Below are 61,547 nucleotides of genomic sequence, written 5' to 3' on the forward strand. Positions count from 1 at the left end.
CCTTTTTTGATAATACAGTTAAGAATCTCACAAAATTCTTCAGATAAATTAGATAACAAACTCCCTCCAATTTAAATATTTTTTATTTGTTGAATGATACATTTAGATCACTCTTATTGTTAAGGTGGAATTCCTGAGCTGGTCCCTGAGGTAAAGAAGGGAAGGTCATCTAAAACAAACGCGCACACACACTCGAGGTAAAACTCACCTCTAGTGTCCTGTGTATGGCATACTACCCAATTGGTGCCCCGTGTGAAAATTATTACATTAATTGGTGCCCATGTCAAAATCACTACACAAGCAATAATCAACATGTTTAAGATGAGCCACCAGAGGGCTGTTTTATAAAACTCGCTTGGAAAAGCGAAGATTAAAATCCTAAAGCTGACTTGAATTAACCAGTGAGTGTCCTTAAATAGCTCAACAGCACATTCAGCAATCTGAGTTTAATCTCTTTTGTCACTCCTCTTTGCTTCTACTTTCCTGTATTCTCCATTTACTCTAATATTAAAAGAAAGAAAACAGATTTTAACTTTAAAAAGACAATCTGTGGGTTATTAGAATGTCATGTACAATTTTTTAACCTATACAACCTATAAATAGGCCTTTTGCCTTTGCTTGTTTTTATTATTAATAACATACTGTGTATATTGAGTGGAGAGTTTATAAAGCCACCATTCATCATGTTGAACTCTGGGAGTATGAGAGATTTAAAGCACTGGTTTATTCTCAGTGTTAAAGTGTTAATAGATAAAGTTACATTAATGATTTTATAGTGAGGCCTGAGGTTTAAGCACTAATTACAATTCTGAAGCCCTACTTGTGTGGTGAAGTAGTGTGAATTCCAACAGTTATTGCTTGCAGGACGCTGAGACTTTTCTCTGGGACAATGGGTAAAAAGGAATGCAGACAATTTAAAGACTTTTTCTGCCATTTTTATGTATTTTTTTTGGACATTTTTGCCTTTATTTAAAAACTGATTGATGAGAGGACATGAAAGTACAGGGAGGAAAGAGGAGTATGGGATCAGCAAATGACCACGAGCAAGGAATCGAACTCCGGTCACCGAAAGTGCAAAAGCACCACATGCTGGATGGAGCGCTGCCCACTACACCATTGGCTCCGACAATTGCTGCCTTTTAAAGATGAGAAAGTTGGAACTGGAAATGTAACAACTGGGGAAAGATACAAGTGAGCTACTGTTGATCTTCAAAATAACTTGCATTGACTGAAGGGACAACCCTAAACTGCAACACACCAAATTGCACATTGCATAAAATCAAACATTTTGTACCAAAATCCTATCTCAAACGCAATGATATGTAGTATTTCAAAACTTTTTTCATTTTACGCTGCACTGCGCAGACTGATCGGATTATGACATCAGATTATTGCGAGAGCAAGTCGAAATGTTACAAAATGATCCTTCTTTACATTGTTCTGAATGTCATAAGCCAATCAGTCTGCGCAGCATCATGTCGATCACACAAAGCGTCAAGATCTGGATGAAAAGCATGCCTGCCTGGATTCCACCAACGCATATACCCTCAAAAAACTGCAGATTTAAGTACCCGTCATTGATAAGATTTCATACCTCGCATATTTCTTATGAGACAGTTTTTAATCAAAGAGAAATTGATCAATTGATATTTGACGTCTAGAAACAATAAAATATTTATATACAGAATATAATTATATGGTATTGACATGAACATTATCTGTTACTTCAGTTTAATACTAGAGTACTTATTTGGTTAGGTGTATTTTTAGTATGACAGTCCCTCTATAGCAACAATCTATCACAAATCATCACTTTATGCTTCTCCTCTTTCTCAGTGAATGAACTGAATCAAATCAGCTGTCATCTGCAGACCAGTATTCATTAGATTTTAAGAATTATTTAGGCACTTTTACCCGGTGGAAAAGTAATAAAATGGGATAAAATAATAACATAGTATATTGCTCACGATTATAAACTCAAAGCTTTTATTTCAATTTATTTTATAAAATCTAATTGGATTTGTATTGTAAAACATTTTTACGCAGACTTTTTCAACAAAATGCAGAAATAGCTAAAAATACAAACACTAATTATTAAATAAGTTGTTTGGCAAATGGTTAAAATAACTTGTATGATAATTTAGTTTTTAATTATCATTTAGTAAATAATTATAATTTAATAACCAACCCAAGATGCCAACCTTCTATGCACCCCCAAACACCCCCTCGCCCCGGTAAATCTCATTCCAAGCTGAACTCAAAAGTTGTCAGCCCTGGATTTAACTGATACAATTTTATTCAGGGAGACTTAAACTAAACAGAGTAGATTAAATAACTGAATTACTGTAATAAATTGTAATTGTAATTAATTATGTATAAATTCAAAGTTAACTCCTACAGGTTCAGAGAGGGCTTGATCATACAGCTCTGTTATAGTATGTGTGCGTGCACATAACATGACACACTAATGACTTTCATCATTTTTTACTGAATATTTTTACAGCCGTAAATGTAAATGGAGAATCCCTACAGTTTTACTCGTATTTTTTTTAAAATTATATTTACAAAGCAATTACAAACAAAATAGGTACAATATAAACTCTGGTTACACATCTAACATTTGTATCTTATAAAATACATACATAAAGGGTAGAAGAACATGGGGCATAGAGATAAGGCAATGAAGAGAAAAAAATAAATAAAAAAATACATAAATTATATATATATATATATTATATTAAAAAAGAAACCAAATCAGAAGGGCAATCAATCAATAAGAATGTTTATAAAAGACGCCAGTTTCACAGCGTTCTTATTATTACACAATTTTAAAGAATTATAAAAGAGATTTAACTCATTCATCCAATGTGTTACGTTAGGACTTACTTTGAAAAAACGGCATTTATGTATGAAATATTTACTTATCAGGATGATGTTGTTAATGCCAAAGTCATTGATATCATTGCAAAAAATTCCAAATTTGATATCATTAAATGTTAGATTCATTACCTGAATTCCTTTGGACACAAGTCATTGTAGGAGGTCCAGCCAAAACCTCTGTACGATTTCACACACACCAAACAGATGATCTAAATCTTCTAGTTCCTTTTCACAAAAGCTACAGTTTCCTACCTCCATTTTGAATCTTTAAGAAATCATTAGTTGGATAAATCCTATTCAAAATTTTAAATTGCATTTCTTTCATCTTTTGTGGGACAGGGAATTTTAAGTATTTACATCTTTCTTATTGTCTACTTACCAAAATCTTTTAGAATATAAGTTAATCTCTTTTGAGAGAACTTATTTGGCAGTTAAGTAAACAATTTCTTAAAAACTTGTTGTCACATTTATAATTCGGAAAATTAATACCATTTATGCAAAGTTGTCTTAGGTTAGGAATGCTTTTTGAGTATATAATATCCTGCTTAATCATAGCTACCAATGAAACTGTGAGAGCTTTCACAATCCGTTTAAACATCTTTTTACATACTTTTATTTTGAAACCGTTTGGAAGCAGGAAGTGGAACAGCGCCATGGGGTTAGCGCGCACTGTTTCACAAATTAATCTCTGTTTCTCCTGTGGTAATATGGTGTGAACGACGTGTGCTTTATTTATTTTATTATTTACGTAAATGAGTGAAAATGTTTAGATGTTTCATAATGAAAATGACGCGACACGACGCGAGCAGAAGATTGTGCACGCGCGTCAGATTCGCTCCGAGTCCCACAGGTAAAAAAATACAAGAACATTGATGACATGTGAAATAAAAACATGAATGTAAATATAAACATACAGCTTTAAAAAATAAATAACCATAAAATAAATTACCAACAGCATGCATCATGTAAACTACATGAATCTAAATTTAACGAAAGGAAGTCTTTAATACTGTTATTAGTATAGCCTTTATCTCTCTTCTTAAAGTTTCTGTTTGGTTAAATTGGTGAGTAAGCTGACTAAATTTTGCAATAAGTTTTGAAGAAGAATATTTTGGTCATTGTTTCTGTAAACGGTGTGTGCGTGCGCGTGCATGTGTAGCTGAGGTCAAGGAGGAAAGCAGGCAGGGGACCAAAGCACTTCGAGGCAAAGGAGGGGGGATTGAAAATGTTTCTAAACTTCAACACATTTTTTGCCTCATTTGCATGCGTGTTGTTTTACTACGTACATAATTAAATGAATAATATAATCATTATTTCATTTACATTACAAAGTGTGAGTTTTAATGATATTTATTAAATAAATAGTTCACCCAAAACTGAAAATGATTTCATCATTTGCTCACACTCTTTTGCTTTTGGAGCACCATTGAGCTCCATGGGAATTTTAGTTCTACAATGGAAGTCAGTGGTGCTCCAAAAACTGCTTGATTATAAACATTACTCAGAATATCTTGACTAACCTTTAAATGTCCGATAAGGTTGGTGGTGTGAAATATTTAGAGTGCTTTTCACGTCATAGGATTTCCTTGGTACTTGTAAATGTTACTTGTTGTTGTTCAGGATTTCTGCACCTCGGTGGTCTCCGCACTGCGCTTTATAACTATTTGTTCGCTAAGCAGCACGGCGGCACATTTATCCTGCGTCTCGAGGATACGGACCGGACACGACTGGTGCCTGGAGCTGCAGAGGCCATAGAGGACATGCTGGAGTGGGCAGGTGCGTATGTGTGTGTGTGTGTGTGTGTGTGTGTGTGTGTGTAGATATGCTGGAGTGGGCAAGTGCACTTGTATGTGTGCAGTGTTTACGAAAGACTTTATTTAAGTTTATTTAACTACTTTTGGGAGGAGCATGGTCATGCAATCCAACCAATCAGCGCAAAGCTGTAGCCATACCTCACCTCTGCCCCTTGACAGTTTTTTGTAGCTTCTCACTCACTGAGGAGAGTAGACGGCGAGAGAGCTTATTTGTGCCAGGAAAATAATGCTTGTGCTCCCTGGGCAGGATTTTGTTACAGAATGAAAGCTTAGGCTCTAATTGCAATGTGTTTTTCTGAAGATAAGTAAACACTGACCTGGTGTGTGGCATGAGGGTTTGGGTGACTGGCAGTGACAGATGCAGGATTTGTCACTTTCAAAACAACTCAAAACAATACGTGTGTTGCAGGGATCCCGCCGGACGAAAGCAGCCGACGCGGAGGCGAATATGGGCCGTACGTGCAGTCCGAGAGACTACAGCTTTACTCACAAGCGGCATCAACGCTGCTACAAACAGGACACGCCTACTACTGCTTCTGCTCCAACCAGAGACTTGATCTGTTAAAGAAAGAGGCCCAGAGGAATGGACATGTGCCACGGTAAAAGTGCCCATACATACATGATACACGTTTCAAAGCGAAAGCCACTGGCAATGATGCAACCCTTCCGCTTTGGGGCGTGTTAGTTTATTTAGGGGCGGTTTCCCGTACAGGGCTTAAATCTAGTCCCAGACTAAAATGCTTGTTTGAGGTGTTTTAACAGAAAACAGCCTGCACTTCCATATCTTAAAATATATCAGTGCTGTTGCTTTGTCTCAAGATGCACACTTGTTTTGTTTTTTATAAGGTATGTTTATTAAAACTCCTAAAATGTCCTAAAATAACTACTGCTTAGTCCAGGAAACCACCCCTTAATGCCGAGGTTCTCCACTTTCCTGCAGAGTTAGCTTTGCTCAGGTGTGGTTCGATCTGCAGGAAAGTGGATCTCGAGGGTTAGGGTTGAGAACCTCTGCCTTGATGTATAGTACGCCTTCAAAAAAAAAAAAAACTGTTTCCACCCTGATTGCGTTTCCTCGTCTTTCTTTTAACTGACCGTGAGCGTGTCTTGATTTTGGCCTCGCAGCTAAAGGTCGGGCACTATTGGCCCTGCTCTGCCCATTTAAAGCTCTGGCTCGCAGTGTGGCCCGGCAGTGCAAAGTTGGCTAACATGTTTTTAAAGTAAATGCATTTATTTGGTCTCTTTTGAAAGCAAAAATAAGTGAAACATGTTGTAAACAATTGTGTGCTCTAGTAGTAACCTTTTGTTGAACAGATATGAATGGTGATGATAAGCCACAAAGATAAATACCTGGTGTATGTGTTCACAATTGGTGACTGCATAAAGAGCATCTGTTTGAGACAACAAAAAAATGAAGGAAAAAAGTAGTTACGTTTGGTCTGATTACTGTTTACTTTAATACAGGTAGAATAAAATTTTACTGGCAAACTTTGCACAACGAATAGGTGGATACCGTATCATTATTTAAAGTTACTTTAACTGATGTTGTGTTGTCAAAATGCTCTGGTTTCTCAACGGTGTGTGTTGAACTTGAAGCAGTGATGTGCAGACTGATCGACCTCAAAGTGCTTTATGGGCATACAGAGGCTGTCTGCTCTCGCAGTACTTGATATCGTACGCCAATAGGTCTACGCATCACTGCTTCACGTTCAACAACTGTTGTTCGTGGTTTTAGTTTGTGCATGCGCTTGTGGGTCTGAATGTGGTTCATTCAGACCAATATCTGCACACACACACATATAGTCACATCATGACCACCTTTCCCTCTGTCTCAGGTATGATAACAGATGTCGACACCTGCACCCAGAGCAGATCCAAGAGAAGCTGGCACGAGGAGTCCCACACGTCATTCGCTTTAAACTGGACAGTGGCGACGAGCCCTTTCAGGATCTGATCTTCGGTTGGAGCAGGCACGAGGTGGCGGCGGTGGAGGGCGATCCAATCGTAATGAAGGCCGACGGCTTTCCCACGTACCACCTAGCAAACGTAGTGGACGACCATTACATGAAAGTCAGTCACGTTCTGCGCGGCTCTGAATGGCTCATCTCTACCAGCAAACACATGCAGCTCTTTCGAGCGCTGGGCTGGACTCCGCCTGCTTACGCCCATCTGCCTCTGCTGCTTAATCGTGACGGAAGTAAACTGTCCAAGAGGCAACAAGACATTTTTATCCAGAGCTTCAAAGAGCAGGGCGTGTTACCCGAAACCTTACTGGACATCGTCACTCACGCGGGTTCAGGATTCAACAGTGAGTCGTTTCTAATCCATGAGCTATCAGCCTCGGGTGGAGCATTGCTTTGAGAACTCAACCTAACTCACTTCATGTAGATTAAAAGTGCATCTAATATAACTATACCTATTACTGATGTGTCTTACCTGAAAGGGAATAGGTTTACTTTAGATATATACCTCTTTTAAGTAATGTAATGGGGGAACGTTTCTGTTGAGAGAAGATTGAGGTTAGAAATGGAGATGTTTGAAAACAGCGTTCTGGAACTGCTATATTTTGAGATATGGCAATGCAAGCTGTTTTCAATTAAGACAGCTTACAAGGTGATTTTAGTCTGACTTGAGCCATTACAAAAAGTCTTATTTTTACTTATGAGAGGTTTAAAATTTTAGATGACACTTTGACTAACTATACTTAATCTGAGTAGCATTATGAGAATTTGAGGCATTTACGGCAGCTTGTTACATACTGTCACCTGCGCGTGAAAAAAGAGAAATAAGGTAAGAAGAAAATGGGTAAATGTAAGTTCAATGGCCCTCATTTACTAAACAAAAATATGATTAAAAAAAATGGGCTAAAAACGATCAATATCGATACGGCCATTTATCAGTTTGAATGTGAGCAGCGGCTACGATGAAATCATTAGTGTTAAACTGATGTTTTTGAGTATTTAAAGGTACACTGTCTCTAACGTGTAGCACGCTATAAATGCATTATACTACTAAACACCATTGCTAAAAACATATAACTATATAAACATATTTTCCAAATATAAGTGACTAGTAATAAATGGTTGGTCAATAAACATAAGATTTAGAAATCAATACAGTATCAATACAGCTCTTATATTTCATTAAAGTGAACTGATTTTAAATATTAGCATAAACTCTCAGATGAGGCCTTTGAATGACGTCAAATGGTTGGAGCAGACAACAGTTGTTTAGTAACAATATCACATTGTGCTGCCTTTGGCTGTTACTTCCAATTAAAGTAAAACAATGAAAGTGATGTTAGTCTTTACAGCTTTCCTAATGAAAAGAGGACCAGAATTAAATGGGAAAATACTTGTGGATGAAAGCATTTAATGCTGGGTACAAACCAAAAGATAATCGGGCTGGGTGTTTGGTGGGCTGATTTCCCCCCTTCTGACAATCCTGGCTATGTCTCGATTAACTTGATGGTTCTACAGATTATTTTAGCAGATTTTCCCTTGGTGTGAGGTGTGTTAAGAGTGTCCGAACGTGATCCACAAATCTTAAATATTTAACCCCAAGCACAAACGCGCACATCATGCTCTTGAGATTACTGCCACCAGCTGTGCGTGTTTATTATTAATCGTTCATCCTGTTTGACAGCTTATTTTATTGACATGTTAACATCTGACAAAAACACACAATTACCTTGCTGTAGGGTTAAGAGAACGGACTGTAACCATTTGATAGGTAAAAACAATAACAGGCTTATAGTATTTTTTCTCTTAAATAATTAAACCTCTAATAGTTATTCTGTTTCTATCTCACATTTATATATCAAATCTCAGTGTAAATCTGTAAAGTCTCTATAGGCGGGGTTAAAGAAAGTGTCTTCTAAAAATTGTCAGTAGGTCTGAGAGTTGATTTTTATTTCCATTTTTAACCCAAAAAGGTCCAACTAGCTCATCTTTAATAATACCTGTCTGTCTGTAGTGTAGAAGACACTTTCTTCAAGCAGTGGTACAGGAAAAAGTTTGCATCTTTCAAGAAGACAACGCTCCATCACATACATCAAAGTACTCCACTGTGTGGGTGGCCAGTCAAAGCCTTAAAGATGAAAAACTAATGACACGGCCCCCTTCTTCACCTGACTTAAACCCTAATGAGAACCTTTGAGGCCTTCTTAAGCAGTACATTTACAGTGAAGGTAAACAGTACACCTCTCTGAACAGTGTCTGGGAGGCTGTGGTTGTGGCTGCACAAAATGTTGATTCTGACCAGATCAAGAAACTGCCTGAATCCGTGAATGGAAGGCTTGTGACTGATATCGAAAAGAAGTGGGGCTATATTGGTCACTGAGTTTATTTTTTATTATTTATTGTTTTATTAAATTTTTTTTTTTTTGTAATTGTAGAGTTTGTTTATTATTCTCACTTTAACAGGTGAAAAAAACCAAGTGAGATGGTAAAATCTTAGTTTTTCATTTAGTTGCTTAATAATGGTGTACATAGAAATATTCTCTTAAGAAAGCCAAAATTTCACTTTTACTACTTAAATGTTCAGGTTTGAGGGTTTACATTTTGAATTGAGCAAGAGCACTGTAGTTGTACAATAACAAAAGTAATCCTCAAAAATACAACTTGCCTAATAATTCTGCACACGGTGTGTGTGTGTGTATATATTGAGGGGATGTTTTTAATGATGAAATGTTGTTTTTGTCCTGCAGGCAATCGTATTGGTAGACGCCTGGATGAATTAATTAAGGAGTTTAACATTTCCAAGATCACAACTCACTCTGCCCTGCTGGATCTGGATAAATTGGGCGATTTCAACAGGTTTTGCATCTTACATATAGAAATGTCAATGTGCAGATGAAGTGAATCCTCTCATCTGTCCTCATGATTCTCTAATGATTTGTTTTCTATGCTGACAGTTCCACTTTACTGTCAAATGAAATTGCTATAATTTATTACACATTTCTGTTTGTAACGACTTTAACTGAATTTTAGGGTTAGTTGTAAGGGAACATTAATGCATGATTCCTACCAAGAGTTAACTAGTAGTCTAGTCACCAGACCTAAACTTTAATCATTAAACACATCACTCGAGGGAAATTGTGGTATGTGTAGAACAGACAAGGTGAAGATGACAACAGCATAGAATGACACTGATGAACAACTCTGTGTGTGTGTGTGTGTGTGTGTGTGTGTGTGTAGGGTTCATTTACAGCACAGGATTGAGGATGAGGAGAAGTGTGCTGTCCTGGTAGATGAATTATGTCAGTTTGTTCTTCAAACACATGGATTGCAAATCGGTGACCGTTCTGTTCTTGAAGCGCAATACATCCAGAGAGTTCTGCAGCTCAGGAAGGTACGACGACAGATTCTGTGTCTATATCTAGCTGTGTAAATAAATACACGTGGTATAGCTACAGAATAAAGTATACTTTGTTTTTATGTCGAACACACAGCCTTGCAAACTCTATTCTTCATTTGATTCGTACACGTGCATTGTGTCAAATTGCAATACCTCTCCTAGCCTACATATTCCTGTACTATTCTGATGACGACATTTGCATCATGCCTACTATACACTGACCTTCGCGTACATGTAATTCATGAGTTCGCATTAACATGTAATCGACAGGGAATGAGAAAGCTTTTTTGGGGCGTCGTACGAGGGGAGGGCTCCAAGCTCTGAATATTAACCCAGAGTACCCCCCCCCTCTTTAACTGGGATAACCCTAACCAGTTGAAAGTGAGGTGATGGGGTGGAGGAGGGATGCTGCAAAAACCGTCACAGGACAGAGGTGAAGGACGGCTATTTATAGGCACCTCTTTGCACCGATTGGTTGGATCACATGACCATGCTCCTCCCTAACTTAGTTAAAGGCAGAGTAGGTTTAAGTCTAAAAAAGTCCAAAACACTTTTGCCCAAATTTGTTTAAACTGTCTTTATATACCAATACATAAGTAAAATGTAAATACTCTGAAAAAGAGAGTATAAAAATCGAGTGTCTGTAGACCTCTCACGGCTGTTTTAAACACAGCTAATTCACTCCACCCCCTCCCTTCTGGGTTTCTTCTAAAACCATGCCCCCAAAACACATGAATGCGCAATGCTGACCGACTTTATCACTATGAATATAAACAAATACGATAGCTTTTAGTACTCATTATCAAGTAGGGTTGCCGCGGTGACAGAATTTTCCCACCGGTTAATCAGCACGTCACAAACCCGGTGATCCCGGTATCACCGGGTGGGAGGAGCTTATAAATGCGCATGCAGACGTACATATTTTACTTCACTTTACATTATATTTTCACTTTTGAATTACGCAACTGTTTAAATGCAGTGCTTGTGTACGCTGCGTTAAATCGCATATGAATTTGCTTGCAATGTGAGTGCAACAACTGGTTTAATTAAGTACTTGAGTCAATGTGCTCGGGTAATTCTCACAGAACCCATCAATCCCAAGCATCGCAACCAGCTACTTCTCCATAAAATGCTGCTTGAATGATGGGTTTTTTATTTTTCTTGATGAAAAACACAACAAAAAAACAATCTTGCTTATATTAAACATCATATATGCATATTATAACAAAAACAAGTAACCACGCGTCTTCTGCCATCATCTGGTCAGTCAGCTTGCCTCGCACACTCTGAGAGAAATAAATGAAATCTGACACCTGCTGCTCTGTGACGTGACGCGCGTTCAGCTCCGCTGAATTCAGGCAGCAGACACATTCAGTTGTTAATAGGCCTGGCAAACTCGATTCCTTTTAGGGATCCAGGTTATTGTGAGTCACTCACTAAAGTGATCCGGGTTGTGTGAGTCACTTGAGTCAGTTTTGCTAAATCGCCAAGGAAACTCAGTACAGACCCACTTGTAACCGGCTGATACACGCGACTCGAGATTCTCAGAGCCGGAAACATTGCAGACTCGCAGACCATGGGACTCATGAGACTTCAGTCGCTCTACACTAACCGGTTAGTGGATCTATAGAGCGACTGAAGTCTCCTCAAAAGCAAATCCACAACAAAAGCCTTTCACTTCTAAAATAACATGCTTATATGTTTTAGGTTTGGTGTGTATGGTCAACCATTTAAAAAATAGGCCTAACAATAATAGCATAATAATATAGAGAAAATATAGAAAAACTGTGTCCTGATTATGTAGCCCCCCGAGCCGGAGAGTCTCGAGTCTGCAATGTAAGACAGTTCGCACGGATCAGCAAGTTACAAGTTGAGAGATTCTCGAGTCAAATCAGATTCACATGTCTCTCGAGTCCGCATTGTTTCCGGCTCCGAGTGAGAATGTCAGGTCAGTTCGCGGCTCGTGCGGATCAGCAAGTCTCTCGAGTTTGCGGTGTTTCCAGCTCTGAGTAAGAATCTCGGGTCAGTTCTCGCGCAGATCAGCCGGTTACGAGTGGATATGTAGAGCGAGCGAAGTCTCATTAATAATGTTGAAAGAGGTTTGTGTGTGTGGTGGCGCTGTTTATGGTTTTACATTGAATTGTAGTAGGACTCAACTGATCCGGGTTAATGATACTAGTTAATTTAAAGATCTGGGTGAAGGATCCGAGTGAGTCTTGACTCAAACAGGTCTAGTTGTTAGTGTATTTGCTCTCTCTAACAAAACTAAATGATTTAATTAGACGAAAATATCAAAACGACGGTGAAAGACGGTGTATCAGTGGGCAAGTTATCTAACCGGTGAGAGGCTGAAGCACCGGTAATCACTGTTTCACCGACTATCACGGCAAGCCTACTATCAAGCTAGCATATCGATACTGGTAAAGTTTAAAATATATTTTGTTTGATTCGGTAACGAACGATCTAGTTATATTTATAAGACAAAGTTGAAAACAGATTGCATTGATACACGTTTTTTCATTACCATCAGTTACACTGTGATGAAGGTGAATTTCGTGGAAGATTCATAACATATACAGTGTATTGCATGTAAGAGTTTCCGTGATGAAAGCATTGTTGACCCTGATGAGGACTACACTCCGGAGACAATACCGCTAACTTACCGCATTGTCGACTTGAGGAAATATTTACTCTCGTTTGATTTCTTCGTTTATTCCTTTTTTTGCCTTCGCTCACTGTATATGCAGGTACTGTGAGTTCTGAATGCACTTTCTCTGCCGTACTTTTGCTCTTCCTAGATTTCGTGCCTCGTGCACGTTCAAATCAATCGGGTGTGTGGGCAGATCCTGTAGCACGAGTGGTAGCCATGGTCACGATAGAGAGTGACAGTCGCGCAAGCCAAGCAATTGTTTCGTCCCGAATGGAAATAATTAGGTGCGTTTAAAACAGTCGTGAAAGGTCTACAGACACTCGAGTTTTATACTCTCTTTTTCAGAGTACTTAAATTTTACTTATGTTTTGGTATATAAAGACAGTTTAAACAAATTTGTAAAAAAGTTTTTAGTGCCTATCCTGCCTTTAAATAAACTTCATAAAGTGAAGTATACCCAGGCCTTAACACCGTGTCTACACTGGACGCGAGATGACACAAGAACTTATCATATTCAGTGATGCTGTACACAAGAGATGTGAGAGATACCTGCGGCGTCAACGTTTAGTTTGGTTTCTATTATTTGATGTTGAGTTGTGCTGCTTGTGCCCTATTATCTATCATCTTGCCCTGTAAAATGACTTTGTTTACCCCAGATTTCCTCAGGGAGCCTTTTCACATTCTGCTCACTTCTAGAGCAAAATACACTAATGTACACCCTGTACGTTTTGCAGGGTCACATCTGTTCAGTGAGTGAGCTGCTGGGTCCCATTTATTCGTACTTGTGGCTCAGGCCAGAAGTCTGCCGACAACAGCTGGAGGACGTGACCTCAGAGGCGGCAAACATTATAACAGCAGTCATACAGTGAGTCTCATTCATTAACATTTATGCATTTGGCCAAAGTTTGTATTCAAAACGACCTACTGTGCATTCAAGGTATATGTTTTTATACCTACATGTTTTAATGTGTACATTAGGCTGGTTAGAGATCAAAAGTCACTGATGTCTACTGAGGTGTTGAACTCCGAGCTAAAACTGATAAGCAGCAAATTGAAGAAAACTAAATACAGTAACGTGATGAGAGTGTTGAGATTAGCACTGAGCGCACAACAGGTAACACACAAAAACACACAATGATAAATGCTGCTGTGAGTATTTCTGGTGTTTATATTATCTCATGTCTGTCTACAGCAAGGTCCCAGTGTGGCAGAGATGATGGTTTCTCTGGGAGAACAGGAGGTCTGTGCTCGTCTTCAGAACGCATTACAGCGTTAACTTGATGCAATAAAACTCACCAAATATTTTCTGTTTCCTCTGTGTGTATTTTTTTGTTTGATCAACAACACGATTGAATGTCAAAACTGTTATGATGCTTACACTGCACAAATATATGACCGTAATCATTATTGCTGTGCAATTTAAAGGTTCTCTAAGCGAATTCACGCGTTTTAGACCATAAAACATTTTTTGTTACATACAGCAAACATCTCCTCACTCTCTGCTTGCTTCCTGTCCGCTGATCAAACTGTAAAAAACGCGATTTCTGTAGACAGCCCAGCCTCCACAAACTGCAATAATAACAAACTGGCCAAACCTACACCAGAAACCATAACAAAGTGTTCTAACCAATAAACACCAAGAAAGATTTGGGGGTTGGGTTTGGGCACGTTCATGAAAGCACGGAAGGGAGGGGGAGGAGTTAACTACGCTCAGTTTGTTTGAAAACACATTTCAAAAATCAACACACAGATTCGCTTAGAGAACCTTTAATACATTAAAATGAATAAACCACTCAAGGTACACACACTTAACTGTAGTGTCAATGCACTGCAAGTTTCTTTGAATAACAATGTCACCAAAATGAATAAACGCACCAGCACTCAAGGATCTCCCACAGTCCCCATGTTTTTATTCTGCAACATAAACCCTACATGTAGCACTAACCAAGAAAAGATCATCTGAATGAAATACAATCTCACGTCAACTAATAGTTGGCGTTCCTCTCAAATATTACCCATGTTTGCTACTACACAAGCGTCAGCACGTCTTTCTGAACAAACTGGGGACACCTAAATCACACACAACCTGTGCTTCTGAAGACATAAATGCAGTGAATTATCAATATGACATTAAAACTGTTTATGATGCAACTACTACTAAACAAGTAGCCAAACAAACTCTGTTTATATGCATTTAAACTCACATCATTGTTTTGTTAGTTTTTAACCGCTTATCTAATAAGTAGGCATATAATGATCAGGATAATGTACACTCATTTTGGCCATGACCCTGTCGCGTTTCCTTAAACTATAACAACCAGCTGACATAAAATAATGAAATAAGAGAACATGGGTCAAAGATCAGGATTAGTTACTGTCGGTAAAATTACCCATCAGTCCTTTGACAGCAGCAGGCAGTCGAAGCTAACAGAAAATAATCACGTTTGACATTAGTCGCATATGCACTCTTACTTCTGGACTTTTTCATAATACAGGAGAAGATGGGGGCTCAAACTTTGATCCTCAATGACAGCAATGACTTCGGTTTGTGGTTGCAAAGGATGCAAGCATAGGCGGGGTCAGGGGTCACAGTGATGATGCTTGATTGACGGTCACTGGTCATCCTTCTTTAGCGCTTCATATTGTGGTTCGTCTCCTTCCTCCGTATCTTTATCGGCCTCCTCGTCTGTTCGCGAATTTGGTACCCACAATCCTGAATCGATGCAGCGCTTCATGTGGTATTTTGCCTCCTGCAAGAGTCGACACAATCACCACACCGGAGTCAAACATCACACCAATCCACACAATCACCATACAAGAATCACACTTGATGTTGTTATTCAAGATTGCAGTGGTTTACACTAACCGTTGGGTCCATTTTGCTGATGGTGTCCTGCAGCAGCTGAATGTCTTTCTCGTCAAAACATTTCTGCAATTCCTGGGTTTGGAGCAACAGACAGTAAGGTCACAAAATTTCGGTAGGCTTCATCCAATAAGGTATTGGTTTCAGTACTGTATGAACAAAATGATCCAACTGCAAAATAATGAGTGACTTTGACAAAGGCCAAATTAGTGAAAGCTAGACGACTGGGTCTCTCTACTACAAGTCTGGCGAGTCCACCCAACAGAAGTCTCATTTTATTCATGTTTAGGGAAATGATTGTACTGCACACATACTGAAATGTGCATCATTGCTATGCTCCTATTGTTTATAATGCACACCCAAGGTGGTAACCTTATTTTCAAATAATTCTGAGGACCGGATTCCTTACATAATACAAGTTAACAACAATAAAAGTTAGAAATACAAATTGCGACAGACAGATGTCAAAAGCCTACAGAGGGCAGAAATGAGCATAGTTTCTATATTCCTAATTGTGTTATTTCTATGCCACACCATCAAGCACTTCAAAGAGGATTCAAATGTATGTAGCACATTTCTGGTAGCTCTCATCGGCAGGTTTTGATGGTTTTATAAAAAAAAAATTCCACTAAACTTTTCTCATTCAGCTGTAAGACGCTACAAATGTAAAACTACTATAAATTAAATTCTTGCCAAAATATTTTATTATTATTATTATACAATTTAAAGAGTCTCCATGTTCTATTTGTACTTCCAATTCATTAGTAAGGTGACCAATATAGAGTACACTTTTTACAATTAAAATAATTAAAAATCTTAAAAGGCTCCTAAAATATTAATATGAAACACTTTCCCTAATAATTTCACATGCATTTCAATTAGGGATGCTCCGATCAGGATTTTTGCAGCCGATACAGATTACTGATTTGTTATCTTCGTGATTGGCCGATACCGTTTTTTTAAGATGATATGCAAGCTCTTTGATGACTGTAACTGTTAACATTTTTTCAAGATAAAGTAATACCATAGATGTAGCCTTTGTTATATTACTTGCAGTAATTAGGTATATTATTGTTTTAAAGGCGGAGTCCACGATGTTTGAAAAACGCTTTGGAAAAGGAGACGGGCCGACTACCAAAACACACTTATAGCCAATCAGCAGTAAGGAGCGTGTCTACTAACCGACATCCTTGCCGGGTTGCGTATGTGTGGGGCGTAGTGTTGGGCGATATGCCCTATTTTCAGATCGTCCTATCGTCAGCCTGTGAGATCAGCGATACACGATATTATCGGGGGGCGGGGCAGTAGTTTACCCATTTTTTTATTTGTTAATTTTTTACCCATTATAACAAGTCACTTGATGGGTGGACAAAAAAAACAAGAGCAACACCGTCACGACCGCAACCTTCCCAAGCCTGATGCCACCAATGCGAGCGCGTCACTAAAACCCTATCATGATTACTTAATAACTGTAAAAACATGCATCTGCGCACGCACACACACGTGCGCGCACATAAACAATTCAATGCATTTATTTAGTGCTGTTGCAGAAGACTACGCGTGTCAAGCAGTGGTGCTCTCATGAGGTGCCTTTTTAAACGCATCGGTCCAGCGGAACGCTATCATATTTTAAACAGAATCATATATTAAACACGAGGGACGTGTTTCTACAACTCCTTGAAATGCATATCATAAACAGGATTAATACCTAGTGATCTGACTTCAGACAGAGCGCAGCTTTCTGCACGTACGCGAGAGTGAGACGCTAATATGCAGCGTGTCATATTTTAAACAAAAAGTAACGTTTGCCTCAGCTCGCATGAAACGCATTAAACTGAACAAATACATAAGGATTACTACTTTAGTTTATGTTTAGACTTCGGACAGAGGCAAGAGCGCGTGCACGTGAGACAGAGAGAAGCGCAGCTGCTCATGACGCGGCGCGCTGGATTTAGTGGTAGAAGGAGACCAAGACGCGCGCATTAAGTGCAGGTACGTGCAAGAAGGAATTCTCTCTTTACAAGCTCTCCACGTAAAGTGAAGCAAAACCCTCATGTGAGGAAAAGCATGCATTGTGGGTGTTAATATAAAACTATGATGATAATAATAATAACCATTCGCAAACTATCGTCGTGACTATCGCCATGAAAGCCTTCCATTGGCGATATGTCTGAAGATCGTCGATACACGATACTATCGTCTATCGGCACAACCCTAGTGGGGTGGGTCTATCAACAGAAGGTCCAGATTCTATTGGGGTAGGGGCGTGTTTGTTTAGGTGATTTCAAATATCAACATTGGCTTTCAAACATCGTGGACTCCGCCTTTAATCGAGAATCAAATAAATAAGCACAACAAATATTTATTCTGCAAAGAGATATTTAATATCTCTTTAAAAAGGTTTATGTCTCTTAAAAGTAATGAAAATAAAACACTTTACAGTCTTTACTGTATGAATTAAATATACATGCATTCGTATGAAGTACAACAGTTCTTTAGTGAAGAGCAGAGAGTAATTTTATTGAGAGATGAATTAGGTTACTGTAGCTTTAAGACTTGACAGAGATCGCTCTGTTCACGTGCACTGATGACAGGGTGCTGTGTGTGCGCGCGCGCGGCGGGTGAAGCAGACGAGAGCAGCTGTGAGGAAAATGAAAGTTTTAATGCTCAACACTTTAAAACGCATGCATATAATAAACTTTTGACATGAGGATGCAATTGTCTGCAATAGATATGTGTTGTATACGCTGTTTAATGGGGATGTGAAGATGCGTCGCGCTGTTGACCGGAGCGCGTCCTCATAGAAAATACACATATCTCTGTAAAGGCAAAGACAGAAATCCAAATCTACACGTCGCACATGAGCAATGGCTTGTAAAAATGCTCGCGCTATGTAGGGGTGCAACGCATCACAAAACTCACAGTTCGGATCACATTACGGTTTCTGAGGCACGGATCGGATAATTTTTCAGATCAGCAAAAAAAAGTATGTGAAAAATCTAATAAGAAATTACATACATTTATAAAAAAAGAACAAAGTTGCACATGAAGTAAGGTCTAAAATCATTAGGTACAAAAATCAAATGAATAATAACACTGCATTCATTGTATTAATTAAATGTAATTATTATTTTTTAAAGCTTCAGAAGTGATTTTCTCTTTGTCTTGGGTTGTTTGATTAACATTAATGCCACAGACTTAAGTAGGTCAATTGAGGTTACTGTCTCTTTTAAGACCACAGACTGCACAAAGTGCATATCTCTCAGTTTATTGAGGACTACAGTATGAGAGAGAGAAGCACAACTCTCTGAAGTTTACACATCAAGAGTTCTGATCTTTGAAGGATGATTACGTCTGACTCGAGCTGGACCGGACGCATTCAACCGCACGTGCGTTTGTGTGTAAAGTAAACTGCTCACTATAGTGGCTTTTTGCAGTTAAACTCTTTAAAATCACTTGAATGTTAACATTTGCAAACCTTTAAAACACTTACAAATGATACATTTTCCCTTTTTAAATTTGCCTATTAATCCGCAAATCACATGCGAACCAAACCGTGGGTTGTGATCTGTATGGATCAACTGAGATCCGTTGCAGCACTAGCGCTAAAAAATGTCTCTAATTGCAGCCGCATTCAGAAACCTTTTGATGACAAAAGTAAATAGAAAGATCGGTTCAAGAGATCGGCAGATTTACCGAGCACCGATCGAGTCATTTAATGCCTTTATCGGCCGATACCCACAGGCGGCCAATCGATCGAAGCATCCCTAATTTCAATTGAATGTGCGTAATCTAACTAGTATCATTTATATAACTGACAGTCATGTACCCCTACGCAGCTATGCGTTCTGATGTTGTTATATCAAGCATGAGCAAATGTTTTTGCGGTGTATTAATTTACCATCAGTGAAACCCTGAACTTTCTCTTGATTAACCTAAAACCTGCTTACTCTGATCGTGTCAGTTCTGGGGGCACCTGATAAGAGTTAGTTTAATCAACCTCCTACTGTGAAGCACGCACACAGGGAATACATAAAGACATTTTTTATTTAAAACATACGTCACAATTTCTGGATTTGAATGAGCTCAGTGCACTCGAACCGAGTTATGTAGTTTGCGTTCTTACCACAGGCAGAGATTCATACACCTCCACAGGATCCACACCGCCGGGACCCAGACGCTTCTGACGCTCCTCTTCCTCATATTCCTTCATGGCCTTCTCAATGCGAATCTTCGCTCGGCCCCGAACGCGCTCCTTAAACGACTCCAACTCGTCATTAAAGGCATCTTGATACTGTTGATCTGCAGTCTAAAAAGAAAACACACGCACGGGTCAATGCTCCCTCCACTGAAACACACACATAGTTGATAAATTTAGCACTCGACATGCATACAGACACACACCTTGATTTTGGCAAAGAACTGACGAAAGCAGCCGCGCGGATCCACCTTTAAACTCTTGGAGAGCTCCAGAATAAACTGCATGACGATGGTCTGATGGGCCACCTGCTCCATGAGAGCATGTTTCTGTAACACACACACACATCATACAGCTCACATACTGACGAAAAAAGATAGGGCTGGCGAATTGATTCTTTTTTATATCAATTTGATTGAGTCCACTATCTTTTAGTTATCGGTATTTCATTGAAATGTTTAGTCTGGCAGACATGGAATTGATTTGGTGTGCTGTCACTTTAAGACCTACATGTCATGCAATAAAGATTTTACGCATGCGTTTACCTTCTGAATTGTTCACATTCACACAACAACAGACTACGTATATATTCTGAAATAACTGTGTGTACATATGTCCGTTCAAGCACAAGAAAACATGAACTCAGTATTTGCACTGAAGCATAGAGCCTCGAGATGCGGCCTGCCGGTGCACGCTTTGATGACAAACATTCGTGACAATGTAGCACTGAACCATGCGGGTCCGTTACTCCCTCAAGCCCCGTAACCTATTCTCACGAGCCCCGCCTGAAGTAAAGCACCCGATTCATGCATTAAGAATCGATTCAAGGATTTCTGAATCTATATGCTTATGATGAAATGAAGACCGATTAAAATCTGAGATTCAATATTTTTACTCAGCCCTACACAGAGACACACAGATAGAACAATACACATTACAGACACATTACCTCTTCCACCTCCAAATCAATACACATGATCACCAGGTAATTGGCCGTTTCTTCACACACCAGGTGAGGATTATCAGATAGATATTTTTGAGAGTCATCCCAGCGCCTCAGCATACCTGCACACACACACACACACACACACACACAGCTGCAGTAAACAAACAGTACAACACAATTCTGTGTAACACACACACACACTTCTGTACACTGTCTCAGATGATGAAGAGGAGGTCCCTGTGTATCTCCCAAACAGTACCTCAATAAAACAGGTGAATAGATGACCGCTATACCTTTAAAACACAAACAACTAGAGATTTTTTTGAATGCCTTCAGACTATATTTAGATTATAATGCCATCTCTGTATTGTCCATTTGTAAAAGTTCTACTCAAACTGGTTTGAAAGTGTTAGTGAAACACATAAAAGAAGCTCACCGAAGTGTTTGATTTGTTTCTCATATTTCTCCACAAAGGTTTTATGTTTTTCCTCTTTCTCCTCTTCTGTCTCCTGCTTCGTTTCAGGCTTTACGTTGACAACGCTCTGAGAAACACACGGGACCGTCAGACAGACACCAATAATGTTTTGTATTTACATTAAATTTCATCTAAAAGTTCCTCTGTCGTCATTGATTAACCTTCATGTAGTAATAAGAGAAACATCATTAATTGGGTCAGTGTTTTATCAACTCTTCAAACTGTTTTTTACTGAAATATATAAATATGTGCTGCATCGGGAAACGTTTTAATGTTGTCTAAAAACCCTGACTGAAAAAAGGCAAAACATTTCAAACATAATAATGATTGTGTAATGTGTGTTGCAAGATAGACAGTAAAACTAAAACTAAAAACGCATTCAAGAAGAAACACGACAAAGAGCTGCATGTGAAAAGTGTACATCTAGAGAAGAGATACTTTAAACTATAGCTGTCACATTAATGATCTGATTTCTATTAAATAGTATTAAGTCTGACTGCATGTTTTAAACATAACTCATAGATATAAAATAATTAAATGAGAGACAAATATAATGCCTAGTGTAAGGCACTATCTTTGTAAAACTGCTTTAAAAAAACATAAGTTAAGTCCTAACTTAATTTTAAAAGAGCGGTGAATCAAATACTCAATTTTAACTTGATAATTTGTTATATAAGAGGTCATCATACTTAAATGAACATACTTCAAGTTTCAGAACTGAAAACGTCCGTTTTTGGCACTAAGCCAGTATTACAAGCCAGTGTGGAATTAGAAAAATATGACGTCAAAGTAGAATTAAAGCACCTCCCCATAGCCAAATACAATGAACCACTTTTGTAGCCCCTCCCACAGCTTCGCGTGACACACGTGTATCTCAACAATAAGTAAACATGTCTTTAAAGATTGCCAAATGTAACCAAAATGACTTTTAAATAATTTTTTTCTGAGAGACTTTTATTTTGACACGGTGATCTGAAGTAACCATGGAAACGCATTTTCGGTTGTGGAAGGTCTATAACACAGACGCTGTATAACGGAGGCTCAACATTAGAAATGCGTGGATAAAGTTTGCTTTTGAAGAAGTTCCAGCTCGCGTTTGTTTACTTTGTGTAGACGGATTCATTCGTAAAGAAGTTGATGCTAATATTGGATCTGACAAAAATGACACAGCAGTATACACTGTAAGTTTGTAAGTTACTGCGTTTCACTATTGCTTTGTTAGAAGAGATTGCTTAATATGTCCTGTTGTAACATCCATGTCTAAACACGTATGTTTGACTGTTTTAATGTACTAAAAACATTAAACGATTAATAAAGGTACAACACTTAACAACACGACTGTAATTTAACGGTAGAAATAAGTTAGTGATAAAGAAGGATTTATCAGCCGCAGTTTAGATTCTGATGCCCGCTTACTGTGTTGTATACGGTATTTTAGGCGAGTTGCGTTTGAAAGGTCAAACACCCAACAAAGCTTTTTTATCATATAACTGTGATATGTAACGTTACGTGTATGTCAGAGCAACCTCACAAGCACAATGGAAATATGCAAAGTTATTGCTAAGGATTTTTCAGCCGCAGTTTAGATTCTGATGCCCGTTTACTGTGTTGTATACGGTAATTTAGGCAAGTTGCGTTTGAAAGGTCAAACACTCAACAAAGCTTATTTTTTATCATATAACTGTGGTATTTAACATTACGTGAATGTAAAAGCAACCTCACAAGCACAATGGAAATATGCAAAGTTATTGATAAGGATTTATCAGCCGCAGTTTAGATTCTGATGCACACTTACTGTGTTGTATACGGCACTGTAGTCACGTCGAGTTTCAAGTTTTGTTTCGACTTTACCATACATATTGTCATTTATGTGTATCATCTTTAGCACCCAGAATCTTTTGTGGCTCAAACATATATGTGTTCGGCTGCTATTTTTACACATTAAAGTGCCCATATTATGAAAAACTCACTTTTTCTGGGTTTTGGGGTGTTATTTTGTGTCTCTGATGCTCCCACACACATACAAACTTGGAAAAAAAATCCATCCATGCTGTTTTGAGTGAGATACAGGTTTCTGAATGTCCTTTGCTTTGAGTCTCAGATTGCGCGAGTTCAAACTCAGTACCGTTGTGACGTAACTAGCCGTTTCGTCACATTCAGTTTGAATTTTCCCACCCACCACCCCACTCGCAGGTCTCCACCCACCAGGGAGCTAGAGAGAGCACAGAGCAGTCAGTCACTTCGCTGATACCCTGCTGTTATCATGTCTCACTAAAATAACAGCGCTATTTGGATATTATGGATTATACTCCCGCCTACTTTTAAAAACAAAGTTTTAACGCGTGTTTATCTGAACCTAAAGTATAATCTCATATACAGTGTGTTACGACGCAAATAATCATCAGATTGTAGGCGATAAGACCTTCATGCGAAATCTGATGTAAACAACAGACTATGTATCTATATTTCACGGATTATACGCATTTGTGGACAAAAATTGTCATTGAATGTATTTTATTGGACTTTCATGGATCATTCACACATCTGAAACAGACTGGATTCGATTCGCGAGCATTGTATCAACACAAAAGGTAAGAAGTCACGTTATATTTTGCATGTTGTCATTTTCTGTCACAAAATACTACATTTATGATCCTAGAGCATCTGAATCTCAAAGCAGAGATCATACATTGATGCTAATCCCGTAAATTATACCTTTTAAATGTATAGTGATGTTAAAATTGTTTGTAAACCGTAGGCTATATAGATATTTTTGAAGGCTAGATAGTTTACAGCGTGGTTTCGAAAGTAAAAAAAAAAACATTTAACGGCTTTATTTTACAATTCTACAAGAACTAAGTAATAGTGCTTTGCCAAACTAAAAGTTTTTTGCCAAACTAACCGAGACCGGGCCTTACCGCCCCGGCTTTTCTGATGAGGCTAACGTACCCCCGAGCCTCTTATAACTTTACGGTCCGAACCTCCTGGCTCCTGCTAGCTTCTACCAATTAGCACGCGGTCCACAAGCAGTATACATCCCCCGCCGGGTCTTAATTACTGTAATTTGCGAAAATAATGCATTTGAAAATGTTTTATAACTGGAATATGTTAGCATTGTACAGGGAAAACGAGTGTATTGTTGAAACTGCTACATCACAATTAACTCTGGAATCATTGTGTGTCATGAGTTTCTTCTCCTGTAGTGTACTTATTAGTGATACTTTTCTGCATGATTTGTCTGTTGGCAACATAAACCGTTAATAATAATAATATATAAAATAATAACACAGTATGGTCTGTACTGCTCATGATATCACTATGCACGCGCACATGACGTTAGTAGTGGGCGTGATCAAAGGAGCAGCAGCTCATAAATATGTAATGACCACCTCAAAATGCCACAATCTGAACTGCCCTGAAACAAAGGCTACTAGAGATGGGTAACAATCTTTTCCTACAAGCTATTTCGAGCAAACAACTTTTGAAACATGCTTTATGGAACTCATACACCTATTTAACTTGTGGAAAAGCAGTCATAAGATGGGCACTTTAATGTTTTAAAAAAAATTTCCCACATGTAATGACGGGTAATGAAGCTGTCCAATCATAGCAGTGGGCGTTTACGTCCAGGTCTTCAGTGTGGCCCGCCCCTTCAAACGAACCATTTCTCCAGACAGCCACTAATCCATGTTACATAATAGCCTATTACTTATTGCTTTTGATGTTTTTGAATGAATGTAAAAACCACGCAAACATCATAAGTAGACACCAGACAACAGTATAAAACAATAAAATTGACAAATTCACCGCCCCTTTAAATATATCTACGAGTTACCCCAAAAGCGAATGAATGGCAAAAACTCAACTGTTACAACACTGCTTATTCAATGTACAATAAACAGACAATGAGAATTTGACTAAATTCTGAACAAAAATGTAATTCAAACTGGTCTTGTATCATGATGTGCATCGTATCGTGGCCTTGAATCGGTATACCTATCGTAACAGGAAATTGTTGATGATACACGGCCCTAACGTGAACGTACAAGTAAGAGAGAACGATGACAGATTTGATACTTTAGTGAGAACTGAGCGTAACCTAACCTTACTGAATCCCTCCTTACTGAGCGTGTCTACATTCCAGGGCATCTTCTTCTCCTCCGAACGGTGCTCATCCAATTTCTTTTGCCACGATCTCTCCTCCTTCTTCAGCTGTTTCTCCTCGGCTTGAGCTTTGGTCAGTTCTTCTTTGCTGGAGGCAACGTTGAGCTCCTGAATGCGACGCTGAACCTCCGCCAGCTTCCTCTTACTCTCAGCCAGACTTTTCTCTAGGTCCTCACCCTTCTTCATGAACGCCTCCATCCGTTCCACCCGAGCCTGACGTGAAGAGAGAGACACAAGCATTTGCTCATCCATATCAAAAATGTGTATAAAATTGAATTAAAACTTTAATTTGCCAGACAAACCAATACAACAGAAAAAATGTTGCCTCGTTCTCCTGCTTTCTCTCTCACACACACACACACACACACACACACACACACACACACACACACACAAACACACAGCATGGGGGAGCTTTCTCATCCCTAGATGACACCTGGACGTCATCTGCATAAGCCCGGACGGACAAGCCCGAGGAGGATCAGAGGAACATCCACTTGAGGGCTAGAATAAAGTTTACTGCGCTCTATGGGCAGCCGGTCTTGATGCCGGTTTTAAGTTGCATTGGGTTAGTTATTTGGTCTCCACAGATTACCAGGAAAAGGAAATTTCTGTAGATATCCTTAACTATATTAATATAGGGTTTGGGAAGATTAATCTGTCCAAAGCCTTAATCGCAATGCCATGACGCAGTGAACCGAATGCATCACGGAAATCTAGAAAGACCGCATAAAACTTGGTGGATTCATGCTCAAAATCATCAATAGCTGTTTTCAGGGAGAAAACGTGCTCGTTCATGCCTTAACAATTAATAAAGACTTTTTGTTTTTCCGATGATATGTTCATTTCGCAGAGCCATTGCAAGATGTGATTTAAAATACAATTCATAAAAACTTTGTAGATGGTTAGGGAGTAATGAAATGTCTCTCCATGTTATGTGGGCTCCTTTCTATGAATTTGGTATTTTCTCACAGCATAGGTGTGATTGGCAAAGGACAAAAAAGCAGGAAAATATACAGCACACCTACCATGTTGTAGCGACATACATATGCACACATGCACGCACGCACACACACACACACACACACACACGCACGCACACACACACACACACACACACATTTATATAAAATGAAATACAGTTGAAATATAATTTGGGCTCAAAGTTGATCGATCTGAGTGGTCAATCGTCAATGCGTGGGCAAGTGCCACCCTGACCATTATGTAGCCTTGCCCCTGCATCAGACTGAACAAAATAATTTTGTGCATTTAAAAGTAAATACATCAATGTGGTGCATTTTGAGAGTAAAAATAAGTGACTAGATCTATGAGGATTTGTATGTTCTTCTAAACAAATGTATGCCCTTTTAGTAAAATCTTTGATTGCATATGGTAATAATAAGGCACACAAGCCACATACACAATTTGATAAATGGAATTCGCTATTGGTCAAAACATGTTTAATATTTATAGAATAATTAGTGGGGGCATTTAATACAGATTAATTATTGATTACAACATTTGTTACTTAATTCAAAAGTCAAGTGCATTTCTCTTTTGCATAGTTCTTTTGGCACAGTCGAGCTACGCGTTTCACACACACACGTACACAGGCAAACCAGATCCATGAATGTGTGTGTTTGTCATTATATTATTCTGTAATCACAAGCATTACTGCCAGATTCACAAACCATTAAGAGGAGCAAACGTATGCGTGTGTTCGTCAGGATGACGTTGGATCTGATTCCCGTAACTTATATGCGTGCGTTAACGTAAGTGATTACAGAATAATAATGCAAGCAAACGTTTTGACACAAACGCAACTTTATATTGATATTGCGAGACAGCATTTCACCTCGATTGAGAAATCTGATATTTACATTACTGGCATTAGCTGATTTGAAACGGACAGTTTTGTCAAAGCAGCAAACACCTGGCGGGTTCTCTTAATTTTCTTAATACTAAAATGCTGTTTGTCTCTGCCTATTCCTTCTATTCATGCCCAGCGCCACTGATTTAGGTCCTTTATCAATTAGGTTGTCTTACCTAGGCTTCATAAACGTATTCTTCATCCTGCTGACAACGTAACTTGTTACGACTTCACCGCGGCCGCGCGGCATCTGTAGCCGGACCTCAGCCGCACCTCAAAGACTCCTCCCCATTCTACTTCTGATTGGCTAGTTTGTTAGTTTGGTTGAGAGTGAAAGATGTGTTTCTCTCATACTATTTGTTGGCAAACGCATGTTTTTTTAAATTCGCAGCCAACAACACACACCGGAGATCTGACTGCAAGCTCTTTGGTGAGCTCTGCTTTGAATGAAGTTCCATCGTGACAAATAAATAGACTAATGCGGAGCGATATGCAGTTATTTATAACGGAGCCTTGCAAACCCCCACCCACACGCACACACAAAAAATTGGATTTGCATGATTCACGAAAGCCTCATTTTCAGGTCGGAAAAGCCGGAATTCCGGATTTATCCGGAAGAATCACACCCCTGTCACAGTTATTTGAGTCCTGATATGAATACAGTGAGTGTAAAATGTGATTCGCTTCCACAGTGTAAGAGTTTACTTTGATATGAAAACAATGAAAGACTGCCACTACAAATCAAACAACTTTGTGCGTGTATATTTGTGAATGTGTGTTTGTGTACCTGGTGTCTCCATCGAAATAAACTGGGTGTGTCTATATTCGGATGTGTATCATCTTCATCATCAGACACCTCGATGTGATCCCACACACTGTAATCGATGGTCGTCATGTTCTCGATACGGTATAATGTTCCGCGATAATAACTGCGGTTACTTCAAGACAGTCAATTTACTTTATCGCAATAAAATTCGTTGTAGTATTGCTGTTTGTCTGTATCATGCAGTCGCGGCTCTTTCTAGAACTATCCTTCACTTTCGGTTCCTGTGTCGTCATCATTGAGCGCCGCGCACCGGATATACGTCCGAGTAAAGGGTTGGTTGGTGCAGAAGGATGGCTGAATCCCAAACCGCCTACTTCCATACTATATAGTACGCAAAGTAGCGCTTTTTACATACTATATAGTATGGAAGTAGGCGGTTTGGGATTCAGCCGATGTCAGTACCCGATCCGTGCCGCCTGTCCAATCTGTTTTGCGCATGCGCATAATTGTGCGCATGCGCAGAAGCTCAACTTGTTTTACGACAGTTTACGACCCAACCTGATCTGTTCTACGCATGCGCGACAACCGGAGTTTAAAAATAGTGAAGAAATGCGTCATATAAGAACACCGGCGAACATATGGAGGCTAAGGTAAGTGACGGAAATGTTCGTTCAAAAGTTTTTAATGCAGATATACAGGCGTCTTTATGCATAAACAACAAGGTCACTAAGACATAATATACAGTATTTCATATCATCATGTAGTAGTTAGCTAGACTAGCTGGCTGGTTAGGCTTACAATGAAATGCAGTGTGTCCGGTTACCTGAAAACTTCGAGTGTTTAAACTAACATTTATTTGATGGTGTATTGGCCCTGACTAGATTCGTGTGACATGTAAACCACAATCCTTGTTGATACCAGAGGTGGACACTACTTAAGTATTTTACTTTCTACATAAAACTAAATGTTTAAGTATTCCTTTTTAATCAGTGTTTTACTTCGGAAAACATACATTCTAAAGTATATTATCATAATTTTCACTCCACTACATTTCATAATTTCAAGTGTTTGGTTTCCCTGCTGAGAATCCAGCTAAAACCAGCATAAGCTGGTAGCTGTTTTTTTGCTGGTTTAAGCTGGTCAGGCTGGAAGACAGCTGATCCACCAGCTTTGCCGGGCTGGGAGGACAAGCTTAAACCAGCTACTGCCACCTTAAAGCTTATGCTGGTTTTAGATGGATTTTCCAGTAGGGGTGTATTTTAATCTCTATCTGTTTATCTTATTTATGTTTATTGTTTCGTCATGTCATCTTTGTTTTAATCCCTTTCATTGTCTGTGCATGTCACATTAAAAATGTGCAATATAAATAAAGTTTATTTAATTTGATTTAGTCTTTCATCATTGTATCTATGTGTTAACATTGTAGCAGCATATGGTGAGTGAAGATATCTTTTTTTTTTAGTCATTCGTATAAAGGACCAACATGGACCAGTAGTTATTTCATGCTGCCCTTCGGCAGTACCTACTAAGTGGGATGTCGATGTCGCGGTTGACTGGAAGAGAGTCATGCGGGTGGCCAACCACTTCGTTGTAGATGGTAAGTTAGTTGAGATAACAGTGGACAGACAGACAGACCAATAAATCAATAAATTAATAAATCATCATTTTTCAGACAATCATCTTTTGTATACTATTATTTTCTTTTCAGTGTTTTACATCTGCTCTTGGTTGTTTCCATTTAATGAATCTCGAACTGCATACTATTGTTTGCTTTGTGACAAATTAAATGTTATGTTTGTAGGTTTGTCCATGCTGATGGCTATGCAGCATAGTTGAAGCAGACCTGTCAGAAAACTTCTCTAAGGTGCTATGAATCCTATGACTAGTAAGTAGAACCTCAAACTAATACATTGCTGTTCAAAGGTTTAAGGTTGTGGTTTATTTATTGAAAATGCACCTATTTCATTGCTAAAAAAACAACGTTATCTTGTGTATTTGGTATAATACAATGTGTTTGCGTGGTTTCTAGTAAAAAAAATATATTTTCCACATACCGTACATTTTTGTAGGTTTAGATTTCCCTCCTTCCTCAAACGCATTGATTTTGTACAGAACTCATTGATTTAAAAAGCTCTGTGTCCCTAATTGACCAGCTAATCTGTACATTGTGACGCTCCTTACCATGTTTAAAAAAAATTGCTCGCAATGCTAACAGGAGTTAACTTACAGGCCAAAGTGGGAAGAATTATGATAATGTCGGTCTTGGCTACATCACCAATCCCAGGAAGTAAACTGTTGCCTACAATCCGTGTGTTTGTAGTCCAATAAAAGATATTTACATTGGAGGCAATAACTTGTGTCATCGTTTACTTTGGGGTTTATACCTTTAGCATATCGTTAACATTTACTAATACACACTTACACACCAAAGGAAATGCAAAAAAGTGAATCAGACCATAGTTGCACTTTAACAAAAACAGTTAAACTGTTTTTTAACAAAAACAGTTAAGAGTTTACTCCTAAACTCTACCAGTCTTAATTAAGAAAAACACCTCTTCTAAGCCAAGCATTCACATACACATCTTATGACCTTGTTCTCCAGTGATGAAATAAGAAGTGCACATAAGCTTTTGCTTGAAATAATATGAACCACAGTAATCCTCATCCTTCTAATTTTCCTTTCCTGTTTTTTTCCCCATCAGGATACACATCCTAAAATTACTAGAGGTTACGGAAGCTCCTTTTTGGATCCAGCTTCATTTGTGAAGACTTCAGATGATGCCAACACTCACAGAGGCTTAAGACGATGGCAACAATAGATGGACATACAAAATTGCCAAATATAATATTGTAATTACTGCCCCAAAGCGCAAGTTTGCCGATTTTTAACCCACTTTATATTGTTACAAATACAATAGATGCTAACATTTGAACAGAAAATGTTTCCTCTTTATTCTTGAGTTAATTGTGCTGATTTATTCCCATTTTTTTATCCACAATTCTTTGCCAAAATGATGTTTTGCATCATCCAAATGGTTCATTTTCAAATTACAGACATTGTAACAACACAAAGTGGGTTGAAATTCTGCCAACTTACCCTATAATAATAATTGTCTTTTAACTGAACAGGACTTTAAACACATGACTTGTATTAACTTAGAGCTATTGTGAAATTAATATTGTTTTGTTTCCAGAACATTCTCCTCAGTGAGTCACTGTTACCTCAGACTGATTAAGGGATTTTTTGTAACCTTGAAACATGCATTGGTTTTATTATGGTAAAACTGCATATCTTATTTCAAACCAAGGTTTTGTAACCATGGTTCTACTACAGTAACATTATAGTAATGCTGGAGTGAAACTGTGGTAACCATATTATTTTAAATCATGGTAAAGTTTGTGGTTACTAAAATGCACTTCTATATGCTGTTGTAAGAGCATGATTATTTTTTATTTATTAATAAACCATGGTTGATTTTATTTTTACTGTGGTTTTACTGCAAATTATGGTAAAAAAAAATTATAGATAACTTTTGCATGGGTACAGAAAAAAAGTGTAAACTGAAAGTCACGTTGGTTAAATGCATCTGATAAATGTAAATGGATTTGTATATTTATTCTGTTTACTGAAAATAATACATTTGCAGCTGCTATTGTATATTGTTTATTATTCTGTTGAAAGACATTTTGGTTAGAGTGATTTAACGATTATGAACCATTAGCCGCTGTATGTTAGCTGGGATGCGGTTTCGGATAATTGCCTTCATTTAAATATGTCTTTAAAAAAAGTCTTCATTTAAATATGTTTAAAAAGAGTCTTTATTAACTACACAAAAGTGTAGCCTACAAAAATACGCTGCCAGTTGTTATGCTTGGCCGTAAAGTGTTTCAACGCATGCGTGGTACCAATCGCACAGTGAAATGATGACGTTTTCTACTACGCAATTATGCGCATGCGCAAAACAGATTGGACAGGCGGCACGGATCGGGTACTGACAAAGGACTTTGAAGGTTTTAAGGTTGTTGTTGACCAAAGAAAGAAGCTGAATGCATTGACAACACCGAATAACAGAATTATAACAGCTTGAAAGAAAACAGTTTCTGCAGTATTGTTTTATAATAACAAAACATACAAAAATAAATAAATGAATTCCGCACATCTGTCACCCTTACGAAAATTGTGTATTGATTACTATCAGCAAAGGCATGGTTTTACTACACTAACCATGATTTTTGTTTGTTTTAACTGTAGTAAAAACATGGTTAATTTTCGTATCCATAAATCATTATTATTGGGTGTAGTTCCTAAAAAGAATTAAGTTTACTTTTACGCTAAAAAAAGAAAGAAATGTGAGACGTGTACTGTGACCCTGGTAGTTTTTGCAGTGGATTGGGTTCTTTTATTCCACTTTGACTTCTTTTTTGTTGCCATTCTGTTTCTCTGTGCTGGTGACATTTTCACCCCAAAATAGCGGCGGTTAATAATTGTGAAGATAATTTAAATGGTCAGAACACAGCTTGTTCACTTAGTGGGAAAAAAATCTGTGCTATATTTTAAATGATTTACATTCAAGCATTTAGCAAACAGTTTATCCAAAGTGACCTACAAAAATGAGGAAAACAACAATTGGTGATATCTCATTAAGAGGCTGATATCATGTTTCACATTACGTATACGAGGCAAGAAATGTTAAACTGAGTGAACCTTGTTGAAATATGGTGGAGGACCATAATGCCTACTCTTAAATGACAATATAGGCTAGTGGTTAAACAGATTACATTACATTTTATGAGTCATGGATCAAATAATTTTTGGATCAACAAATAAATGGAAATATGGAAAATAAAATAAGAACAAACAAGGAAATACACTGTAAAAAAAATTGTAATTAAAGTTGGCATGATATAAATATGTTTTACAAACAGATACTATTTTGTCTTTCTATTTCAAAATGTCACGTTTATTTCAAGCTTCCCGGCAGTTTCTTTTTTATTATTTGTGCAATTCTCTGGTGGTTGGTAAGATTTTCATCTTAATTTAATGATTTACCCTCTTATGAAAAGTTTATTTTTTTGTCAAAATCACTCTCACAGCAGTTTTGCATTAAGGATTTTTAGGAACTATGGACAAAAATTAACCAGTGTGCATTTGGGATGCACAAACATCAAGAATCAGCGTATGAATCTCAACAATGGTGACGATTAAATGAAGAATTTCATGCTGCCATTACTTCTCATCCAGGACTCACAGCATGCACGGCGGCATGAATAAATCATTTTCTTTGTTGAGATTCATACTCTGATTCTTGATGTTTGCATCTCAGATAATTACTTAGAAAATTAAAGTGGCTGATAATTGTGTTTAGCCTACTTTACAATTCTTTTAATTTATGTAATAGCTTTTTCTAAATGGAAATTGTTTCCTAGATTTTTTTAAAGTAAATCCTCTAAATTACAACCGAAAAAAGTTACAAATAAACAGTAGTTTTTAGGTATACTGAAACATCAGATTTTTTTCTAAACTTTAAGACATAATTGAGTGTTTTTATGGGAATACTTGCCAAGATTGTGGTATTTCAAGATACTTTTGTGTGTATGTGTCCTTCTGTTTCCGTGTGTGCACTTATGAGTGTGTGTCCATTTTAGTATGTATGTGCATCTTTGTGCACAAAAACAGATCAGTTAAACATCTTCTTGCCCTCAAATTGTTAAAATGGCTTGAATGTTAACATTTGCAAGGTTTAGAAACACATTCAAATTATTGCGTGCGTGCGTGCGTGCGTGCATGCGTGTTTCTGTCTGTAACTATCTCACAGTCACTGCAGAGTTTCTTGTAATGAGGCTCTATGGGCTGCCAGCAGAAGGAGTGCAGCCTGACACACACACACACACACACACACACACACACACACACACACACACACACACACACACTATTTCTATATTAAAGACTGGATGACATGTACTTGTACATTGCATTGATAAATATTGTCTTATTGATTATTTTGGCGGAGAACTCGCCTCTGAAACCGATTCTTTATAAAAACTCCGGCCAAAGTAGCGATTTGGAAAAAGTAGCGATTTGGAAAATCTTCGTTTGCACAGTTGCATGTAAACTGAGACAAACGGATGTTTAGCCAGCCAACGTCACAGTATGCGCCAGAACTCGCACCTACGGTAAATGTACGACCTTGTTCAAAAGAGGAACAAGAAGTGATTTGTTGCTGTTGTCGGGATTCTTATTGGCTTATGTGGGCTTGAGATTCTCGTTACACCGCCACCTACAGGTTTGGCATGCTCTTGATGGCATATACACACGGATACGTACACAGATTGAACACTTTTCTGAAAACTGAAATGTGTGCACAAAGTTATTTTTGGAACCGGATAGGTTGAAATGTCTGTTTTTGAAAATAGCCGCCCACGTGTAAACGTAGTCTAAATGTGATTAGAAATGAAAACCTGATTGTTTTGCTGTCTTTTGATTTAGTGTAAGGTGACCAGACGTCCCCATTTTCCGGGGACAGTCCCGTTTTTGTGTTAGGGTTAGGAAATGTCCCCGTTTTACAGCATGTCTAAAACAACCAGCAAATACACTGAAAAACCCACTCAACATAGCGTTTGTAGTACCAGACCGGAGCAATCATGTAATGATTATTTTTACCAGCAGAGAGGTCGCGAGCTACTTATTACTTGCGCACGCCACTGATTTAGCGATGAAGAATTTACAACAAGACACATGAGAAAGCATCATTATCATCAATCAAGTTATCATAAGATATGAAAACAGTTAAAGTTATGGGGGCTTAAGGTACTAACTACTCATGTTAAATTAAAATAATAAACCAATGAAGTGAACTGATCACAGTATGTTACGGAGCATTTGTTTTTAGGCTAAATATGTTTACATTTTGCATTAGTCCTTCTGTTCTTCACATTTACAATGTTATGAAATCAGCTGAAGTAGTACATTTGAAGTCAGTTTTGATGAGGTATGTCTCGTAGGTATGTTTAGGCTACAGAAATTGTTCAATTAATTGAATTAGAAACACTGCAAAAATACCTTTCTTATTTGTATTTTTCTCTTGTTTTCAGTACAAATACAAAAATTCTTAAGTCAAGATGCATTTTCTTGATGGGCAAAATGACCTAAGAATACAAGTCTAATTTTTAGACCAAAATATCAAATTTGTGCTTAAAACAAGCAAAAAAAAAAAACTACCACTACTTAATTCAAGAAAAATATGTTTTGCATGTTTTAAGCACAAATTAAATTAATTTTTTTGTCTTAAGGCTAGATTTTTCTTGGGGGATTTTGCTTATCAAGAAGGTGCATCTTGTTTAAAGATTTTTTAGATGTTTGTACTGAAAATAAGACAAAAAATTAAGTAGAAGGAAAGTCATTTTTTGCAGTGAACCCACAACAATAAAAAAAGAAAACGAAAAAAAAAACATTTTGTCCCCATTTTTTAATTCATAGATAACAAAAAATGAGATTTTAATGATATTTTCACCATTTAACTAGGAAATGTCCCCGGTTTTCATTTAAAAAATCTGGTCACCTTAATTTAGTGTGATCTTGAAAGCAGTAATTTATAATCAATGAAAGCCCTGATGCTGTTTGTACTCAAAAAGTTGAGCAATTATGACTTCAATTTTGCATTACGGATCTATAACTTAACTATCTTGTTCATTTTATAGCTTACAAAGGCTAAACTTAAAAATTTAACTCCAATAAACTTAAACTTATCAGTTTAAAATGTGGTGAGGAATACACATAAGCCCTTGCGCATGAAAATTTTGAATTATTTCATTAAGGTCAAAGAAAAATAACTGATGGTCCATTTTGTTATAAATTAGAGTTTTTTGTCATCATTCTGGTGATCAGTGATTCCTTTAGTATGCATGCACCACATTCAATTTATTATATATTTCTCTCCACTATAATGAAGATACATGTGAACAGTGCCATTTGTGCTTCTGTGAAAGATGAAGTTCACTCATTCATCATTGACACAGAGTCAGTCCTGAATAGCGTTTATTACATGATGCTTTATAAAGTTAAATGACAATTTAAGGTCAGTCTTTATGAACACCAAGTGAACTTAATTGTTTGGGTGCACTGTAAAAACTCCAAGTTTGGTGAATTAGCCATTTTAGTTTATGTGGCCACCAAGTTAAGTGAAGTTTTTGGGAGACCCATTACTTAATTGAATTGAGGCAGCGGGTTTACTTAAAGGAGCATTTCACCTGTGGAAACATTTATCTTTATTAAAAGTGGATTGTATTTGTAGTCGAAATGTAACATAAATTTTGAATTTGGTGCCTATTTGACCGAGAAAAGGAGTGTTTGTAGTCTCATCCCCTCTACAAAGATATTGGACGTCCTTCTTTTAATGATGCAAAATTATGATTTTTGCATCATTGAGAGAAGGAAGTGCAACACTGAAATCCATATTTCTGCTGTCCCAGGGGAAACAGAGGGAATGATGCACGACCATTCAAAAACATGACTGGGTTTTTAACTATACAAAGCTTAATGCAAATGGGCGAACTGTCCCTTTAATTAAATGAGTTCAGTCAACTTATTAGGGTTTTCAGTGATGCTTTTCCATCCCACATATCCCACTGCCAAAATTTATTTAAAACAGGGCCTACAAATAATGTGCTGGAACTCTCATCTTATCACATGTATGTGGTTAGGGTTAAGACTGTTTACATCACCAGGATTTACTTGCACATTTTGACAATATGAGGGGTTTACATTGGCATTTGAGGCATTGTGGTATTACATACTTGAATAACAACATGTCTGCTGTGCACCAGTGCTTGTTAACATATAGTCAAGTTTGAGGATATATATTCAGACATATACATTTGTATGCATTTTTGGTATTCATAACCAACTAGGTGTAGCTCAAATAAACTTTTTAAACTTGACTTAAAACACAGTGCTCAGGTCTTGATCTTGTCCCGGTCTTGACCACATTTGTTCTTGGTCTCAGGATATTATTTCAAGACCGATGGCTCCACGGTGGAGATGTCACTAAATTGCTGATGCACTGTTTGCATTGCAAGTTAAGATCATTAATGTGATTTGATGTAAAATATCCCGCTTCAAATGTAGCCAGCAACTGACTTATAATTGAAGTGCTTTTGTTATTGTTGTGCTGAGTTTTGACTCTCTGCCAGATTATGACTCCTCTCATTCAGACCGCTGTGTTATTACTCAATCCTAACCCTAACCCCAACTAACTCAAAAACCCAACCACACAGAAGAAAGAGAGCAGTCATAATCTGACAGGCAATCATTTATCAACAACACACCGTTGATAAATTCCATCAGGATTGTGTCAAAATGTATGAACACAATTTATGCAAAGGAGAATTCTTACCTATAAAACCACATCTGCAATATTACTTTATGATGACTTTTAAAGGTAAAGCAGAAGTGCTGGTGTGGTTGTGAACTCAACTTGATCTTGTCCTCCTTTGTTCTTGGTTAAGGTGACTTTGACTGCAATGCTATCTATATCATATGTAACTACTGTAATTATCTTTGATGCTTATGCCTATAGTATGTATGAAATAATACACATTTTTATTTATGTAATTTCTTGAGATTTTCTGTACATGATTTGTAATTTTTATAAATGTGTGTGCATGTGTGTATGTAGTTTATGAGAGCACAATGTGTATGATGCCATTATTTACATAACAACATAAACACTTCCTATGTCCATGTAATCCAAATGGCTAAAAAAAACATACTAAATGGTATTTTATATAAACACTTCGAGTTAAGGAATAGAATCTACAGTTTGTTCAGTATAAAAACCAATAAAAACCACAACATAAGCATCATTCTTATAGGTACTTACAGTATATGTATACAATTTAGATTGTAGTGTTGCAGTCAAGAGTGTTGCATAATGTTGTCAAAACCCTAAACGCTATTATGCTTCTATGGGGAATCTTCGTAAACCACATATACAAGAATGTGTGTGTGTTTTGATGGGTAGGATGACATAAATAAATCTCCCTGTGCAGCGATGAATGAATAATAAGAGTGAAGATCACACAGAATCTGCAGAATATTATATTCTGTCCAGCAGAGGATTCAATCTCTCTAACAGTTAATGTTCAGCTCTGCTGGAAACACACATTCATTTACAATACAGTGTTTTTGTGAAGAATGACATCACTCTGTAGACACACACACACACACACACACACACACACACACACACACACACACACACGTGCGCCCGTGAAATATCACATCAAAGTTAGGGTTTCTATCTGTGTATCTAAAAGGCTACAGTTGAAATAAGAAGATCATTTTTTACATCAGACACACGAGAGCATGGTTTAAAACTAACACCTGCCAACTGTATGCTGGATTATTTTGAATAAATTACATTTATGAGTCGTTTTAGAGAAGTGGCGCAAAATATATGAACAACTGACATTAACCTAAATCAAGTTCATTATATGAGACAATATACAGAAATCATGTAATAACTTTAATATGAGTCATGACTTTCATAGAGAGAACCCAAACGCATGCAGCTCGAATCACAAGCGCGATTTAATAAATAACAGAAAGCCCTCAAGGGAGCAAACAAGGCAAAATGAACATGAACAACATAACTAAGGTACCAAACACAGTGAAGACATTAAAGACAATGAACGGGCACAAGATTGAAAACATCAGGGTTGCATTCAGCCCCAACAAAACGCTGCACAACATTTATTAAACAGAAAGAGTGATGCATTGAACAGCCTGTTCTGATAACGCATGAGTTGCAACCTCACTAGCTGAGAGGCCATTCTTTGTGTTCTGTTTTAAATGTTTTTAGAGCCTGATGAAATCGTAATAAATACATGTTTAATACTGTAAAAAACGCTCGATGTTACAGTCACTGCCCTTGCCGTCCAAATGAAAGACAGCATTCCAACTTAAACCCATCTCTTTAGTACTGCGTGGTTAATTTACATCTTGCCGCTGATTGGACTGCAGTTCTGACACACTCACCAAGCAAGAGAAAATGTATCTGAAATCTTGTTGCACACCGTTTCCAGGAAACATGGCCTTCAACCCGGAAACCGTAGCAAAACTTTGCACATCGGTTTGAACTTGAACATGTCCCAGGTTATTAAATAGGGATCAAGGTAAACAGGTAAGAGAAGAGTAATTAGTAATGAATCATTAACTAAAGAACAAGAAGGGGGGCAGACAAAAAAACCTGGAAAACACAAAGCACACAAAACAGATGTCAGTAGCTTCCCCACATCACAGAAGCTGGCAGGATTGTGACAAACCCTTAAACCTTCACTTAGAAAATAAACAACTAAATGTTTTTAAAACCCTTTATTCTAATGAGCCTCGTCAAGTCTTTAAGAAATATAGCTGACATGTTTTTTCTGGCCTTTTAGTTTTTTTTTTAAGAATTCATAAAATTGCTGTCCCACATTTTTGTCAATATCAAAACAGACAACCCATCTCTGTCTGGATTGATGCTGTCACACCCCACTTGCCCAAATGTCATAAAACCTGATTGAGTTTTTAAAGTGTCAATCCTGAACTTTTTATTAGCCTACTTTTACAAAAGTCTGTTTTTATGACTTCTCAGTCATTGTATTAGAACAGCAGCGTAAACTAGTTTTTATCATTTAGCGCTTAGTTAATATAACACAAAGCATAACGTCATGTGTAATTTAAAAACAAAACAAGTTTTGTGATGTAATAGCTGTGGAAACGTGTCATCAAAGACTTCTGTATAAAATCAGGTCCATTGAGTGACTTGAATTGTAAAGCAAATGAGTAAAGCGTGTCATAAAATTTTAGGTAACTACAACCAAAAACACTTTTACTCTTTCAAAAAAAAAAAAAATTACACTGATTACTTTCTTTCACGCTCATGATGAATTGGACACATTAAAAATCTATAAAAAGAACTTTAAAATCTTATATTTTACAGAAAGGTACTTTTTTGCTGTATAAATTGAAACCTAACTCAGAACAGAAAACAACTAACGCAGTTTCAGCAATTAGTAAAATTCATTATTTCATGCTGAATCAACATGCATGATGATCATTTGTTATGTTTCTCTATATTGTATATATATTCTGCTGTGTTTCTGTATTGACCAGTTTTGGGGACTTGTTTACAAATTGATTCCAGTATATACTGTATGTATTTCAGAGGCAGTGCTATACAAATAACCAAATACATTTGTAAAGAAAATATTAAGATCTTCTTCTGCTGAAGGACTCATTTATGTTGCTTTATGTTTCATCTTGGTGAAGTGGATGGATTATAGAACATAAAGATGTATGATGATTTTGCTTTTATTGTCTTTTTGGTAGCTTCATGAGAAGATAAATCTGTATCATTTCACCACATAATGTTCTGCACAAATAACTCCAGTGTTTTACTTCTAATGGGACATTTTCTGCTGTGGTAAAATAATTGTTTTCTTGAGTAAAATATTAACAGTTCGTGGTGCTTATAGACATTTATTACATGGCTCTTTGGAATGCTTGATTTTGACTGCAGGTTTGTTATTCCCAGATAAAAATCACTCCACACAGGAACCCGGATGTTGCAAATCATTTTGACAAGCACAGTTTAATAATACACAAATCATTTTAACTCTTTCCCCACCAGCTTTTTAAAAAAAATTGCCAGCCAGCGCCAGCATTTTTTATGATTTTCAGAAAAGTTTAATGCCTTCCAAAAAATGTTCTTCTTTAAATATATAAACATACAATATATCAAATGAAAGAACAGAGCATCTGTTTTAAGAAAACGTTTCATCCTATCTTCATTTGTTCTCTTTTTATCATCTCTCAAATATGGGTCGGTTTCTTCAAAAATACCAAGTTTGGAACAAAAAGCTGACATAATTTCTTTTTTGTAAAGGACTTTTGATAGAGATCAGATTCAGATCGATCTTTAAAACATACACATAGTTTTTACTGTTTTTGTATCAGTTGGGTAAGAGCGACACCTGGTGGATAATAGTGGAAAATGAATTGGTGTAAAAATGTGTCATTGTCAGAAAAGCGTTTTTTCTAAATGGCTTCTTGGTGGTGGGGAAATAGTTAATAACATATACTGTATGACATTAGATTTACAAAAGATTCAACCAAATAGTGTGTTTGTGTCATTTGAACGTCTTGTCTTATCTTAAAACCTAAAGTAAATGTGTTTTCCTCATTTACTTCAGAATGGTCTGGATTTGTTGAAAAACAATATTTAATGGTCCTAACCTTACGGATAAGTTAAACAGCCGTGTAATAAGCAGAATAATGTATAGGCAGCAGGTTGTTCTTGTGAGAAAAAAAACTTTCAGTGTGATACAAGGTCCTCTGCTTTCTCTTTTAATGTTGCTTTAACTGGGAAAAGTGCTTCATAAATAAAACTTACTCAAGCATGTCTGTAAATCTAATTATAGTTCCTAAAAATATACCAGCCAACTTCCAAGATATGAATAGACTAACTTTTACTCAAAAACATTGCATGGTGAGTGTTTATTTTGGACCCTGGGTGTGACAATAGCGACAAACAGAGAGACAGAAAGACAGACAGACAGAAAAAAGACAGAAGAACAGACACTGAGAGAGAGAGAGGTGAACATCTGTCAGTGTAAGGAGGAAGAGAGACAGAGCTGGATGAAGGCGAGCACGGGAATTGTGGGAATGCTGGAGGGCAGAGAAAAGGCGCAGGACAACGCTCGTCGTTTGTGTCGTGGGCCGTTGCAGAGTGGTGTGTTGCAGCAGGTGATACAGACGGAGTTCAGCTTCCCGGTGCAGAACTGCTGATATCCAGATGATGCAATTAGACACGCCCCCGACGACGCACATGACTTCCTGTAATGAATTCCTTCACACACAAATACATGAAAACACATTACACTCGTGATCCTCACGTTTTTAATACAGAACACTTTACAGGTATAAAATTTACCATTTACCAAAATAATGCAGAATCAAGATGCTAATGCCACAAAGCGGAGTTACACTGTGGGAGTGCATCAAATAATTTAAAGTACCATCGTAAATATTCCTCTTATACCACAGTTACCGCAGACATTGCTCTGGTGGTTATTTTAAACATTTGACAGGTCAGGTGTGCATTTTACAGAAAAAATAATCAACACCTGTGAAACATTTCTCAACAAAGCATTCAAAAAACTTTCAACAGACCCATGGTATAATACAATTATAAAACGGGCAGTTTAGGGGCCTCATTTATAAAACTGTGCGTAGGATCCTTACTCAAAGTCTACGTCGCACAAAAGCCAAAAGTAGCGTACGTAGATTTATAAAACCATGCGTACGCACACCACCAAGCAATGTTCCTATAATAAATCACAGATCACCGGAAAGTGTGCGTATGTGAATCTGCCTCTCATCACGCCCTTTACCCGCCAATTTTAAACCATAAATAGTCAATGTAAACACCTCCTGAATGCTGATCATCATATTAATGAGACTGGCATCCAATTGTTAGTTTAAAAATTGTTATTTACTTTCTTCAATCTGATTTCAGTTCACTTTCTCACCATCTGTGTCGCAAATTCCCATTAATTGTCATCAGAATGTGTGTACGCATGGGTCAGATTTTGCTTACAGGCGCGCACATTCTGATGTTTTTTTATTAATCACAACCTTTGCGTGGCAAGTGGCGTATGAACGTTTTTAGCCACATTTTTTGCGCACGAACAAAAATAAATATTGTTGAGTCAGAGATCCAGAGAAAACGCTTTCCTGAGAAGTTCTTTAACCTCAAATTCATATTTCCACTATTAGGTGGCGATCTTACCCAACTTAAACACTAACACATAAACCCATTTACTGTTTGTATACAATGATGAAGTGGCAGCGTATGCGCACACATTTTGGCAACGGAACTTTGGTAAGAATCAGCAGTGAAGCAACACAGACAGAGAAAGTATTTTAAAAAGTTGACTTTATCAACTTTTTCAACACATCTACCAGATCCGTGTACTATAGTGGAGTGTATAGAAGACCAAATATAAAGTTGCCAGATACATATATACGTATATTAGTTTATAAAACGGTTAGTTCCAATCCTTGATTCTGATTGGTCAATAGGTGTGCTTTATTCACGATAAAACACTGCTATGACCGCTTCACCCAACGGCTCTATTTAATATCACTGCGCCCTTAGCAACACCCTTAGCAACACATAAACATATAATGAGACAAAGTCTGAGAACAGTTTGTTGTTTTTATTTGAGCTTTCATGTTGTTGTTCGCAGTCAGGGACTATTTTTTCTAGCGGAAGGAATGCTTTTATTGATTTAACTTCATCAAAGTTGCACAAATGTTTTTTTTACTTTAATATTGTGTGTTAACCGTTTTATAAAAGCAATAAGGTACTCGAGGAACTACTTTGTTTGGCGGAAGAGTAATATTTGTACGAATATAATTACAACTTATTTGTGTTTTATTTTATGAAATCCTGCTATGCATCTGAAGTAACGGTTTTATAAAAGCAATAAGCCCTGCGAATTGTGGTGTTACAGTGCATTTTATAACAGCTAAGAGGTGTTTTGCGTCATGCCTAACAACGCCCCTTAGCTGTTATACAATGCACTAGTAACCCACTGCTTCTTGGGGCTTATTGCTTTATTATTTTCACATACCGTACATTATTGCTGCTCCTCTATGCCTTGCCTCTCTGAAATGTGTTGATTTTGTACAGAGTTTTTTGATCTGAAAGGCGTGGTGTGCTGTGATTGGACAGCTACATTGTGTGATTTGTGATTGGCTGAATACCTCAAGTGTGTGACGGAAATGTGATGCTCCTTACCATGTTTTGAAGATATGTTAGCATTGCATTGTGAGTTGGAGTTAATATCATCTTTACTACCTTATCAATATGAGCTGAATCTGATACAGAAAATGCAGATCAACTTTACCAGCGCGGCTTGAGCAGAACGTAACAGATTGGTACAGTAAGGATACTAAAACCATGTCTGCATTTGTGATTATAGAAGTGACAAACAACAACTCTGCATTGCACAAAACTTGTGTTTGAATCATGGTTTAGTCTGAAGTAAAGTCTTTAAATATGAAAACATAGACGACTTACAGGCTGTGAGTCAAAAGCGGGCGGAGTTATGATAATGACTTAAGACATTATTTTGTTCCAGTTGGTATAATAATATCAGAAACTTAGCACAGCAATGCTGCTAAAAACTTAGATTATCATCAGGTCTGTCACACTACAGCACAGCTTCTCCTGGCAACAAGCAGAACAGGAAGTGATTCTGCGTTTCTTACCGTCCTCCATGACCAGCACTTCTTTCTGGCACATGTCCTGTACGTTGACTGTGCAATTGACGATAAACTCTGGAGATGAGCAGTCATCCTGCCGAACATCTTCACACTGATAGCATTGAATCTGCAGCGCTGCACTCACAGCTAGGAAAGAATGGACAGACATTAAATAAAATCATTAAAAACACCAATTAGGTTTAACAAGAAACTGGAAAATCAAATGAGCCGTCATACTGCTGAACATCAAGCACACTGCTTGTAGATACACACGCACACACTTGCGCGCACACACACCCTTAGGTATCTTCAATCCAAACATCTTGTGTTTAATCATGCATTAAATGCCACCAGCGCTTCATCTTAATGCTGCAAGCCAACAGTGAGACAAGTGTGTTAAGTTAAAGCAGTTGGGTTAGTTTAACTGATTTACTGATGATCAATGACTTTTCTGTAACATGTATGCATATACGTAGTTATTTAATATAACACAAGATAATGAAAATGAGATGTTCATAAAAAACAGCAAAATGGATGCAATACAATCCAGGTTAAATCTTCCTGTTTAAATATTTGCATTACGAATATCAAACATCTCATTCTCAACACTATACTGCAAAAACACAATAAAGATGTAAAGTATTAGTTTAGTTTATACTGATTTGAATAATAGTAAATATTTTGTTTCTAGACAAAATGCTTTTCATAACTTGACTCAGGCTTTATTGTGACTGATAATTACTAGCACAACAAAAGAAAACAAACCTAACGAGTCTGAATAATTTGCTGTGGGGGAGAGCAGGGGTGAAAGAAACCAAATGATTTTCTCAAAGCCCTTCATTTCAAGCTTCATATTCAGCACATGTTTCAACTGTACATTATATGGATACAATTCAAACAAAAATGAACTCTATGTTTATGAGCTGATTGTAGAAAATATCAACTATGTATGGCTATTGTTTATTTATGATATTTTAGTACTTAAGCAAAAGATTTTTATCATCTAGTTTTGTGAAGAAAGCAGAAAGTGTCTCTACTGTTGTAACCCATCCTAAAGTTTGCCTTCTCAGAGTTTTTCACTATTCATTAGAAGTCATTGTACATTTGTACCTATTGAGTTATTGACCACAGCAAAATATATATCTCACTGTTTTCAAAATTATATTTTTCGGAAAAAAAATGTTAATGTGGCCCCAAACGAGAATGAGGCTACTGCAGGTGCTTATTGTCATAAATGTATTTGTTGGTGTTGTGAATTTACTGTAGTATCATTTCTTGTCATTCTGAAATACATGACTTTATTCTAATAATGTTTTACAATAAATAATGACATAACAATAAACATTGACTAGAATGAAATTATATTGAATTGTTATTTCATGAGTATTTGCAATTGTTTTCTTTTAAAACTTAAGATTAATGGCACGAGCCTTTAATTTTATTCTCATATGAAAGCAGAAAACATGAATGATGAATAAATCCTCAAACTCAGAGACGATTCATTCATTTATATTGAAGAGCGCGTGCACATAATGTCATGTGTATGATGTTGTTGTATGTCAGTATATGTATCGTGTATATAAGTGTGTGTGTGTGTGTGTATTGACTCACCCGCCGTCAGGATGATCAACAGTAACAGTAAAGTCTCACAACGCCGCATAACGGAGCTGCTGCCGCTCACCGCCGCGCCGACGCGTCCATCCCTACCGACACACGAGCGCGCGCGCGCGCGCGCACACACACACACACTGACCGTACAGACGATTCCCGTTATTACCCACCGCACGTGACGCTCGCGCGACTGACTTTAACGGGCGTGATTCGCGTCCGAATGAAGGAACAGAGAGAGAGAGAGAGAGAGAGAGAGAGAGAGAGAGAGAGAGAGAGAGAGAGAGAGAGAGAGAGAGAGAGAGAGAGAAAGAGAGAGAGAGAGAGAGAGAGAGAGAGAGAGAGAGAGAGAGAAATAATCTACAGCTCTGATTAATTTAATTTCAATTTAAATGAACTTAATTTCGCATATTTCACTTAAAATATTGCCAAAGCATTATACATAAAACAAGAAACATTCAATAACACAACAATAACCAACATTAAGGTGCTGGGAGAAGTATTACCGCAAATAAAGTCAGAGGATTTTTAAAATATAAGAAGCTCAGGGCGGTAGATGATTACTGTGCATGTGTAAATAATAAATGAATTTAGCAGCTGATCTCTACAGCACTTTTAGTTTACCTCTCATGTGCCTCAATGTAAATGTTTATTCCTCAATGTTTTTATTTTAAATATCCTCTTACTCTATTTTATTTGACTTTATTTGTAGTAATACTCCACCCAGCACCTTATTCCACCTTAATGTTTGTTACTTCTGTGTTGTTGTTTCTTGTTTTATGTATAATGCTTTGGCAATATTATAAGTGACACACAACCATACTAATAAAGTTCCTTTAAATTGAAAAAAAAATAAGAGAGCGAGCCGACTAAAACCGTGAAACTCATCTGTAAGCCTCTGATCCTCTATTTTAATTTTCTGTCAAATCTGTGACTAAAATCTTTAGTTTGTGTGTGTGGCTTTTGTCTATAGTGAATATATGCTTTGATTTTACAAATACTGACCTGATCAATGAAATGTAATTGTAAAAAGAAAGAAACAAAAAAAGGAACTGCCAATGATTTAAATTCACTGTTCTGAGTTCTGTTGCTTTTAGTTAAAGATCTATTTTATAAATATTGCATACAGTGACGTAGTAGTCATGTGGAGTCTGTTTATCGAGCTGTTTTATGCAGGTCTGGATCAGCAATCATCACTTTTGGATCAAATAGGTTTGAGACTTTGAAAGCTTTGTAACTTTGCAGATTGTGTACATGCACAAACAGCTGCATAACACACTGCAGTAAAAGAAAACATGAAATCTCATCACATGGTCCATTTAATAACTGTTTATGCATGTATTTATAAATGTATATATTTTCTTGCTAAAATCAGCTTTTGCCTGGAGGTGAAAATATACACACATTTATTTATAGCATAACAGTAAACTCTTCATAACCTCATAACATCAAATAACACACTTATGTTATAACTAAACGCATTGAAAATCTGTGTTATATGTTATAATCCAGATATAAAAGTATTATAACATGTAACATCATTATCCTTTGTTTAGACTTTGCAGAAATGCTCTGTTATCATTGTCCCAAACAGATTCTTGTGGTCTCACCTCCAGATGATTTTTAAACACTTACTGGCTGCTTTATTCTTCATTATTAAATAAAATGTTTGAGTGGCCTAATAAAAGAAACTATTTGCATAACTATATTTTTTTATTAAAAAATTTTTACTTTTGAACAGTACACTTTAAAGCAGGGATGGGCAACTTTGGTCCTGGAGGGCCGGTGTCCTGCAGAGTTTACCTCCAACCATAATTAAACACACTTGAAGCAGCCAATTAAGGTCTCACTAGGCATGCTAGACACTTTTAGGCAGGTGTGCTGAGGCAAGTTGGAGCTAAACTCTCCAGGACCGAAGTTGCCCATCCCTGCTTTAAACTATTCATAATACATTTTGAGTCTGGTTTCTCTCAAGGTTTTGTTCCCGCACCTACACTTGACATTTTGGTTTCTTGCTAACTGCGCAACTGCTGACATTATAATTAAGACAGAATGACTTTCTTTATATTCTTACAAATATAACAGTTCAAGTACAATTTATAGACAGTTCAGTAAACATCTCAGGTTATTTTTGTATAAATATATAGATTTCTATCATTTTCCTATTTCTATATATTTGTCTTTTTTTATACTGCAAAGCATACAGCATCCAAAACCACATCACTCCAGTTTGTGTGTGCGTGTGTGCGTAAGAGTGTGTGTGTGTGTGTGATTTCACGCTGCTTGCATTTAATCAGTAAGTCGTCCACCGTTAAATACTATGAAGAAAATATAACATGACACGACAGGGCAAACCGATCAAAAGCAATTAGACACAGAAGCAATCTGAATTATAGCGGTGAGAGATACTGAACCCTCAGGCCGGCCGGCCGACACGCACACACACACAAAGAGAGAGAGAGAGACACCTAACCCTGCATGGCCGTAATCAGGAGACAATTATGCTTTAAATGAGTGTGTATCAAGTAAAGATTTTATAGAAGAGATGATGATGAGGGAATGATGAAGGACGTTCTTCAGCAGCCTTAGTTAAAATATCACCAATAAACATTGTTTTGTTCATAAGTTTGATGTGATTTATAATGACACATAGCACAATAAGACACAAATAAAACATGTAGCATGTAGACGATTTTCTGGACATAAATGTTATAAAGACATTTATAACAACAGAAAGTGAATAATTGAGTTCATTAGCTGTAAGCAAAATCATCACAGTAAACAATATGAGGTTAAGGTTACACATAACACTGAACAATTAATATGCTAATAATATGCAACCTTTAAATTAGTCAAAGCAGAAAATCGTTTTAAATTCTGTTTATAAAGCTTCATTAGAAAGTTAGGGTTTGAATCTTTACAGCTCCTTCACATCCAGCAACAGTAAAACAGAAATGAGTTTAATGCCTTTCATTTGACTGGACAAGATCTGTGTGTGTGTGTGTGATATAGATAGTGTCCCTTTCTTTTTGGCAGCAGTGTTTTATTAAAGAGGCTTTTGTTAACTGGAGAGCTGCTGATAACTCCACCTCTTCTCCATATCATACCTCCACATCAGCCAGATCCTCTTTCCCTCATACAGCAGCCTCAACTCTCTCTCTCTCTCGTTCTTTCTCTCTTCATCTCCCCTTGACAAGAAAAACCTTCACATACAAGGGCATACAAGATGAATAGCCTTTCCGCAGAGAGGAAAAAACCCTTTATTATTAGCCGATGCGACTTGACTGCTCACAGTGCATGTCTAAAATAAACACGTGAGACACCCGAAAACAGATGTGTGTGGCTGTTTGCCTGATTTTAGAAGAAACTTACATGCCTCGCCAGGAGAACATGCTTTTGTCATATGTGTGGTTTCCTGTGTTGAAGCGCGGAGGCAAACACACATCACCTGATGATGAACTTGAGCATACGGGACATAAAGTAGGGCAGAGTCTCAGTTACATATGTGTGTGTCAGGGCTTTGAACCAGATTTTTTCCCAATTGGTTCGTTCCGAACAGAAACAGTATTTTAACGTTTCTGGTGTTTGGTTAAAACCCCTAAAACCCTAAAATTGACGTTCCTGAACCGATTAGAACAAAAAATAAAGTTCCCGAACCGGTTAATAACTTCTATGTCAGCTGTGGGACATACAAATAAGTAGGCTGATCATTTAACTTAAATTATTAGTCTTCATTATTTTCCTTAAGTCTCTATCTTGTCATCAAACATTAAACATGCCTACATTTGTTGAGTAACGCGCACACACACAAACAGAAGAAGGATTCTGAATGGGGCTTCGGGAAGAGGATGCAATATAAACAATCACTCCACATAAAGTGAAAATTACGTTGTTTTTCATTGCTCTGTTTGTCACTTAACTGTTAACATTAGCAGGCCTTTTAAACACGTGCAAATATTCAACTTTCACCCTATTTTACTTTACGTATTAATCCGCGAAGAGCAAGCGAGCCGAACCGTGGGTCGTGATCTGTACAGAATAGATCAACTGCAATCCGTTACACCGCTAAATAGTATTAAAAAAACATCTTCAGATACTTGGTAGCCTACAATATTATGATTTAGCATTATGATAGGCTACTTGCTGGTGGCAAGCTTCTCATTCCTCCAATAAGTCAACGACGACCGGAAGTAAACTTCACCGAGTCATATTGCACAGAAATCTTGTGGAAGAACGAAAACAATACCGGTTACCATTATTTTAAATAAACTATTCTGTTCTGGACCATCTATATTTTTTGAAAGTTTCTGGTTTCGTTTCTGTTCCTTGCTAAACATCTTAAGTTTCTGGTTTTCATTCCGTGAAACGGTTCAAAGCATTGGTGTGTGTATACACTGGTGTAGGAAGTTTATACAGTTTGTGTATATCACAGTATTTTAAAAAAGAGAAGAAATTATTTTTAAATAATCCATAACAGCATAGCAGAGTTCATCACCTGCCCAATATCATCTCAACAGTGAAGCATGGTGGTGTATTTCAGCAGCAGGGACTGGGAGATGAACCATATCTTCAATAAAAACCTGTGAAGGGGCTCTGAATACTTTCTGAATGCACTGAATACTGACAGTATACGGCAAGCACACACAGAAACTATCATTTTAAATATATGTTCATATAAACACCTGTCTCACAAATAAACTTGGCTTCAATGTAATAAGTTAATATTTACTAACTTGCCCGCATCACTTTAGCTGGAGTGTCTGTTTGGGGCTGATGTGTTTTTCTCCTTTTGGCTCAAGAAAGAGAAGAGTTTGAGTAATGAGTGCTCAATGATTGAGCGTGTAAACAGAGAGAGAGAGGGAGGGAAAGAGAGAGAGAGAGATAGGGAGAGAGAGACAGACAGAAAGAAAGAGAGAAAAAGATCAGACTGATCAATTGCTTTACTCCTATGAGTCGTCCCTACAGGCTGCTCACAGTGCAGTCCAATTCCCCGGTGCAGTGTATGTGTGTGTGTGTGTGTGTGTGTGTGTGTGTGTGTGTGTGTGTCTTTGTGATATGAATCAGTCTGTGGAGCTTCTCTATCAATCTGCACTCAGATGCATAATGAGCTGTTTGCTTCTGAGGAGATGCCTCATGGCACAGTTCTGCTGTGTGTGTTGGGTGTGTTGTGTTTGTGTGTTTAACAGGAACTCTTTCACAAGAGCTATGAGCTGACACTGTAAGTGTGTATCACAGTAAAGCAGCTCACGTGTGCATCTCATCTGTCATTTACTGCCGTCACCATGGGAACATAACACATGTGGAGGCAGCTGTCACCATAGCAACTGCTGAAGCAATCGACAAATTATTTTGAATTGATACTCTCACACACTGTCACTGTCACACACAGAAATCAGCCTCAATGTATGCTTACAGGACGCTCCAGGTGTGTTTCCTTCCACAGCACACACACGCACACACACACACACACACACATTCTGGTTTCCATGTTTTGTGGGGACATTGCATAGACGTAATGGTTTTTATACTGTACAAACTGTATGTTCTCTTCCCTTCCCCAAACCCCAACCATCACAGAAAACGTTTTGCTACCTTAGATTTTCAATAAACATCATTCTGTTTGATTTATAAGCTTGTTTCCTCACGGGGACCTCAAAATGTCCCCACAAGGTCACAAAAATACTGGTATTCCTATCTGTCACACAGAGAGATGGCAGGCAGACAGATTGTAAGTTAAATGCAGCTTTATTGAATGACAGATGATATGGAATAAATAAAGGTAAGTAGTATGCAATAGTTCAACAGATGGAAACTTAGCTTGGTGATTAATAGAGTCTCTTTGGTTGAAGGTGGCTGATGAGAATCCTGGAATGGATATTTGCAGAGGGACGACTGGCAGAAGAAGACGGGAGAGTAACAGGTAAGCCCTTGAGGTAAGTAATAAGAGAGAATTGGTGTCACCGACACCAGCGAGTGGATGTGGGACTGCAGGATTTAAATGGTAGGGGTGATGAGGTTTAGGTGGAGATGATTAATACTTTAGGAAAGTGAGAACAAGTGGGTAGAGTGAATGAGGATAACAGTGATGGTGATGCAGTCCTGACAGTACCCCCTCATCCCAAGGCGGGTCTTGATGATGGTGGAGAGAGGAGAGTACGGCAACAAGGTCTACCTCGAGGTCAAGGAGCGGGACAGTCCGGATGGTCGGAGTGGAACTGAGTGAGCAGTGAAGGATCCAAAATATCCTCACGGGGAACCCAGGAACATTCCTTTGGACCGTGGTCCTCCCAGTCGACTAGGTATTCCAGTCAGGGACCTCGCCGCTGGGAGTCCAGAAGTGCAGGGTTATGTTATAGACCCCGTAATTGACAGCTGGAACCACTGAGGGCTTGCAGGAACAGGGAACAGATCAGGTAACCCAGGATGCACTGAAAAGGAGTGAGGCCGGTAGTCGATTGAGAAAGTGAATTTTGGGCGTATTCTACCCAGGAGTAGCGTGAGCTGGTGTCTGCCCGCTCACGGCTCTCTCGATCCTCAGGAGACCTGGAGAGGGAAGAGGAATTCACTCTTATGTGTAGTTATGTGGGTACCGGCTGGACAGCCGGTGGAACAATGTAAAACCAAGGATTTCCACCCGACCCTCTTCCGAGGGAAGGAGCGCATCACCGTCTCCTGAAGAGTGATCCTTTCCAACTCCGGGTCGCCCGTCTCGGGGCCACTTAAACTCCCAATTGTCATGGGAAGCGGCTGAGCGGGCAGGGCGAGCTGCTGACCACCGGTTCCCCTGCGCTGCCGAGATGAGGTCCGAGGAGGGGGAATGAAAGTGGCCACCGCAGGACGCCCTCAGCGAGAGGAAGACTGAGGAGCCGGCGTTGGTGGACCAGGGCAGCTCTCTTCCGCCGGGGCACGACCTAGGAGATCGCCTCAGTTGCGCCGCGGAGCTGAATGACTCCCCGGACTCACCGAACAGGCCGGTCTGTGAGACAGGAGCATTCAGGAAGTTGTTCTTGTCTGCGTCCGTCGTGTCAGCCAGACACAGCCAAAGGTGGAGTTCTTGGACCACTGGTTGTGGACATCGCACAACCGAGGGTCACGGCCTCCCTCGTGCAGATCTCTAAAGCCTTCGCTTGGACCTGCAACGGAGCCATGGCAGCGAGGGAGGTGAGGGGATTTTCTTAAAGAAATATCAGATTTCCTGTCTGAGCTTGTAGTCACTGTAGATAAAGCTCTTATCGTTGGTGACTTTAATATACACGTTGATAACCCAAAAGATACATTAGGATTAGCGTTTATGGATGTTCTATTAGACAAAACGTGACAGGGCCCACGCATACCCGTAGACACACATGAGACTTAATTCTGTCACTCGGACTCAATATTAATAACATCAAAATATTACCTCAGAGCGTTGCAGTTTCAGACCATTGCCTTGTCTCATACACGGTACTTCTAGATAGGATCACTCGATCCACAATATGCTACTGACTAGCCAGAACAATAATTTCCACCACTAAAGATAACTTTATTAGCACTCTTCCAGACCTGTCTCAAATGAAACATGTAGCAGATAACCGTGAAAATCTAGATATTGTAATAGAAACCCTGAACAGTATTTGTTCTAACACACTAGATGCCGTTGCTCCCATTTGAAATCAAAGAAAAACCACCAGCTCCATGTTATGACCATCATACTGCAGCCCTTAAAAAAGTAGCTAGAAAAATGGAAAGAAATTATAGAAGCACAAAGTTATAGGTATGGCGTTCAACACTACAGACAGGCTATACAAATCGCCAGATCTATGTATCTCAGTAATCTTATTAAAGAAAATCATAATAACCCTTGTTTCCTCTTTAGCACAGTTGCGAAACTGACTAGAAATAAAGAACAAACAGAACCCACTAGTAAACTCCCACACAATAGTAACGACTTTATGAACTTCTTTACTAAGAAAATTACGATTATTAGGGAAAACATTGTAGGTACGCAAGCAGCCACCACACTACCCAATAGTACAATTAACACTAGCTTACCATACAAACATCTTGAGTCATTTAAACCTACTACAATAGAAGAGCTATCTAAATTAGTAACATCATACAAATCATCGTCCTGTATATTAGACCCCGTTTGTCACGACTGGGATGCAGGAGTGAGGAAGTTAGGACGCATGTGCAAAGTTCAGATGAATAAATAACATTTATTAACCAACAGAAACAAAACACGAGGAGTAAAACAACGGGCAGGTAGGTAACACATTAACACTCAAACAGAGAACAACAGGAACAGACGTGGAACAGCGACAATGATCCGGCAATGAGTGTGACACAAACACTGGTATAAATACACAAAGACTAATGACACACAGGTGGACTGAATGATGTGATAATTAACAAGTGTCCAGGTGATGACAATATAGAACAGACACAAAACATGACACGGATCACCGTGACACCGTTCCCACAAAATTACTCAAAGAGGTATTCCCTGTAGTGTCAAACCCAGTACTAAATATCTTTAACTCACCACTAGAATAAGGCTACGTTCCAACAGCTTTCAAACTAGCAGTTATTCGACCGCTCATTAAAAAAACCAAACCTTGACCAGGGAGATCTTAATAACTTTAGACCAATCTCAAATCTACCTTTTCTTTCTAAAATATTAGAAAAAGTAGTGGCAAGCCAGTTACGCACATTCTTGACAAATAATAGTACGTATGAAAAGTTCCAATCAGGATTCAGGCCCCAACATAGCACAGAGACAGCACTGCTTAGAGTTACATATGACCTTCTCCTAACATCCGACCGTGGCGAAATATCACTCCTTATATTATTAGACCTCAGTGCAGCCTTTGACACAATAGATCACACAATCTTACTTAATAGGCTAGAAAACTATGATGGCATCAGTGGTCAGGCGCTAGCCTGGTTCAGATCATATCTAACCAATCGCTATCACTTTGTTTTTACGTAAATGAGGTAGAGTCATATCACTCCCTGGTTAAATACGGCATACCGCAGGGATCAGTTTTAGGTCCTATCCTGTTCTCGTTTTATATGTTACCCCTAGGAGACATTATCAGGAAACATAACATAAGTTTTCACTGCTATGCAGATGATACCCAGCTTTACATCTCCTCACATCCCAGCGAAACACACCAGTTTTCTAAGCTAACAGACTGCATTAGTGATATTAGGGACTGGATGGCACATAACCTTCTTATGCTAAACTCCAATAAGACAGTTATCGAACCGAATCGCTACAAACACAATATGTCAGATTACAAGTTGCCCATAGATGGCTGCACTGTGGTGCCAACCTCCACGGTTAAGAATTTAGGTGTGATGTTCGACAGCAATTTCTCCTTCGATAGTCATATCTCCAACGTCTGCCACACAGCATTCTTTCATCTTAGAAATATCTCAAAAATACGCCATATGTTGTCTGCATCAGATGCAGAAAAGCTTATACATGCTTTTATGACCTCTAGAATAGACTATTGTAACTCGTTACTCGGAGGATGCCATGCAAATCAGTTAAACAAGCTTCAACTAGTTCAAAACGCTTCTGCAAGAGTGCTTACTCGATCTAAAAAGTATGACCACATAAGCCCATTTCTGGCATCTTTACACTGGCTACCAGTTAAATATCGCATACAATTTAAAAAATTACTAATCACCTACAAAGCCTTAAATGGCCTAGCACCCTCATATCTTAGAGAATTACTATCAGAATACAATCCATCACGTGTATTGCGGTCGCAAAATTCTGGTCTCTTAATTATCCCTAAAATATCAAAAGTGTCTAAAGGTGGCAGATACTATTCCTACTTAGGTTAGTTCCGGTAAAAGTGAAAATCAGCACACCTCTGATCTACTGGCTGTTCTTCAACGTGATGCCCAGCTAATCTCCGCTTCCTAGGACTTTTTGTATTTCCCCTGCTAAAAAGTCCGGGGTTTTTTTCTCCTAGGGGGTTTTTCAACCCAGGGAGGCAGCCTTCTTGGGCTTAACTTAGCACCCTCTTATATACGTTATATTAGTAATACAAAGTAATAAAAAATGTAAAGCTGCTTTGATACAATTAACTATTGTGAAAAGCGCTATATAAATAAAATTGAATTGAATTGGTACTTGGTGGGTATCTCCACTTGGTGTTGGATTGGTGGACTGTGGACAGAAGTGGAATAGATATCCTTCATTGGGCAGAACATATTCTGTGTTAAAAAATAACCAATGTTTGGTTGTTGTTATACAACCATGTGTTATAATAACTCAACAGTTGGTTTAAAACAACCCAACATTGGGTCAATTTTAATCCAGTGGTGTGTTCTGTCCAATATTTACCCATTTTTAGAGTGTACATTTTAATGTAGCGATGATTTATAATTATTATTAGCGTTAATAATTCACAAATAAAATGACTAAAGAAGAGTTTCGCTTGAAATTTAGAAGCGAGGTTATTATCCCCACCATTTACACAGGCTTGAAATCCTGCTCTTAAGTAGGATTAGCAGCACTTGTGTTGGGTTAACCCCACATTGTGATGCTTAATGTGTACAGCTGGGTTAGAAACTGAATAGTGAGTGCATGCCTCATATCACAGCCGGGTGTGTACAAGTCAGAGAAAATCCACACACTGCGTAAAACAGACGTTTCACTGTTTGAGGTAAAAGTGAAAAATACTGTCAAAGGCAATGGAAAACTCCTAAATTGGAGCAAAACAATTGCACTTTACTGTTACTACCTACTGTTGCTAAAATACGTCAGTGGATGTTTACGAGCATTCTCTTCTGTAGTCATATTGTACTGGCTGGTGCTACTTTATTTTTATTTTTTACTTGAGTCTTTTTGCTTTCGTTTACCTGGGTTTTAAATACCCAGCAAGCAATATCTGTCAGTTCACTGTATAGATTAACTATAGACGGTTTCATCGGATGCACTTGCGGTTACGCATCCGAGTGGAACTTTACTTTTGGTCTCTGTTGGTTTAGTGGTCTGACTAGTTGCTAAATTGAACCGTGGAACAAATACCTTGTCGAAAATAACAATTCCTAGGTAATCTACATGTTGTTTATTTTGTTTGTTATATTACTACTTTAAAAGGACTTATTGATTCTTAGCAGAGTTTACCGGAAGTTACGTTTGTTCCACAAAGGCTGTTTGTTTATGCTGTTACTGCTGAAACCGTCTATAGACCCGAAATTGTCCGGCAGAAAGCACTTGTAGACTAAATAAACACGAGTTTGGTTACATGTGTTCTTTGCCCTAACCCTAACCAGTGATCACAAAAGTTTTTGCTTTCATTTATTTTATTTTAATTATTTTTAGGCTATGCTAAGAGGTGTATAACATCTTCACTGATGGCCCATATCCTAAAGTTAATTATTTAATGTGTATAAAGCCCTAGTGATTCAACAATGTCGGTGTCATACAGATCTTTCTGGGTCTCGGCTGGATTAAGCCACAAAAAGCAGAAGCCGTTCTGATGCACGTGAAGATCTGACTATAGCGGAGACTTTACTAAGGTAATGATGTTTTGTACCGCTTATTAAATCTAACCCTAATAAACCCCTCAAACACTTGCATACACACATGGCTGGTTTATTTTACAGCACTTTTCATTATATTCACTGTATGATTCAAAGTAGCTTTACAGTAATACTGTCATGTCTATAACGTCTGAATATCTTATATCAATTACAATTACTTTAGCACGCAGATGGCCAATATGACAATATACATGATAAGTCTTAGGGACACACACACACACACACACACACATACTTACATATAGCACACATGCAACGCATATGCAACCAAATAATCTGCTACACAGTGGTAGAGAGGCGGACAGAGAGCGTGTTTGTGAATTATTCATAGGAACATTAATGTAATAATGTCCTTTTGCTTGTTTCTGGGTGGATTATATTCAGGAAATGCAACCATCATTTCTCTACTTAAGACACAGACTGAACTCTTGTCCTCTTCAGATCAGATCGCTCAACATCTCTTCTGAACCTTCAAACAGCTCGACACACAATGTTTTATTCGCACTGCATGTCTGTTTATGGCATTTTATATATTTCAAAATGAATTGAAAGATAACGGAAGGCACAGAATGCTTTACTTTACTTTTTGAACCTCTGACAAGTGAGCTACAGGGACATCTTATAATGCGAATCACATAAATAATGCAGTTCAATTTGAATTATGAAGCTCTTTTAATGCAAAACGATTCAAAGACATTTCAGCATTTTTAGTTCCTCGTGTTATTATTAAAGCACTTCTATTTAAACGTCAGAAAAATAATATCTTATTTGTAGTACAGGGTGAACAGTGACGTAAGGTAAACTTAAAAATGAGTTTGCTAGCTCTGCATTACAGCCGGTTCCCTAGAATTGAACAGAGGACAAATAAATGTCAAAGCTGCTCATCTCAAAGTGATTTGGAGCGGCTCCAGTTATTTAAGCTGTGCTGAATATTTTGAGTTTGAATGAGAAAGCCGATGTTGTGAGATCGGAGGCCGCCCTAAACTGCACGAGTGTCATCAGTTAACATTAATGAGAGAGAATGCTGGGTAATTGCATCAGGGAATGAGGGAGCGCTTTGATATCGCTTTCTCATTTCAGATTATAGTTTCACATCTTTTCTTTCTCTCGCACACGCTCGCTCAGAGGAGGGAGTTCAACTAAAACGCATTTCCTCATTTTAATTTGTTCTATAATTACCGAGCAGCCCGACTTCCTAAATCTACTTAAGTAAAGACGTACGCTAAGCAAGCACTCAGAAGCGTCGCCTCTGTGTCCCGTAGAGAAACTACAGTGTAGCTTTTCTTCTCCTTTCATCACTTTCATTTTATTGTCTTCACCTATATTCCCAGATTAATCCACTATAGGACTCTAGAGAGCTAATAGTTACATGCACACAATTTTGTCAATCCAACTGAATTTAATCCGACTGCAGGTTATGACAGTAGAATTTACATGCACCCTAAATACTGCTATCTGATTAAAATTTTGCTTTACATGTACATTAGTTATTGATCATTTCAAAAAACATAAACAACACTGGTCCAGAAGCACTTCCTGTTTCAGTTTTTTAACACTAAATAAACATTGGGATGAAATACGTCCAACAGAACATACAGAACTGAATCAAAAAGTTTTCAAACTGAAACTGGAAGTGTTTCTGGACCAGTGTTGTTTACATCTTTTGAAATGTTCTATAATCACAACCCAACATCTGCGCAAGCGCACAGCCAGGGTTGTCAGATTCACATATCAAAACAAGTCCAATGTATGAAAAGCAGAGGATTTGGCAACGCAGTGCACAGCATCTCTCACGTTTTATCTCTGGATAAATGTACAAAGTTGAGTTGGAGAAATATTTCCTTATGTAATGCTATGAAAGACATGAACGCTGCAGAATGTACAACACGTGACTCCATTACCTTAATAGTGCGTGTTGTTTCTGTGACGAGAATCATGTGATGCATAAAGAAAATGATGAATACAAGACATTTCTGCATCTGATTGAGTAAATACTACGATTCATGCGTTTACATGAGTACTTTTTTCACAGGACTACACCAAACCTTTTGCAGTTGGACTGCTGATTCTTTTACAGGAATTGCTGCAGACATTTAAAACTATTACTGTACTTGCTGTACTCTACTTATAGTATACAATATATTCATTAAACTTACAGATTTTTGTGTAACATGTGTGTTTGGTTGTGTGTATGGCAGTGGTTCTCAAACTTTTTGGTGTGTGACCCTGATTTTGTGTTTAAGGTTTTGAGAAAGTGGGCAAAAGTGACCAGTAATAACCATCGACATAAAACAGTGAAAGAGAGTGAGAGATATTTGGTCTCAGCTGGTCTGGAACATTTTGATCGATGCCAGTAAAGAAACTCTGTGACCTAAAGCAGGTCTCTCTCACACACACACACACACACACACACACACACAGGTTTCCAAGTTTTTTCCATAGACGTAATGGTTATTATACTGTACAAACTGTGTATTCTATTCTATTCCCCTAACCCAAACTTTCTCCTACTTCAGATTTTCAAAAAACATCATTCTGTTTGATTTATAAGCTTGTTTCCTCTTGGGAAATGTCCCCACAAGGTTACAAAAATATTAGTATTCCTATCTTTGTAGGCACAGTTGAAGATAATTACAGATAATTACCAGGTACACACACACACGCACACACACACACACACACACACACGTGCGCACACACACACACACACACACACACACACACACGCATAGACCCCTTCACTTGTTTTTGTCTAACATTTTAATTGTTTCAATTTATTTTCTTGCTCATTAATGTTCCCTCATGACAAAAGGACAACAGAATTTTAGAAATGTCTGTACATTTATTTAAAAAGTAAAAAAACAAAATCAATAATTGCACAAGTGCCTTCCACTTCTCTTGATCGTTGCTGAGATGTTTCTACACTTGGAGTCCACCTGTGCTAAATGAAATTGACTGGAGATGATTTGAAAAGGTTTAGCACAACCAGGACTCTTCCAAGAGCTATCAGTGAAGAAGAGCCATAGTGCGCGCGCACGCACACACACACACACACACACACACACACACACACACACACACACCTGAGCTCCAGAGATCTTGTGTGGAGATGAGACAAACTACCCGAAGGAAAACCATCACTGCAGACCTCCACAGATCCAGACTTCTCCACACACAATATCACTTCAATGACGTGATACAGAGATATCCTCAATATAAACCTGTTTCACAGCGCAGAGGATTTGCAAAAAAAAAAGACAGAAAATCTACCAATCTGGATTTGCAATGCTTTGTGTCATAGCCAAAAAACATCAGAGGCAGATCTCAGTACTGAGGGTCTAAATAGTAGTCTTTATAACACCACTAAAGTTACTTTGAATCCTGAATCAGACGAGCGAGCGCTCATGATGTTATCAGACTGTACTGTATTACTGTAAGTCTCAGTGCTCATCAATGATTCAGAGAGTTATTGTCGCTGTAGAGCCCAGCAGGACCTTCACCTTTATCTCTATATATGACCCACGTCAGGTCACTTCATCTGACAGCGCCACTTCATGTTTCACTTTAATATTTCTATCGATCCTTTAATGTTTCTGAGCTACTCAAAGAGAAGAATATCATTTTCTCTCTAAAAACAACTGATGAATCTTACACTTTAACCTTAAGGGGCGGTTTCCCGGACAAAACTGATCCTAGTCCCAGACTAAAACGCATGTTTGATCTGTCTTAAGCAAAAACAACTTGCACTGAAATAACTTAAAATATATCAGTGTCATTATTTTGTATCAGTAATGTTTTATTGTAAGGAACGTTTGTAGAAAAAAAACACTTCAATATAACTCTAAAGGATAGTCATAATTAAACCAAACCCTGTCCAGGAAACCGACCCTAAAAGTTATAAATTCGAAATTCTGTACGACTTTTATCCTCTTATATGAAGAGAAATCTTTCTAAAATGTGAAGCGTGTCACTTCTGCAGACGCAAAACATCGTGAGTACCGGCTAAAGTTTCAAGATATTTAAGTAATGACGTTCTTCTGTCAGCCATTAACTGGAATTGAATCAAGTCTTATGGGGGTTCTCACAAGGACATAAC

General features: G+C 37.9%; 3 protein-coding genes and 1 long non-coding RNA gene across 5 annotated transcripts; 2 read left to right on the top strand and 2 right to left on the bottom strand.

Annotated features, from left to right (window-relative positions):
- The first annotated feature begins 3,476 nt into the window (after positions 1-3,476).
- Positions 3,477-14,003, top strand: ears2 (glutamyl-tRNA synthetase 2, mitochondrial). Its single transcript, XM_055203969.2, has 9 exons — positions 3,477-3,730; positions 4,501-4,656; positions 5,104-5,293; positions 6,527-6,999; positions 9,400-9,508; positions 9,890-10,043; positions 13,434-13,564; positions 13,678-13,813; positions 13,892-14,003. Exons 1-9 carry the CDS (start codon positions 3,643-3,645, stop codon positions 13,973-13,975), a joined length of 1,521 nt encoding a protein of 506 aa, XP_055059944.1. The 5' UTR covers positions 3,477-3,642; the 3' UTR covers positions 13,976-14,003.
- Positions 14,004-14,587: 584 nt separating this feature from the next.
- cdc37 (cell division cycle 37 homolog (S. cerevisiae)) lies at positions 14,588-28,280 on the bottom strand. The gene is made up of 8 exons (XM_055203970.2): positions 28,003-28,280; positions 25,286-25,558; positions 21,143-21,248; positions 20,710-20,825; positions 19,967-20,089; positions 19,689-19,871; positions 15,566-15,637; positions 14,588-15,449 (listed from the first exon to the last, which is right to left on the bottom strand). Exons 1-8 carry the CDS (start codon positions 28,108-28,110, stop codon positions 15,312-15,314), a joined length of 1,119 nt encoding a protein of 372 aa, XP_055059945.1. The 5' UTR covers positions 28,111-28,280; the 3' UTR covers positions 14,588-15,311.
- A 204-nt stretch (positions 28,281-28,484) lies between these two features.
- LOC129445864 (uncharacterized) lies at positions 28,485-31,461 on the top strand. Its single transcript, XR_012361815.1, has 4 exons — positions 28,485-28,631; positions 29,444-29,578; positions 29,783-29,866; positions 30,684-31,461. It is a non-coding gene; the product is annotated as an uncharacterized lncRNA (long non-coding RNA).
- A 9,540-nt stretch (positions 31,462-41,001) lies between these two features.
- LOC129443784 (ly6/PLAUR domain-containing protein 1) lies at positions 41,002-46,129 on the bottom strand. Of its 2 annotated transcripts, none has more exons than XM_055203971.2 (3): positions 45,908-46,129; positions 44,303-44,443; positions 41,002-41,873 (listed from the first exon to the last, which is right to left on the bottom strand). In XM_055203971.2, exons 1-3 carry the CDS (start codon positions 45,954-45,956, stop codon positions 41,632-41,634), a joined length of 432 nt encoding a protein of 143 aa, XP_055059946.1. In that variant the 5' UTR covers positions 45,957-46,129; the 3' UTR covers positions 41,002-41,631. The 2 variants fall into 2 exon arrangements, with proteins under 2 accessions (XP_055059946.1, XP_073716189.1); XM_073860088.1 differs by lacking the exon at positions 45,908-46,129 and adding an exon at positions 44,594-44,633.
- Positions 46,130-61,547: the final 15,418 nt, after the last annotated feature.

The sequence above is a fragment of the Misgurnus anguillicaudatus genome, chromosome 3 (assembly GCF_027580225.2).
Source record: "Misgurnus anguillicaudatus chromosome 3, ASM2758022v2, whole genome shotgun sequence".
Taxonomy (NCBI): Eukaryota; Metazoa; Chordata; class Actinopteri; order Cypriniformes; family Cobitidae; genus Misgurnus; species Misgurnus anguillicaudatus.

What these genes read in the sequence shown, in the direction of transcription:
- LOC129443784 (XM_055203971.2), bottom strand. Translation starts at nt 45,956, where the DNA reads ATGCGGCGTTGTGAGACTTTACTGTTACTGTTGATCATCCTGACGGCG. An exon ending in GTTGATCATCCTGACGGCGG is followed by an intron (nt 44,444 to 45,907) that starts GTGAGTCAATAC and finishes ATTCTTTCCTAG; the next exon opens with CTGTGAGTGCAGCGCTGCAG. An exon ending in AGTGCTGGTCATGGAGGACG is followed by an intron (nt 41,874 to 44,302) that starts GTAAGAAACGCA and finishes TTGTGTGTGAAG; the next exon opens with GAATTCATTACAGGAAGTCA.
- cdc37 (XM_055203970.2), bottom strand. Translation starts at nt 28,110, where the DNA reads ATGACGACCATCGATTACAGTGTGTGGGATCACATCGAGGTGTCTGAT. An exon ending in AGTTCTTTGCCAAAATCAAG is followed by an intron (nt 19,872 to 19,966) that starts GTGTGTGTCTGT and finishes TTTTCTTTTTAG; the next exon opens with ACTGCAGATCAACAGTATCA. An exon ending in TGTATGAATCTCTGCCTGTG is followed by an intron (nt 15,638 to 19,688) that starts GTAAGAACGCAA and finishes CTCCAAACCCAG; the next exon opens with GAATTGCAGAAATGTTTTGA.
- ears2 (XM_055203969.2), top strand. Translation starts at nt 3,643, where the DNA reads ATGTTTAGATGTTTCATAATGAAAATGACGCGACACGACGCGAGCAGA. An exon ending in GGACATGCTGGAGTGGGCAG is followed by an intron (nt 4,657 to 5,103) that starts GTGCGTATGTGT and finishes CGTGTGTTGCAG; the next exon opens with GGATCCCGCCGGACGAAAGC. An exon ending in AAATTGGGCGATTTCAACAG is followed by an intron (nt 9,509 to 9,889) that starts GTTTTGCATCTT and finishes GTGTGTGTGTAG; the next exon opens with GGTTCATTTACAGCACAGGA.